This window comes from Triturus cristatus, chromosome 7 (assembly GCF_964204655.1).
Source record: "Triturus cristatus chromosome 7, aTriCri1.1, whole genome shotgun sequence".
Classification (NCBI taxonomy): domain Eukaryota; kingdom Metazoa; phylum Chordata; class Amphibia; order Caudata; family Salamandridae; genus Triturus; species Triturus cristatus.
The window spans coordinates 1,754,711,979-1,754,784,067 of NC_140590.1; positions in this window are offsets into that span (position 1 = coordinate 1,754,711,979).

Consider the following 72,089-nt stretch of genomic DNA (forward strand, 5'->3'; position numbering starts at 1 on the left):
TCACTCTGGCGCAGCGCATTCTCCTAATCCAAGGTGCAAAAAACAAAACTAAAGAACAGAAAAAAGAGACATTTGGATTAATCATTTTTGGCATTCCTCGGACTAATTACTTGTGAGTATTTACAAAAGCAACTTTGAGCATCATTCAACAACACCTTGGCATATTCAGGTTAACCATTCAACGATAATTAAAGTTTTACTTTTATCTTTGCAGATGTATATTCCACATTGTGTTCAGGTGTCGATCAGAATATTGAGCAAAACAAGGTACTAATATATGTAGATATAAATCTAATTCTTGCAAATCGTATGTACTATGTGCTAAATTTGTGTTGTTCTTTGTTTAATACTAGAACTGTGTTTCATGAGAAGACTGACAAGAGAGCGCAGAAGCACACTGAAAGTCGGAGTGTTTTTTTTGTTTATTATTTTGTCCCAATTCCCCCTTCCCTTAGGAACTTAACTTGGTCCAACTGTGTTAAATATTCAGTTGAGTTCAGAGAAAGTTCTTGGGGAAGTCGAGAGCTATCCACGCATCTCTCAAGTTGAACAGCCTGCCTTTCAGGTGAGTGAAGGTTAACAGAAGCGTAAGCCTTCACAACAACTTAAGTTCTCCTTGAGAGATATGGATTCTGATACAGAGATCATTGATGGACAAGCAATGGCACAAGCACTGGCTGACGATGTTTTGCGAAATCAATCTTTAGCAGAGACTTTACAAAAAATGCAAAATGAAATGGAAAACTTGAGACATGAAAATACAGTATTAAGACAGGAAGTTCTTCGTTATAAACCGAGAGATTCTTTATGGGGAAATCCTGTTTTGTCTCCACATTTAGATTCATCAATGTTTGGTAGTAAGTCTAAAGTCTCTAAATCAGTCACGAGTCCTGATTCTACTTCCTCACCGGTACAAGTAACGGTGGCCGTTCCTAATGTTATTCCTTTGGCTGCTCCGGAACGCTATTTTGGCGATTCTGGAAAATTTACCATATTTCTCAGTCAATGTCAATTACATTTTACTTGTAAACCACAGTTATTTCCCACAGATGCTACTAAGGTAGCCTTTGTACTTTCCTATTTGGGAGGCACGGCAGCAAACTGGGCTATACCGTTTATCGATCGAGATGATCCCATTTTACATAACTGGCCAATGTTTAAGAACACCATGACTAAATTGTTTGCAAAACATACATATGTGCAAGCCAGTGACAATGAGTTACTAAACTTAAAACAAGGTAAACAAGATTTACTAACTTATGTAACTCAATTTAACAGACTTTTGGCCGAAACTCAGTGGCCAGAAGAAAAGCGCACGTCGCTCTTTTATAGAGGATTGCGTGATGACTTAAAAGATGCCTTGGCACATATTGTGGATCTTCCTGAAGAGTATTCAGACTTTGTGGAGATGGTGGTCAAATTAGATCATCGAATAGGTGAAAGAAAGGGAGATAAAACCCGATTTGAACCAAGATTTTCAGTATCAAAAAATGAGAGGAAGGAAAGTGATTCCAAGGTATCTGAGTCAGAACCTATGCAGATTGGGACAATTAAAGGACCCTTGTCAGTAGAGGAAAAGGATAGACGGAGAAAATTAAACCTTTGTTTATATTGTGCAAAATCCGGACATTTTGCAAAAGAATGTCCAATAAAACCTAAAGGGACAAAGAAAGTTAATTCCTTAGTCACAAACATTACAGGAGAACAGGAAAACTAACAAACTCGGCATGAAGGGGGGTCTCTTGTACGAGTAAAGAATCTTTGTTGACCTCCAATGTTTCCACTGATGTGGTACCAAAAATACCTCGACATTTCATGATCCATGTAGTTTTGATAATTAGTACCCATGTGCGGCATTCCGTCCCAGTCTTATTAGATTGTGGGGCCACAGGGAATTTCATGGATATTGAAATGGCAGAAAAATTACAGATTCCAACTGAGTGGAAAACGCAACCCGAATCTGTGTGCGCAGTAGACGGGTCGGCTTTGTCTTCTGGAATGATTACCAAGAAAACAACTCCCTCGATTATGTTATGTCAAAATGGACATACGGAAAGAATAGGCTTTGATTTAATTGATACACCTACTTTTGGGTTAATTCTAGGAGTACCATGGTTAACTCAGCATAATCCTAGAATTAATTGGGCTTTGAGAACGGTAACTTTGGATTCCACCTTCTGTCGTGAGACTTGTTATCAAGAAGCACTCACTGAATCTATGACTATGTTACATTGTGCGGCTGCGCAAACACAGGTAGTTCATCTACCAGTTGAATACCAAGAGTTTAAAGATGTTTTTGACCCAGTAAAGGCTGGCTCCTTGCCACCACACAGGTCGTATGATTGTCGAATTGACCTAATACCTGGAGCTACCTTGCCTAACTCAAGAGTATATGCCCTCACAGAAGAGGAAACAAAATATTTGAGGACTTATCTTGATGAGTTATTGGCATCAGGGTTTATAAGACACTCTACCTCTCCTGTATCCTCGCCATTATATTTTATTCCTAAACCTGATGGAAGTCTCTGCGCTTGTATTGACTACCGCGGATTAAACAAGGCCACAATAAAGAATAAATATCCATTGCCCTTAATACCTGTTCTCTTGGACCAATTACGTCATTCCACAATATACACAAAATTAGATTTGAGAGGTGCATATCACCTGGTTAGAGTTAAGGAAAATGACGAATGGAAGACAGCTTTTAAAACTAAATTTGGCTTATTTGAATATACAGTGATGCCTTTCGGTCTATGTAATGCACCCGCAGCATTTCAATTTTTTATCAATGAGGTGTTGCATGAATTCCTTGATGTTTGTGTAATTGTGTATATTGATGATATACTTATCTATTCAAAGACAAGAGCAGAACATGTGCAGCAAGTTAAAGCAGTGTTGCAGAAATTGTTGACAAACCATCTTTTTGCTAAACTTGAAAAATGTATTTTCAACACAGATACAGTGGATTTTCTTGGGTATTGTTTGTCCCCAGCAGGTATAATGATGGATGTTAAAAAGGTAAATGCTATTAAGGAGTGGCCAGAACCTACGACAGTTAAGGAAGTACAAAAGGTTTTAGGTTTTGCCAATTTTTATAGGCGTTTTATTCCTTGTTTTGCAGAAACTGTAGTACCTCTGACCAAATTGTTACATAAGGGACAAAAGTTTGTATGGACAGAATGCACAGCTCAGGCGTTCAAAACCCTCAAAGAAAAGTTCACCTCTGCACCCTTATTAAAACATCCAGATCCAGATCTTCCATTTTTTGTAGAGGCAGATGCTTCACAGGTGGCGGTGGGAGCAATATTATCTCAAAGGGACATCCAGGATGGTCAGCTACATCCTGTAGCTTTCTATTCTAAAAAACTGCTACCTGCTGAACAAAATTATACTGTGGCAGAGCGTGAACTGCTGGCAATCAAATTGGCTTTTACTGAATGGAGACACCACTTGATGGGCACAAAATTCCCAGTCACTATATTTAGTGATTACAAAAATTTACAGTTTTTTAGTTCTGTAAGAGCTTTGACACCTCGACAGATGCGTTGGCTGAATTTTTTTAGTGCCTTTGATTTTGTTATTACGTATCGACCAGGTGTACAGCAAATTCAGTCAGATGTCTTATCTAGATATGGGTACACAGCTGATTTAAAGAAAGAACTTTACAGTTAGAGTTTACAAGAAAGGATTCTATCCTTGCATCATGATTCCCTTTTAGCGGGGCATCCAGGATCACAAAAAACTTTGGAAAATTGCAAAAAACATTTTTGGTGGTCTTCCATGATTGAAGACATTAAAAGATATGTTAATTCCTGCCCCATCTGTGCAAGAAATAAATCTGTACACAAAGCACCCATGGGTTTATTACAACCATTGCCAACTCCTCCGAGTCCCTGGCATACAATCAGTTTGGACTTCATAGTCAATCTACCTAAGGCAAATATGTATACCACTATTTTGGTGGTAGTGGACTATTTGTCAAAAATGGCACATTTTATCCCTTTGATTAAACTCCCCACTGCAGCACAGTTGACAGATGTTTTCATTAAAGAAGTAGTGAGGTTACATGGATTACCAGCCAAAATCCTTTCGGACAGGGGGACTCAATTTACCTCAACATTTTGGACCAATTTAGGAAAAAGTCTAAAAATGGATATAGCTCTTTCAACAGCCTTTCACCCAGAAACTGACGGACAAACAGAAAGAGTTAATCAAATGTTATTGCAGACTCTACGCTGTTTGATGGCGGAATTCCCCACTGATTGGGATAAAATCTTACCTATTGCAGAATTCATTTATAATAACAATGTGCATTCTGCAACACAATGTACACCGTTTTTTTTTTTACACGGGTATCATCCGCAAGCATTACCTGTTTCTGTGACTCCCTCTTTAACACCAGGGGTCACAGAGCGACTCACCTCTTTACTAAACACACAAGCAAAAGCTATGAAACATTTAAATAAATACAAAGACTCTATGAAAAAGCAAGCGGATAAACATAGAATAGCTCCTCCGCTATATCAGGTAGGAGATAGTGTTTGGCTTTCTACTAAAAACTTGAAATTGTCAGGACCTAGAAAATTGATGCCAAGATATATAGGTCCATTTGTAATTGAAAAAATCATCAATCCAGTAACTGTTAAATTGGATTTACCCCAAGAATATCCTGTACACCCTGCTTTTCATGTATCCCTATTAAAACCCTACAATCCACAAACCAGATCAGAACCTCCACCCCCTCCTATTCAAGTTGATGGACATCTAGAATATGAAGTTCAGAAGATTTTAGATGCAAAGAGAATGCGAGGTAAATTGTATTATTTGATAGCCTGGAAAGGTTTTGATGCTACTGAGAACTCATGGGAACCAGCATCATATGTTCATGCTCCACGACTTTTGAGACAGTTTCATTTACGTTTCCCTCTCAAGCCACGTCCGGTGGGGCGCTCTTTGAGGGGAGCGACTGTTACAGTCTGTTGTAACAACCACGCTCGAACCCATCTGGAAGAAATCACCTTGTAATTATTTACAGAAGTAGTAATGCTAGATTGTTTTCCTTTGTATGTTTTGCCAATGCTTGTTGTTAATATGTACACCAGTCTTGAGTGACAACACTCTATGTCAGTGTTGGTAAACTATTTTCATTGGTCTCGTGTGCTAAAACTCCTCACAGGTGCAAGTTTTGGTAGCATTAAAATCATGAGGCTTTTGTTTTTGCTCCTGCTGCTGCAGTAAACGTGGGTCACGTGGAATAATTCCTGTTTGCACACAGGTTGGAGAGGCACGTTACAGAACATGCTGTATTTCTGACAGTTGAGCTCACGTTCCTTAATCACGTTCCCTGCAGGCAAACCGGCATGAAACCAAACACGTGGAACACTGGTTCCTCCGCGTGTTAACCCCACCCTCCAGCTACTTTATTTAAAGCCCGAAAACCCCTACAAACGCGCTTACGCTCGTTTTCTACTGACACTTACCTGAAGGCAGAAAACCCTCCTCTGCGATCCTGCATTGGCTCCCGAGTCCTGCGAAGGCATCCGGTCCGGTTCCAAAGTTCTTCCCTCGTTTCCACGGAGACGCCTCAAGCTTCCCTTCTGCATATCCGGAGTCACGTAAAAAAGATTCCTACGGAGAAAAGGAAACAAAAAGAGAAAGCATTCAGCAATCAGTGAGTAACCGGCTGGCTACTACAAAACAACAGTAAGTTTCTCGGACATCGTTTAATTATGCTAGTTTAAATAATACTTGGCCAAGTGTTAAGAGTTTAGTGAGTAAACAAGCACCGAAGAATGCAAACATAAAAGACAATACTTATCTAAAAGTGGAATTTCACTCTGGCGCAGCACATTCTCCTAATCCAAGGTGCAAAAAACAAAACTAAAGAACAGAAAAAAGAGACATTTGGATTAATCATTTTTGGCATTCCTCGGACTAATTACTTGTGAGTATTTACAAAAGCAACTTTGAGCATCATTCAACAACACCTTCGCATATTCAGGTTAAGCATTCAACGATAATTAAAGTTTTACTTTTATCTTTGCAGATGTATATTCCACATTGTGTTCAGGTGTCGATCAGAATATTGAGCAAAACAAGGTACTAATATATTTAGATATAAATCTAATTCTTGCAAATCTTATGTACTATGTGCTAAATTTGTGTTGTTCTTTGTTTAATACTAGAACTGTGTTTCATGAGAAGACTGGCAGGAGAGCGCAGAAGCACACTGAAAGTCGGGGTGGTTTTTTTGTTTATTATTTTGTCCCAATTCCCCCTTCCCTTAGGAACTTAACTTGGTCCAACTGTGTTAAATATTCAGTTGAGTCCAGAGAAAGTTCTTGGGGGAAGTCGAGAGCTATCCACGCATCTCTCAAGTTGAACAGCCTGCCTTTCAGGTGAGTGAAGGTTAACATTGGCATACCACCTACACAGATGCTAGGCACATTTAGGTACATCTAGTTAGGGAGGCATCGTAGGTGTACGCACTTTTTATCATGTATTTTATATACTCGTATGTAATCATGATTATTGCAAGATGGTAGAGCTTCACCATCCCTTTTCCTTCGTAGTGCTTCTAATCATATGTGTTCACTACTGTCTAATGGTTGTTGCAGCTCATCTATTCTACACTAGAATAACAACTGTTCAATAAATTCTTATTGAAAACACCCAGCCTGTTTATTCAGTGTATCTCTCTGAGACAAACTAAGTAAGCACGAGTGACTGAGCAAAAATTAGTACATTGTTTCCACGATCCTGAGGGATCAGGGTTGTCATGTTCTGAGGTTGCCAGAATCTATTCTCTCCTTGGTAAGAGGAGATTATAGTGGCACTGTGAGCTAGCTGATACAGACCGGCTAACATACCCGGTGGAGGTGCACGGAATCAGTCTGCCACCAGTCCCACAGTTTATGTTATCCAAACGCTCAGATCCTGTATAGGTCATATAGGAACTAACCGACTTGGTGCCGCCAATGTTGGTTGGGTACTTATTTAACAGTAGAATCTGAATAGTTCAGTTGTGCTATTCTCAGCGACCCGTACTCACAAAACACCAGAGACGTCTGGAGTGGGGGGGCACAAACTCCGCCCCTGCTGAGTAGGCACAAGATCCTATTTATCGGCTGCTGGTTAATCAAGCTTGAAGGACACAGTGTTCCTAAAATTGTGCAAAAACACCTTATCTTAGTTCCCTTGGAAAGCTCTTCTTTACACAAATTACTGAGGACAGAGATAACGTAATAGCGGATCTACACATCTCAGCCGGAGAAGAGGGTGCAGACGCAATACACGTTGCAGAACATTTTAGAAATACAGTCACCCTGAAACTGCTAGAGCATGGTTTAACACCTAGGGGTGGTATAGTAGTATTTGTGATTGAGGCACATGAATCATACAGAACAGAGGTATTTTATTTGTGCGTTACATTCCCAGCAGCAAATGCAAGAACAAAAACATTTCACTCTTACATAGAGGGAGATGCACCAGTGGAATATTGTCCGTTTGAGGACATTGAAGATCCGCTCACATACCTGGAACGGTTTAAAGGCGATCTACCCCTCATAAGAAGAAGAGTGAGTCACAGCCCGCTCGGACGAGAAGGGGCAACATAGCCAATATTAGCTTTTTCGTTCAAGCTGACGCACGTTGACGTTGTAATCATCATCCTACGTGCGCACGCAAGAAGCGGAGAGTTACACCGGGCTGAATGACTTTAAAAAGCCTCCCCGCGACCAGCTCATGATCATCGGGGTCCTGCTAGTGGGCAGTAATAGGTGTTTGGCGAGCGGCGTACCTTGGAGTAGTAAGTTATTTTAAGCACCAGTTTTTAATGCTTGATGGGTGTGTTGTTTCATATGTACGATTCCGTTAACCTGGCCCAACCGCTTTTTTCCACTTTTGCATACAGAGTGTGACTACAGGTACCCGCTCCCCTCCTGGACCCATGGGGTTATTTTCCCCACTTTTTAAAGTAAGTGATGTATTCCCAACACAATCACACTGAATACGTTACCGATCATCATTTCTGTCAGTTCAGTCAAACCAAATGGATTTTAATGTTTTCGTGTGTACATGTGAAATTTCACATTAATCCTATGTCCCACATTGAGTGCATGAGACAGTCACTCTATCCTATACGAATTTTCCGTTAGGAAACCGAGGTACCATACTACTGATCCTGGGTGGGATTTGGTATACTTTAACCACAGTAATGAATGTACCTACAGAAGTAATACCATAGCAATGCTATAGAATTTGCAAGATTGTTTGCCACACTGAGAAATTATTCACTCTTGTCCTGAGAATATCATACTATACTATGTATGTCCAAGCAATTGTGTGTTTTTTCATTATCTGCAGATACCATTGGCTTTCAGAGAAGCGGTAAGCCGGGCTGCAAATTGTAAGTCTTTTTATATCTGTCACCAACACCCCAGTTTAGGGTGCACCTTAGAGTGTGCATACCGCCGAGGTGTTCTTTCTCTCATTTTTTCACCAGTTGGCCCTGGCGAAATCCTTGCCAAATAGGCTACTCTACAGGCAGAAACATGTTGACCATGATTTGACTTCACCTATATTTTGGACTAGACCGTTAGACTCGGTCTTTATGTCCAATCACAGTTTTAAGCAGAGCTTGGTTAACCACGAATAAAGTTGGTTTGGGTTTAAACCAAGCCCTTTTTAAAACACTATCTTTTTTCTATCACCACACTCTGCAAGAAACCCGCTCCGCTGTAACCAGGCGTAGTAGCACACCAGGGAGGCATTCGGCCTCTCTGGTGGGAACCCAATGATGAAGCATGTCACTACCCAGGTTGGTGAGTGAGGGTTCTTTTACTCACAATAGTGTTTCTCTTTCTCCCCCCCCCGCCTTTGTCTAGGTGTTATTCAACGAATAAATAGGTTGTGCACTCTTTCATTGTTTATACTTAGCTTGATCAGGGGAATAAGAGTGTCAAATCTCCTTCCCTTTCTCTCTTGTTGTTGTAACATATCCTGACAGAGTGCAGCTGTGAGAGTTTGCCCTTCACACATCATTTGTCCATTTTGGTTTGACTGACCTCTTTCCTACCATGGAAGTCCCGGGTTTGTCCTTTTCCGATGCTGATGTCGATGCAATACTGGCAAACCCTTCCATGTTTTCTGATCCATCAATACCATAAACCATTTCCCAAACTAGCGATTGGGAAAAACTCACAGAACAAAAAAGAAATAGAATTCGCACTATCCTTCATGGAACCATCCTAACAGAATATTTGCGAAACAATATTGCCCCTAAAGGCCTAGTGGTCACGAATGCACCACGCATTTTTTTAGAAGATGCCACCTTTAGAAAAGAATGGGCCCAGATCACGTGGCATTGTACCCGCGACTGGTTGGTACTTATTATAAAAACAGCATTAAGATTATCTGAAGCCATGCTAATTGAAATCCAGCTAACTGAAAATCATTTTAAAACTACGCTAATAGGGTACAAAAATAGATTGGAAGAACTGAACAGGGATATTAATGATTATAAAGACAACTTAACTCAATCAAAGGTTCAGAAATTCCAAAAAAACCTTAAAGAATTCACTTTGAACAAGTCATACCCTTACAATGATCCTGACTTTACTGTACCAGTAAAGAATTCTACTTCACCAAATACATCAGATGATGAGGGCTCTACGTCTAGTAACTCGAGTGGGGGAAGTTACCGATCAAGACAGAGAGGCAGAGGTAGAGGTAGACATTTTAACTCCCAATCAATGTGGCCCAGCTTCCCTTTGAGAGGGGGCGGTGGGTTTCAAAATCCTTTTCAAAAGCCACACCTCCCAATGATGCGATGGAATCCACCATTTATGCATCCTCCACCATACTTGCAAGACACCTTTCGCCCGCCTTTTTTAGAGAGGGGCCGGAGAGGGAGGGGCAAAAGAAGAGGCACAGGACATGTCCATTGGGAGCAGGAAGACCCTGTAGGCAACCACACACGCAGCAAACAACAAGCGGGACTGAGCAACGAGAGAGTTTAATCACTAATCTTTCTTCAATTACTCTATCCACGAAAGAACTTGCAGTCCTCGAAAGGGGTCTAGGGTTTGTACCTACCGCACGTCTAGATAAATTCCGTTTACACTGTGAACTTTCCGCATTTTTTAGTAAATTGAAACTCAAAGCCTTTTTTGAAAAGTTGGAGCCTACTGAACCTTTTAATTCTAAAGGTGACACTGGCCTAAAAATAAATACATTTCGAACGCCACCAATCCATTTCTCTCCAGGATTTCATTCTGGGAGAGATACATTGATGATATTTTGATAATATGGCAAGGCCCGGAAACCTTACTTCTTGAGTTCATAGAGTGGATAAATACGTTAGACCCCTTTCTTAAGTTTACTCACACCACAGACAAAAAGGAGATTATTTTGCTAGATCTGGTGATAACTAAATCAGAGGGTCGACTGACTACCAGAACACACTATAAACCGACAGCGAAGAACAATTTACTTGAATTTTCAAGTTTTCATCCCAGGTCACTGAGAGAGAACTTGCCATATGGCCAGTACCTCAGAATTAGACGCAACTGCAGTAGTATCAATGATATTCGTACTCAGGCCAATGACCTTACTGGTAAATTACAGAAAAGAGGTTACCCAGAGTGGATCCTCAATAAAGGCAGAAAACGGACAAGGAATCAGCCCAGAGAGGTTTTACTCGAAGACCATGAGAAAACCCCAGAAAATATTCCATTGACCTGTGTCACTACATGCAATGTAGCTTCTATTGCTATCTCAAAATCTATCAACAGACACTAGAAAATCCTGGAGAGCAATAACAGAAAATGGACTAAACCTCTTTTTTCATACAAAAAAACAAGAAGTATCAGAGATGCCGTTGTCCACACTCGACCAAGGGATGTCATAAAGGACATTAACCCCACAGTACTAAATGCCTGGGGTTTACCTAGGATACAGGGTCATTTCACTTGTGGTAATTGTAGTGTCTGTCACCTCACCACACATACAAAAACTTTGGATTTGGAACCTGGTTCCACATAGACCCAACGCTTTCATACCAACTGTAATTCATTGAATGTGGTATATCTAATCAATTGTCCCTGCAATCTGAGATATGTGGGAATGACTATGCGCAAAATCAAGCAACGCATATGTGAACATCGTAGTAATATCCGTTGCAAGCGAAGTGCTACTCGCATGACGGATCACTTTCTACAATTGAACCACATCATCAACGATTTGCAGTGGACAATAATTGAACAGAGCAGCCCAGGGGGTAATCAATCCCAACGCCTGTTCGAAAAGGAACAAATATGGGTGTATCGTCTGTCAACTCACACCTCTGGCCTTAATGATAACATCCCATGGGGTACGATTCTGGCACGCTAGACGCACAATGCATTTACTCAATACTAATATACCAAATTGTGAGGATACTGCTATTAATCCGAGAAATGCCATATGCCTCCTTAGATTTCTTTTGGGTTTTCCAACCTTCTTATCTTTATTTATCCCTGTTATCACTGATATGTACTTTGGGATATATAAAACATACTGACTGCCAACACTAGGAAGTTACAGCCAGGCAGTTCAAGCAAAACCAACATTTTTATTACACTAAATCTGCGGTTTCATTTGATTACTCACCCCACTCGCATTTTTCACTGGTGTATGAACAATATTTATGTGTGCTGCAGACAACTACTCTCCTATATAATTTAGATGGAAAAATGTGATTTGTGCTGTTGAATACACACAAACTTGTATCCATTCGACTATATCCTAGTGAAATTATCAATTACCATGACTATTGTCCATTGGGAGAGCTTGAGGGACACAATCTTCGTACACCTTAATAAAGCTTTTTCAAGCTATTTTTTCTTCCTTCTTCACTACATCACGATGCATCCGTAAAAACCGGAAGTCGTCTTAATACGCCTCGCTATTCTATCTCTATATCGAGTCCCGGTCTAGACTTACCGCTCAAGCTGACGCACGTTGACGTTGTAATCGTCATCCTATGCGCGCCCGCAAGAAGCGAAGAGTTACACCGTGCTATCCCTGTATCGAGCCTCGGTCTAGACTTTTCGTTCAAGCTGACGCACGTTGACGCTGTAATCGTCATCCTACGCGCGCACGCAAGAAGCAGAGAGTTACACCGGGCTGAATGACTTTAAAAAGCCTCCCCGCGACCAGCTCATGATCGTTGGGGTCCTGCTACTGGGCAGTAATAGGTGTTTGGCGAGCGGCGTACCTTGGAGTAGTAAGTTATTTTAAGCACCAGTTTTTAATGCTTGATGGGTGTGTAGTTTCATATGTATGATTCCGTTAACCTGGCCCAACCGCTTTTTTCTACTTTTGCATACAGAGTGTGACTACAGGTACCCGCTCCCCTCCTGGACCCATGGGGTTATTTTCCCCACTTTTTAAGTGAATACGTTACCGATCATCATTTCTGTCAGATCAGTGAAACCATATGGATTTTAATGTTTTCGTGTGTACATGTGAAATTTTACATTAATCCTACGTCCCACATTGAGTGCATGAGACAGTCACTCTATCCTATACGAATTTTCCGTTAGGAAACCGAGGTACCATACTACTGATCCCGGGTGGGATTTGGTACACTTTAACCACAGTAATTAATGTACCTACAGAAGTAATACCATAGCAATGCTATATAATTTGCAAGATTATTTGCCACACTGAGAAATTATTCACTCTTGTCCTGAGAATATCATACTATACTATGTATGTCCAAGCAATTGTGTGTTTTTTCATTATCTGCAGATACCATTGGCTTTCTGAGAAGCGGTAAGCCGGGCTACAAATTGTAAGTCTTTTTATATCTGTCACCAACACCCCAGGTTAGGGTGCACCTTAGAGCGTGCATACCGCCGAGGTGTTCTTTCTCTCATTTTTTCACCAGTTGGTCCTGATGAAAGCCTTGCCAAATAGGCTACTCTACAGGCAGAAACATGTTGACCATGATTTTACTTCACCTATATTTTGGACTAGACCGTTAGACTCGGTCTTTATGTCCAATCACAGTTTTTAGCAGAGCTTGGTTAACCACGAATAAAGTTGGTTTGGGCTTAAACCAAGCCCTTTTTAAAACACTATCTTTTTTCTATCACCACACTCTGCAAGAAACCCTCTCCGCTGTAATCAGACGTAGTAGCACACCAGGGAGGCATTCGGCCTCTCTGGTGGGAACCCAATGATGAAGCATGTCACCAACCAGGTTGGTGAGTGAGGGTTCTTTTACTCACAAGAGTGTTTCTCTTTCTCCCCCCGCCTTTGTCTAGGTGTTATTCAACGAAGAAATAGGTTGTGCACTCTTTCATTGTTTATACCCAATATTAGCGGCCTACACACCACATCCTGACATTGAAACAATGCCACCAGTTGACTTACTCACACAACACAAAGAATTTAATTTATAGAACCTTGATGCAATTCGTCATGAGGACAATTACAGTCCAACCAGCAATGGTTGCAATAAATGGAACTCAAACTGAGGGTACAGCAACTAAAATCACACCACAAACATTACACGCAGTGATGAGTAAAATGCCCGCAAGTGCCATTCTGGGTAGCTCAGAAAATAACACAGCTAGAGGCAGTATTTCCAAATACTACCCCGTATGAGAAACACAGAATGCTAACAATCTGCTTACCCATGGGGATAACACCACAAATAGAGGATTGTACCACTTGGGGTACAGTCTTTGCTGCCATTTATACCAGAACTCATGGTATCCTGTCATTGGCAGTAGTACCAGACATATTGAGACAAGTACAAAATGAGTATGGAGCAGAGCCTGCTCTGATCTTAGGGGTGAAGGGCCCGATTCACAGAACTACCTTAAGACAAAATCCTAAACTTACTACCATTTTGGTATTCACAGAAGGCACTTACTCATTTTGGTATTCACAGAAGTTAGGAGTCCTAACTTTAGGACTCTGAAATGCCTTCTGTGAATACCGAAAGTCTTAAAGTTAGGATTTTTCTCAGTTTCGGAGTAGTAATGTTAGGACTCCTACAACACACATATGCGCAGGGTGGGCAGTAGCCCAAGCCCACGCATTATACAAAAACCATGTTGGATGGGATGAGGATTCAACCCACCACATAATTCCTTTGAAAAATACTCCAACTGCACAAAGGCAGTATCCAATAAAGCAAGAAGCTGAAAAACAGGTCAGGGAGATCTTAGATCAACTTGAATACCAAGGGGTGATTGAAAATTGCACCTCATCAATGAATAATCCTTTGTTTCCGGTCATGAAACCTGACAATTCATATTGTTTAGTTTTAGATGATAGACATCTAAACACTAAGACATTTGCTGTCCAAAATGCACACAGTGCCGCATTAATGAATAACATTGTGCGGGAAAAATATAAAACAACACTTGATATCTCAATTGGATTTTTTTGCCAAAATATAGCCCCTGAAAGCAGGTATCTAACAGCATTCTCAGCGCTAGGGTCTTAGGGTCAATTTGGTTGACTCCCCCCGGGGTATAAGAACAGCCCAGGGTTGTTTTAGGCCAGAGTAATTGAGTTACTTCAACATTTGGATGAAGATGCATTGTCCTATGTAGATGATATTTATCTAATGGACTATGACCTAGAGGAGCACTTGAACAGAGTGAATACCATAATTGTGAGATTTGCATCTGAAGGCTACAAATTCAACTTTAAGAAATCAAAAATTGCCCACTTCAGTGTCCTGTTTTTAGGATATGAGCTTTCAAGTGAAGGGAAAAGTCTGTCAGCCAATTTTTTTGAAAAATGTGTGCTGCTCCAACCTCCAAAATCATTTAAAAATTTACAATAAACCCTGGGATTCCTAAATATTGGTAGAACATACATTTTAGATTACGCACAAAGACTAAAGCCTTTCTACGATTTAATAAAACCTGACTTTTCAGTTAGACAATGGATTCAGGAACACACAGATACACTTCATTCTTTACAAGCTGACATGATAGCTTCCAAACACTTACAGACAAGCATAAATGTACACAACCTGGTGATCCGTATAGTTGCGTGTCAATCTGGGTACACCTATCTAGCATATAATGAAGGTGAAACAGTACTAATTGCATACAAATCACATTTGTATACAAATGCTGAGATGCGTTTCACATCTACAGAAAAGATTCTATCAGCAGTACAAACTGCTGAAGTAAGAGAAAGAGCACTGGCACAGGGGAAAAGAATAATAGTAGTGACTCCAGTTGCAACCTTAGACACTGCGACAAAGGCGAGCGTTCCTAACGCTAAAGCCTTACATCCAAGATGGATACAATGGGCTAATTCTCTCACTGCAACAGATGTAGAATACAGGTACGACCCAAATCTGAAGACACAAGCATTTCTGCAATACGAACAAGAATATCCTCTACCAAACGAAATAATGCCTCTAGATCAGTATGAATATATAATTTGCAAGTGACGGATCTGCTCAACCAGCCATAGGAAGTAAGCATCAATATAGCGCAGCATGCACAATCGTTAAAGGTCGCATGTGGGATGGAAAGTTCCACCCAAGTTGCACAAAAACGCAATCTCTAGGAGACTGCAGGGCACAGCTGGTAGAGTTAAAAGCCTTGATACTGGCACTGGTAAATACGGATTGAAAATTCCCCACACTAATTGTGTGCAATTCGTTTTACTGTGTACAGTCGTATAATGAACATTTGCAGCATTGGGTTCAGAATGGATTAAAAAATGCAAAAAGTGGCACGATTAAGCACAAAATGCTATGGGAATAGGTAGTGGAGTTGAAAACTGAACTACTGAGAGCTCACGAGATACATACACTGAGTAATCAGCGGGATGGCATTCACGTTGAAGGGAATTCATTGGCTGATGAAGCCGCAAAGGGGGCTGTATGCACGCCTTCCATAGCTGCAATCACTCGTTCAATAATGAGGATTGATGTTGAGATTATGGTGGCTGTCATTGCTTCACGCAAAAACAGCAAAGCAGTACCAAAAAGATTTCCACTCAAATACTCCTACAAGCTAGATGCCAATAACATTCCATTTGCTCAGATTCCTGGAGTGGGGGATAGAGTAATTTCAAACATGGGTCATAGGCTAGGTTTAATTCTAGCAGCACACGAAGTGATAGGTTCTGCACATGCAGGAGTTACGGCGACTGTTTCTTTATTGAAACAATGCTATTGGTGGCCTGTATTAACAAAGCAGACTAGAAACTATGTCTTGAAATGTGAAATCTGCCAGCAGATGAATGGTTCCACCATAATACGTCCAGGACAGACACCATTATTAACATCTGATAAACAACTAGTGTGTATTTACTTGGACCACTGTGGCCCCTCACGAAGAGATGGGGCTTACATGTATATCATGGTTGCAGTGGATTCCTGCTCAAGATTCCTATGGGTGTGGCCCCAGCGTTCGGCTGACACTCAAACTGTTATAAAAGACTTGCGAGTCTTTATAAGGAAGGACATAAGCAATTGGCACATTACATTCCGAGGGCCCTGCGTTTAGCTCTCAGGCTTACAAGGGGCCATGCGAGGGTTGGGTGTAGCAGTGCGGTACTCCTCTCCATACCATGCAGAGGGAAATTCGGTTGTGGCGAGGAAAAACCGTGACTTAAAGCAATCTTTAACAGCTAGAGTATTAGGCACGGGTGAGATCTGGGTAAAACATCTGTATGGAGTTCAGCGAGCATTAAATAATATGCCAAGAAGTTCTCTAGGAGGGGTCACTCCATATGAGGTCTTATTTGGGACAAGAATTGGGTACCTGATCTTGATTGTGAAGGCGCAGTGAATGAAAAGCCTTTTGACATCCATGATCGTTTGGCTGTTTTACAGGATCTAAATGAATCCAGGACACAACAAAGTAATGTCCATCTGAAGCAGACCGCTACTGGGGAAGTCATTTCAGTCACGGCAAGTCCTGTCTGGATCTCAAAAGTCGGGGATCTAGTTAGAGAGAAAATAGCGGTCAAGAAATAATTTGGGCCATCCTACAGAAATCCTGTACAGATCCTGGCATTTTAAGGAACAGGAACTGTACTTCTACCGCCTCTTGCCGGAAAAAGGAGAACAGATTTGTCTCAATCGACCTAATCAAACCACACTATGTGGCCGATACTGAGTAGTAGGCCACGTAGACTCCAAAGTAGCAGTCGCCCTCCTCTCGCTACAGTTCAAGAAGTTCAAATGGAAAGACTCATCAGGTTCGAAGAGTCCCCTGCACGGACTGATGGACTAAGCAACAATGCTATGGAACTCGTTCCCCTTGAACCAGAAGTTCAAATTCAGAATCAAAATTAAAGACAAATTTCAATTCGACCAAATACAGATGTCTACATCAACATGCCTCGACAGGAGCAAACCACGATTTCCACAAATCCTAATTCAATACCAACAATTGATCGAACTGCTTCTGGCTACTTCATACACTTTGATACGTTTTCTTTGGATCCAAGTGAATCTGAAATGATGTCAGCCCAACAATCACGCAAGCAGCAAGTTAAAGACATTCTGAACTTTCTTAAAAAGACTTACCTGGTGTTACCTTGGGTAGAACTATGGGTAGTCACCGGGATACTTTTCTTTCTTTTCTGGGTAGGCTTAGTAATAGTTTTTAGCATGCTTATTAATGGAAAATACCTTTGACAAAGCTCTGCAGCCCAAAATGTTAATTTAATTTTAAAGCCACATCAATCATCTCATCGAGAACAAAGAGACTTGTCATCAGTGAACATTACAGCAGTTCCTATACCTGATGGTAAGTAAGTAAGTAACAAGCTTTATTCGATTTCTGTTTAAGAAAATCATAAAAACACATAAAAAGAACATAGCGTTTTAAAAGTAGAATTATTAAACATAGCATTTTAAAAGCAGAATTATTAAACAATTTGTCCATCATAATATCATCGATTTACTGTATTTACCAAAGTTTTCAGGAATATTGATAAAATCCATATCGTAAACTCATTTTCTAAAAATTGCAGTGCTAAAAACGCAGGTCGACATCTTCTAAAACCAAGCTTCTGTAAAAGAGGCAATAACCATTTCTTCCTTTGTGTACTGTAAAATGTGCAGAAAAGAACTGCATGGAGTGTCGTTTGCTCTGATGTATCATCACAGGGACATAGTTGCATCACCCTAGCCCAATCATTTGTATTTGGGAAACTGATTATTCTATGTAGTGTACCCAATCTGAATCTTGCCAACAGTAGTCTGTCATAGGCACCTCTCACTAAAATCAGGTAAGGTTGGATACTATAAGTTGTTAATATCAGTTGATGATGCAGTACTCTGGGTTTAGAAACTTCTCCTGCTAGTCTGAGTGAATCCAGTAAAGACATACCTTTAGCTTTCAGCTCTTTTCTCGAAATGTTACTGTTAGACCTGTCAGCCCTTTGGGTGGTCCCTCCTCATCATTATTTATTTTGTCCCACTTTTGCCTCAAACCCTGTTTGAATTTTTCCTTTTTGGGAACCACCAGACTTTTTAGTGTTGCTGCAGATTCAGGGAGCCATTTTACCTACCCCTGAAACTTCTGTCTGAGGGCCTGAAGCACAAAATGGTGGCCACCTGTGACATCACCAGCATCCACTGGAACCTACCAGCACCTTCCAGAACATTCCAGAACCCTGTGACAGTTGGAGGCGGTTTAGAATGTTGGGAAGCTAAGAGAGAGAGTTGGCAGTTGGAGCTGGCAGTTGGCACCTGACTGGTGAGGAGTGAGCAGCAAAAACGTGAAGGAGGAAGGAGTGAAGCAGCAGGGGTGGAAACTTGTGCCTGGAGTGGGGTCCATAAACCCACCCTTGATACTAGTCCCTACTGACGGAGCCCAGCCTAGAGCCCTGTGTGGGAAGAAGTCAGAAAAACCATCCTGAGGACCTGGACAGCAGGAACAGGCCTTAGAAACAAGAGAACAGCAAGATCCTGACCTGGAAGCTGGTTTCCCTGAAGTCCGACGTCGAGTAGCCTAAGACCTGGAGCCCGAGGTGGAGAAGCGGCGCTGACTGGAAAAGCAGACGTCGTACCCGGAGCCGCCAGAGGTCGAGAGAGGGTGCTGTCAGAGGTCGTGAGGAATACCAGAGGTCGAGGAGGAAGTCACCCGAGGTCGAGTGAGCGGCGTCATCGGAGGAGTGAAGTCCGCCCTCCGGAGTCGTCGGAGACCGAGGTGAAGGGTAACGGAGGTCGGGAGTGAGGATCGCACTCCGGAGTCGCCGGAACCTGTGAGAATCGTGCCGGAGGTCGGGAGTGGAGGTCGCACTCCGGAGTCGCCGGAAACCTGTGAGGAGCACCGGAGGTCGGGAGTGAGGATCGCACTCCGGAGCCGCCGGAAGTCGACATCGAGGCAAGGCCGGCCGACGTCATCGAAGCCGAGGTCGCCATCGGACCGGAGCCGCCCGAAGTCGACATCGAGTAAGACTGCCCGACGCCATCGAATCGGAGGTCGAGATCGAACCGAGGCCGCTGACATCGAGACCGGATCCGCCTGCCGGCGTCGTCAAAGAACTGACATTGTGCCGAGGCAGCCGACATCGAACCGGAACCGCCTCACGGCATCGATACGACTCCAGCGGCGTCGGAGCATCAGAAAAAGGGCAGTAAGTGGAGTAGAGGGCGCCTAAGGCCCTGTGGAGACCTGAGAGACTGCTCTAAGGGGCTAGGGAGGTGCTGGAACCAACCTGACTGTGCCAGGGGTGAACTGGGACTAATCTAGAGAAGTTGTGTGGAGAGAGAGAGCCAGGTCTCTGGTATTTTCCCCCTTTATCTACCTCAGTTTAGGCCTCAGCCTTGACCAAGCCAGGGAGTAGACACCCCCAAGCCTTCCACATCCCCACAAGCTGTGCCTGGGCCAAATCAGCCCTTAGGAATTCAAAAGTGATCTGAATCCATGAGTGTCACTGTCAGCTTTTAAGTATTTATTAGGGGCACTGTATTTATTGTATTTAACCTATTTATTGTTCCACTGTATTTATTGGTCCACAGTATTTATTGATGCACAATATTTATTGGTTACAGTATTTATTGCCTCAGAATATTTAATTGCCTGTCTGTATTGCACTTTTATTTATGCCTTCAGTATTTATGATCACCCCTATTTATTGAATCGTTAAGCCAGTATTTATTTGTCCTGCACTTTCTAAAAAGTTTGTATATTGTGATTGTTATTTATTTTCTCCAATCAGCAACTAAGAGAAAAAGCAGATAAAGAAAGTTATTTTCATAATTTTTACGGTGTAGAGTCGTTTTTGGAACGGATGCACGCATGGTTATTGTTTGGGTATGTTGTATGCTTAGCACGGAGCCTGATTCCTGACCACTCGAGCCAAGCTACCACAGTGTGTCCGGGAGACCACCACCACCCCTTCTAGTGTGGGAGTGGTTTTCCAACAGTTACTCATAGTGCTTGGTTCATTATAAAACTCTGGATAGCCTAAGTCATACAATAGCTCCCGGACATATTTTAACCAGTTCATTCTTAAAACACCGTTCGTACTTATAACATCAGTTAAAATCTCCCGATTTAAAATAGTTTCCGCACATGTCCATATCCTATAACAGAGCATTATTGGTTCCATTTTAATTATATCTGTTATAAATGGAACTCCCAATTCCGAATGGCAAATGCTACTCTACTCTACACTACTCGGGAGTGCCAAAATATATCTTAAAAACTGATTTTCAACAATTTGTAAAGATTGAACATTACAATATCCCCAAACGCCTGCGCCATATTTAGCCGTCGAGACACACTTAGCCCTATAGATTTGTAATAGTGCTTGCGGCGGCCTTCTACCTAATTTTTTTGAGACGTTAACTAGGGCTGCATTCGTTTTCATAAACTCAAGTTTTCTCGCATGCACCGCCTGCACCCATGTGGTTTTATGGTCGAATAAAATTCCCAAATAACTAAAACTGTTAGTAAAAGCTATTTTGTGTTCATCAATAAACATATCTCTGCATTTGTTGCTACCTGAGCCGCACCTCACAACAAAGGTTTTTGCTGTGTTCACCCTTAAACCTAGATCATGCATAAAGGCTGCAAAGCTATCCAATAGTCTTTGCAAGCCCACTTGGGGGCGGCACGTCATGATCGTATAGTTTGGGACAAGGTTGATTTCGATATATTTGGTCCAACCGTACTTTTAAGAATTCCTCATTTATTTAAAATATCATTATAAGACCTGGGGTCACCAAGCCCTAAGGGGGTAACGTGACTCGAGCGGCTGGGCACCCAAAGGCTTATGTGTAAAGCGACCATACAACACACACATCCTCTGAAACAGGGAACGCACACAATAAGGGACGCCACACAGTAGAGTTTATGCAAATAACTCAAGTTTATCTAAGGAGTTGGATGTAAATGCAGTTCATTAGATGTAAGTGCAGTTCAGTAGATGTAAATGCAGTTCATTAGATGTAAATGCAGTTCATTAGATGGCAATGGCATTATTCACATAAGTTGGCATTTGGTTCACCAGCATTACAATATGGTGCCGTTGGTAGTACCTGATGACATCAGCAGATTAGTCACCAGCAATTCCCCCTGAGGCCCTAGGCCACACTTGTATACCTTAACCTCCGTTGCAAGGACAGGGAATCGTAGCGCCACACCTGGGGACAAGTAGGGACTCAGGGCAGACTTTGCGGGCTTCCCGCTACCCCTGGCACCCTTAGCGCCTCAGTGGGCGGTTACTGCACTATACGCACCAATCTGGCCTTGTACACCTTTGAACGAAGCTTAAGAACACAGCGCTTCTCGTGATACTCACGCGCTGAACACCTTTGAGCCGAGCCTAAGAACCCAGCGCTACTCGTAATAAGTAAGCCTTGGACACTTCTGAGCAGAGCCTACAACATAACGCTACTCGTAATAAGTGCGCATTGGATCCTTGTGAGCAGAGCCTATGAACATAACGCTACTCGTAATAATGGAGCATTGAACACTTCGTAGCAGAACCTGTGAACATAGCGCTACTCATAATAATTGAGCATCGAACACTTCGTAGCAGAACCTGCGAACATAGCGCTACTCGTAATAATGGAAAAATAACAAATGATGGACAGAATGCAGAACAATGTCATACATTCACCCCAGTACAGAGATCTGGGCCTAAATCCATCGTTTTTTTGCTCACCATGCCATTCCAGTTTGAACCCAGCCATATGCAAATCAGTCTTGACCCTGTGCCCCATGGGAACAGTCCAGCCCGAACTGCCAAGCCAGGTCCTCCCTGGACTGGAAACAAGCATCCTAGGACCGGTTTCGGGCTTTCAGCCCTCATCAGCCAGGATAGCTTGATTCCAGTGGCATGGAGAGCAAGGGACTCACGTCTGAGCATACCCTTCCCACTCGGGGTGACAAATGCAAAAATAACAAATGATGGACAGAATGCAGAACAATGTCATACATTCACCCCAGTACAGAGATCTGGGCCTAAATCCATCGTTTTTTTGCTCACCATGCCATTCCAGTTTGAACCCAGCCATATGCAAATCAGTCTTGACCCTGTGCCCCATGGGAACAGTCCAGCCCGAACTGCCAAGCCAGGTCCTCCCTGGACTGGAAACAAGCATCCTAGGACCGGTTTCGGGCTTTCAGCCCACATCAGCCAGGATAGCTTGATTCCAGTGGCATGGAGAGCAAGGGACTCACGTCTGAGCATACCCTTCCCACTCGGGGTGACAAATGCAAAAATAACAAATGATGGACAGAATGCAGAACAATGTCATACATTCACCCCAGTACAGAGATCTGGGCCTAAATCCATCGTTTTTTTGCTCACCATGCCATTCCAGTTTGAACCCAGCCATATGCAAATCAGTCTTGACCCTGTGCCCCATGGGAACAGTCCAGCCCGAACTGCCAAGCCAGGTCCTCCCTGGACTGGAAACAAGCATCCTAGGACCGGTTTCGGGCTTTCAGCCCTCATCAGCCAGGATAGCTTGATTCCAGTGGCATGGAGAGCAAGGGACTCACGTCTGAGCATACCCTTCCCACTCGGGGTGACAAATGCAAAAATAACAAATGATGGACAGAATGCAGAACAATGTCATACATTCACCCCAGTACAGAGATCTGGGCCTAAATCCATCGTTTTTTTGCTCACCATGCCATTCCAGTTTGAACCCAGCCATATGCAAATCAGTCTTGACCCTGTGCCCCATGGGAACAGTCCAGCCCGAACTGCCAAGCCAGGTCCTCCCTGGACTGGAAACAAGCATCCTAGGACCGGTTTCGGGCTTTCAGCCCACATCAGCCAGGATAGCTTGATTCCAGTGGCATGGAGAGCAAGGGACTCACGTCTGAGCATACCCTTCCCACTCGGGGTGACAAATGCAAAAATAACAAATGATGGACAGAATGCAGAACAATGTCATACATTCACCCCAGTACAGAGATCTGGGCCTAAATCCATCGTTTTTTTGCTCACCATGCCATTCCAGTTTGAACCCAGCCATATGCAAATCAGTCTTGACCCTGTGCCCCATGGGAACAGTCCAGCCCGAACTGCCAAGCCAGGTCCTCCCTGGACTGGAAACAAGCATCCTAGGACCGGTTTCGGGCTTTCAGCCCTCATCAGCCAGGATAGCTTGATTCCAGTGGCATGGAGAGCAAGGGACTCACGTCTGAGCATACCCTTCCCACTCGGGGTGACAAATGCAAAAATAACAAATGATGGACAGAATGCAGAACAATGTCATACATTCACCCCAGTACAGAGATCTGGGCCTAAATCCATCGTTTTTTTGCTCACCATGCCATTCCAGTTTGAACCCAGCCATATGCAAATCAGTCTTGACCCTGTGCCCCATGGGAACAGTCCAGCCCGAACTGCCAAGCCAGGTCCTCCCTGGACTGGAAACAAGCATCCTAGGACCGGTTTCGGGCTTTCAGCCCTCATCAGCCAGGATAGCTTGATTCCAGTGGCATGGAGAGCAAGGGACTCACGTCTGAGCATACCCTTCCCACTCGGGGTGACAAATGCAAAAATAACAAATGATGGACAGAATGCAGAACAATGTCATACATTCACCCCAGTACAGAGATCTGGGCCTAAATCCATCGTTTTTTTGCTCACCATGCCATTCCAGTTTGAACCCAGCCATATGCAAATCAGTCTTGACCCTGTGCCCCATGGGAACAGTCCAGCCCGAACTGCCAAGCCAGGTCCTCCCTGGACTGGAAACAAGCATCCTAGGACCGGTTTCGGGCTTTCAGCCCTCATCAGCCAGGATAGCTTGATTCCAGTGGCATGGAGAGCAAGGGACTCACGTCTGAGCATACCCTTCCCACTCGGGGTGACAAATGCAAAAATAACAAATGATGGACAGAATGCAGAACAATGTCATACATTCACCCCAGTACAGAGATCTGGGCCTAAATCCATCGTTTTTTTGCTCACCATGCCATTCCAGTTTGAACCCAGCCATATGCAAATCAGTCTTGACCCTGTGCCCCATGGGAACAGTCCAGCCCGAACTGCCAAGCCAGGTCCTCCCTGGACTGGAAACAAGCATCTTAGGACCGGTTTCGGGCTTTCAGCCCTCATCAGCCAGGATAGCTTGATTCCAGTGGCATGGAGAGCAAGGGACTCACGTCTGAGCATACCCTTCCCACTCGGGGTGACAAATGCAAAAATAACAAATGATGGACAGAATGCAGAACAATGTCATACATTCACCCCAGTACAGAGATCTGGGCCTAAATCCATCGTTTTTTTGCTCACCATGCCATTCCAGTTTGAACCCAGCCATATGCAAATCAGTCTTGACCCTGTGCCCCATGGGAACAGTCCAGCCCGAACTGCCAAGCCAGGTCCTCCCTGGACTGGAAACAAGCATCCTAGGACCGGTTTCGGGCTTTCAGCCCTCATCAGCCAGGATAGCTTGATTCCAGTGGCATGGAGAGCAAGGGACTCACGTCTGAGCATACCCTTCCCACTCGGGGTGACAAATGCAAAAATAACAAATGATGGACAGAATGCAGAACAATGTCATACATTCACCCCAGTACAGAGATCTGGGCCTAAATCCATCGTTTTTTTGCTCACCATGCCATTCCAGTTTGAACCCAGCCATATGCAAATCAGTCTTGACCCTGTGCCCCATGGGAACAGTCCAGCCCGAACTGCCAAGCCAGGTCCTCCCTGGACTGGAAACAAGCATCCTAGGACCGGTTTCGGGCTTTCAGCCCTCATCAGCCAGGATAGCTTGATTCCAGTGGCATGGAGAGCAAGGGACTCACGTCTGAGCATACCCTTCCCACTCGGGGTGACAAATGCAAAAATAACAAATGATGGACAGAATGCAGAACAATGTCATACATTCACCCCAGTACAGAGATCTGGGCCTAAATCCATCGTTTTTTTGCTCACCATGCCATTCCAGTTTGAACCCAGCCATATGCAAATCAGTCTTGACCCTGTGCCCCATGGGAACAGTCCAGCCCGAACTGCCAAGCCAGGTCCTCCCTGGACTGGAAACAAGCATCCTAGGACCGGTTTCGGGCTTTCAGCCCTCATCAGCCAGGATAGCTTGATTCCAGTGGCATGGAGAGCAAGGGACTCACGTCTGAGCATACCCTTCCCACTCGGGGTGACAAATGCAAAAATAACAAATGATGGACAGAATGCAGAACAATGTCATACATTCACCCCAGTACAGAGATCTGGGTCTAAATCCATCGTTTTTTTGCTCACCATGCCATTCCAGTTTGAACCCAGCCATATGCAAATCAGTCTTGACCCTGTGCCCCATGGGAACAGTCCAGCCCGAACTGCCAAGCCAGGTCCTCCCTGGACTGGAAACAAGCATCCTAGGACCGGTTTCGGGCTTTCAGCCCTCATCAGCCAGGATAGCTTGATTCCAGTGGCATGGAGAGCAAGGGACTCACGTCTGAGCATACCCTTCCCACTCGGGGTGACAAATGCAAAAATAACAAATGATGGACAGAATGCAGAACAATGTCATACATTCACCCCAGTACAGAGATCTGGGCCTAAATCCATCGTTTTTTTGCTCACCATGCCATTCCAGTTTGAACCCAGCCATATGCAAATCAGTCTTGACCCTGTGCCCCATGGGAACAGTCCAGCCCGAACTGCCAAGCCAGGTCCTCCCTGGACTGGAAACAAGCATCCTAGGACCGGTTTCGGGCTTTCAGCCCTCATCAGCCAGGATAGCTTGATTCCAGTGGCATGGAGAGCAAGGGACTCACGTCTGAGCATACCCTTCCCACTCGGGGTGACAAATGCAAAAATAACAAATGATGGACAGAATGCAGAACAATGTCATACATTCACCCCAGTACAGATATCTGGGCCTAAATCCATCGTTTTTTTGCTCACCATGCCATTCCAGTTTGAACCCAGCCATATGCAAATCAGTCTTGACCCTGTGCCCCATGGGAACAGTCCAGCCCGAACTGCCAAGCCAGGTCCTCCCTGGACTGGAAACAAGCATCCTAGGACCGGTTTCGGGCTTTCAGCCCTCATCAGCCAGGATAGCTTGATTCCAGTGGCATGGAGAGCAAGGGACTCACGTCTGAGCATACCCTTCCCACTCGGGGTGACAAATGCAAAAATAACAAATGATGGACAGAATGCAGAACAATGTCATACATTCACCCCAGTACAGAGATCTGGGCCTAAATCCATCGTTTTTTTGCTCACCATGCCATTCCAGTTTGAACCCAGCCATATGCAAATCAGTCTTGACCCTGTGCCCCATGGGAACAGTCCAGCCCGAACTGCCAAGCCAGGTCCTCCCTGGACTGGAAACAAGCATCCTAGGACCGGTTTCGGGCTTTCAGCCCTCATCAGCCAGGATAGCTTGATTCCAGTGGCATGGAGAGCAAGGGACTCACGTCTGAGCATACCCTTCCCACTCGGGGTGACAAATGCAAAAATAACAAATGATGGACAGAATGCAGAACAATGTCATACATTCACCCCAGTACAGAGATCTGGGCCTAAATCCATCGTTTTTTTGCTCACCATGCCATTCCAGTTTGAACCCAGCCATATGCAAATCAGTCTTGACCCTGTGCCCCATGGGAACAGTCCAGCCCGAACTGCCAAGCCAGGTCCTCCCTGGACTGGAAACAAGCATCCTAGGACCGGTTTCGGGCTTTCAGCCCTCATCAGCCAGGATAGCTTGATTCCAGTGGCATGGAGAGCAAGGGACTCACGTCTGAGCATACCCTTCCCACTCGGGGTGACAAATGCAAAAATAACAAATGATGGACAGAATGCAGAACAATGTCATACATTCACCCCAGTACAGAGATCTGGGCCTAAATCCATCGTTTTTTTGCTCACCATGCCATTCCAGTTTGAACCCAGCCATATGCAAATCAGTCTTGACCCTGTGCCCCATGGGAACAGTCCAGCCCGAACTGCCAAGCCAGGTCCTCCCTGGACTGGAAACAAGCATCCTAGGACCGGTTTCGGGCTTTCAGCCCTCATCAGCCAGGATAGCTTGATTCCAGTGGCATGGAGAGCAAGGGACTCACGTCTGAGCATACCCTTCCCACTCGGGGTGACAAATGCAAAAATAACAAATGATGGACAGAATGCAGAACAATGTCATACATTCACCCCAGTACAGATATCTGGGCCTAAATCCATCGTTTTTTTGCTCACCATGCCATTCCAGTTTGAACCCAGCCATATGCAAATCAGTCTTGACCCTGTGCCCCATGGGAACAGTCCAGCCCGAACTGCCAAGCCAGGTCCTCCCTGGACTGGAAACAAGCATCCTAGGACCGGTTTCGGGCTTTCAGCCCTCATCAGCCAGGATAGCTTGATTCCAGTGGCATGGAGAGCAAGGGACTCACGTCTGAGCATACCCTTCCCACTCGGGGTGACAAATGCAAAAATAACAAATGATGGACAGAATGCAGAACAATGTCATACATTCACCCCAGTACAGAGATCTGGGCCTAAATCCATCGTTTTTTTGCTCACCATGCCATTCCAGTTTGAACCCAGCCATATGCAAATCAGTCTTGACCCTGTGCCCCATGGGAACAGTCCAGCCCGAACTGCCAAGCCAGGTCCTCCCTGGACTGGAAACAAGCATCCTAGGACCGGTTTCGGGCTTTCAGCCCTCATCAGCCAGGATAGCTTGATTCCAGTGGCATGGAGAGCAAGGGACTCACGTCTGAGCATACCCTTCCCACTCGGGGTGACAAATGCAAAAATAACAAATGATGGACAGAATGCAGAACAATGTCATACATTCACCCCAGTACAGAGATCTGGGCCTAAATCCATCGTTTTTTTGCTCACCATGCCATTCCAGTTTGAACCCAGCCATATGCAAATCAGTCTTGACCCTGTGCCCCATGGGAACAGTCCAGCCCGAACTGCCAAGCCAGGTCCTCCCTGGACTGGAAACAAGCATCCTAGGACCGGTTTCGGGCTTTCAGCCCTCATCAGCCAGGATAGCTTGATTCCAGTGGCATGGAGAGCAAGGGACTCACGTCTGAGCATACCCTTCCCACTCGGGGTGACAAATGCAAAAATAACAAATGATGGACAGAATGCAGAACAATGTCATACATTCACCCCAGTACAGAGATCTGGGCCTAAATCCATCGTTTTTTTGCTCACCATGCCATTCCAGTTTGAACCCAGCCATATGCAAATCAGTCTTGACCCTGTGCCCCATGGGAACAGTCCAGCCTGAACTGCCAAGCCAGGTCCTCCCTGGACTGGAAACAAGCATCCTAGGACCGGTTTCGGGCTTTCAGCCCTCATCAGCCAGGATAGCTTGATTCCAGTGGCATGGAGAGCAAGGGACTCACGTCTGAGCATACCCTTCCCACTCGGGGTGACAAATGCAAAAATAACAAATGATGGACAGAATGCAGAACAATGTCATACATTCACCCCAGTACAGAGATCTGGGCCTAAATCCATCGTTTTTTTGCTCACCATGCCATTCCAGTTTGAACCCAGCCATATGCAAATCAGTCTTGACCCTGTGCCCCATGGGAACAGTCCAGCCCGAACTGCCAAGCCAGGTCCTCCCTGGACTGGAAACAAGCATCCTAGGACCGGTTTCGGGCTTTCAGCCCTCATCAGCCAGGATAGCTTGATTCCAGTGGCATGGAGAGCAAGGGACTCACGTCTGAGCATACCCTTCCCACTCGGGGTGACAAATGCAAAAATAACAAATGATGGACAGAATGCAGAACAATGTCATACATTCACCCCAGTACAGAGATCTGGGCCTAAATCCATCGTTTTTTTGCTCACCATGCCATTCCAGTTTGAACCCAGCCATATGCAAATCAGTCTTGACCCTGTGCCCCATGGGAACAGTCCAGCCCGAACTGCCAAGCCAGGTCCTCCCTGGACTGGAAACAAGCATCCTAGGACCGGTTTCGGGCTTTCAGCCCTCATCAGCCAGGATAGCTTGATTCCAGTGGCATGGAGAGCAAGGGACTCACGTCTGAGCATACCCTTCCCACTCGGGGTGACAAATGCAAAAATAACAAATGATGGACAGAATGCAGAACAATGTCATACATTCACCCCAGTACAGAGATCTGGGCCTAAATCCATCGTTTTTTTGCTCACCATGCCATTCCAGTTTGAACCCAGCCATATGCAAATCAGTCTTGACCCTGTGCCCCATGGGAACAGTCCAGCCCGAACTGCCAAGCCAGGTCCTCCCTGGACTGGAAACAAGCATCCCAGGACCGGTTTCGGGCTTTCAGCCCTCATCAGCCAGGATAGCTTGATTCCAGTGGCATGGAGAGCAAGGGACTCACGTCTGAGCATACCCTTCCCACTCGGGGTGACAAATGCAAAAATAACAAATGATGGACAGAATGCAGAACAATGTCATACATTCACCCCAGTACAGAGATCTGGGCCTAAATCCATCGTTTTTTTGCTCACCATGCCATTCCAGTTTGAACCCAGCCATATGCAAATCAGTCTTGACCCTGTGCCCCATGGGAACAGTCCAGCCCGAACTGCCAAGCCAGGTCCTCCCTGGACTGGAAACAAGCATCCTAGGACCGGTTTCGGGCTTTCAGCCCTCATCAGCCAGGATAGCTTGATTCCAGTGGCATGGAGAGCAAGGGACTCACGTCTGAGCATACCCTTCCCACTCGGGGTGACAAATGCAAAAATAACAAATGATGGACAGAATGCAGAACAATGTCATACATTCACCCCAGTACAGAGATCTGGGCCTAAATCCATCGTTTTTTTGCTCACCATGCCATTCCAGTTTGAACCCAGCCATATGCAAATCAGTCTTGACCCTGTGCCCCATGGGAACAGTCCAGCCCGAACTGCCAAGCCAGGTCCTCCCTGGACTGGAAACAAGCATCCTAGGACCGGTTTCGGGCTTTCAGCCCTCATCAGCCAGGATAGCTTGATTCCAGTGGCATGGAGAGCAAGGGACTCACGTCTGAGCATACCCTTCCCACTCGGGGTGACAAATGCAAAAATAACAAATGATGGACAGAATGCAGAACAATGTCATACATTCACCCCAGTACAGAGATCTGGGCCTAAATCCATCGTTAGCATTGAACTCTTCGTAGCAGAACCTGTGAACATAGCGCTACTCGTAATAAGCTAGCATGAAGCACTTCTGAGCAGAGCCTACAAACACAGCCCCACTCATCCGGCACTTCTGTGCAGTTCGTGGGGCACAACGTTACTCGTACTAAGCAAGCCTCTGTACTTCTGTGCAGTTCGTGGGGCACAACGTTACTCATACTAAGCAAGCCTCAGTACTTCTGTGCAGTTCGTGGGGCACAACGTTACTCGACAGTCTTGGAGGAAGGGGGTAATCCCTCGGAGGGATGTCACAGTCTCGGGTGAACAGGGAACCTCCCACGGAGGGGAACCAGGGTCTCAGGGTGTGGTGCGGCTCCCGGTCTGTAGGGGGCGCACCGGGTCCGTCCCAAGCCTCCCGGCTTACCTTGATCTCGACGTCCTGAGGGCGTCCGACACCGCTCCGGTCTCCGCAGTCGATACCTTCCGCGACGGGGGCAGGCTACGGCCTCCCACACCTCCGCCAGCAGCTACGACAGCTGCGACGGGGCCCCGGGCTTCTCCGCGGGCCTCGACGCGATGAGGGGACACACTTCAGGCCACCGGGCCGCGGTGGTGAGCGCGCTCTGGTCCCTGCGCCAAAGGGGGGGTTCAAATTAAGCGGGAGAGCTCCGCGCTCAACGGGGCTTGATGCAGGGGATCCCAGGCCAGGTCTGGGAGCGCAGGGGTCACAGCGCTAGTACCTGGTTGATCCCCAGTGATTCCGCAATCAGCTTCAGCATAAAGTTTCAGTGTTCAGTTTTGGCATGCAGTCTCAGCATTCAGTTTCAGCCTGCAGTCGTGACATGAGGTTTCAGCATTCAGTTTCCGCATTCAGTTGTTACATGAAGTCTTGATGGCGCAGATGTCTCTGGCGCCCTTGGGGGTTCTGTTCCTGGGGGGTAGGGATTGAGTTGGCGACTAGGTCCTTCCTAGTCAGGCTGGCCAGAGGTTCCCTGGGTCCTCCTACTGCTGGGCAAGATCAGTGGGCTTTACAGGATCCCTCACTCACTTAAGAGGCAGCACCTAAATCCTGTCACTCTCAGAGGCATAAGTCCCTGGCTAGGCCCTACCGCCTAAAACTCCTGCGTGGATTCTCCAGCTCTGCTTTACCCCAACTGGCCAACTAACTAGAAAAAGTTCCCTCCCTCACTTAAGTAGCCCTAGGTCAGGTGACCTCTAGCCAAGGCGGCAAAAGTAAAAACCACACCTCCCTTCTAGAAGGTTCCAGCACATTCCAGGAGCTTCCCCATTCTACCTATGGGTCAAATAAGGGCGGGCTGGTGTCGCAACATTGTTGTGGGGTTCCAGCCAGCTCCTGGCAGCTAGGGTGCTACTAATAAAGACCACTCTGCTGTAGCAGGGGCCTGTGGCAGCCATCTTGGGAGAAGGGAGCACCTGCACATTAACACTGTAAAAACGAAAAAAATAGGGAAAAAGGGCCAAGTCCAACAATCATTCAGTGATATCATTACCTCAAGTATACTTTCAGATGATTGGGATTTTGAAACGGTAAATAATATGTTGTCTGATTTGGAAAAATCTGCTGCATTTTTTAATAGTGAGACATTAGAAAGCACATCAGATTTCAAAACAATGTATTGTTATCAACACTTAGGTAATCATTTTCTGCATAAATCTGCTAAACCTAGAAATGTGTTCACATACCACCAGTGGGAACATTGTCCAACACTGCCGAAAGGCAGTTCGAAAACATTTACACAAAAGTTTCTGTATTTTTCAGAGTTTAGTATGTCTGACCTAGCCTCATATTATTATACGGTTGCACCAACATCAGCACAGAAGAATATGTAAACAAACACCAAACAGATTTACTCTGCTTCCTTTATTGCCCAGCTGTCTGAACAAGGTTTCGACTTATGGAAAGACACCATAGACTTAAAATCAATCTGGGGTAATAGAGAATGGCAAGTTCAGGGAATGGAAGCTTTGTTTAGAGCATGCCTTATCCCTCAACAGATCGTGTTTTTGAACGAGACAGTGCAACAGACGTCTTGTCTTGGGCTAGCCAAGAACAAAGACTTTAACACACCTCGGCTGCCATCACACACCGAGGGTAAAAATAACATCACAGAAAGAGATTACATTGAATGACATCATACAATACAACAGATCAGACCCCGCTTGGAAGAAATGGTTGATTTGGCCCACAGACACCAATAGTTGTCAGGTGAGATTCATGAGTAGAACCGAAGAGTTCAGTATCCATAGGCCAGATCCACATTATGTACAGAGAGAACATCCAGGGGTAGTGACATCCTACAGTGTTGGGAAGTTGTGCCTGGATTGGCTAAAGACCTCAACACTCACACAGATGAAACAACACTTATCCTTACTATCACAGGATGTGGATCTGAGGGATTTTTTACTAGGTCCCAGGAAGCCACGTCAGAAACGTTTCATTTATGCTGTCTACGATAAAATATGGAAAATATCACAACAAGAGGCCGCAGAGAGATTACGTGAAATAGACCGTATAAATCTAGAAAAATCTCTAGCAGTGGTAGACAATGCGTTAACTACATTGATCTCCAGGATATATTCCTTGGGCAACATTATATCTTCTGCGATAGACATACTAGAACAAGATTTGGCCATATTACAACACGGGCAATCTCAATTGCGTTCTATTATGTTGTTAAACTGGACGCTGCAATCTTTGCGTGCAGGCTATGTGCCTTGGCATTATATTAACAGCACGTCTCTGTTCTCTGAATACAATCTAACAGATAAAAATGGCACAAAGGGGAGCAAAATATACAATGCTGCATATCAAAAAACTGGATAGCATTTACAGTGGCGGAATCACCGTCTACAGAATGGCTAATCCATGGCCACATAACTCTACCGGTCACTACTTTTCAGTTTCAGTTTTGCCTTGAACAAAAGCAGGCAGGCAGATATGAAAAAATGGGTAAGGGATACATTGAGGAATCATGGGAATTGCCATACCGATTTCGATGCCGGAGTGAGGTTTAAGAAGTGTTTCTAAGTGGTACGAACTGTGAAAACGCTTCAAGTGGATCCCTCATATGCCAGGATATAATGCGGTCGGGGCTTGTAATGGTTCTGTAGCAAACATGTTCTGCCATTTGAGGGGGTCCCCAGCTGCACTGATTACTTCAGCATTCAGGCTACTTTCAAATGGGAGGTGCTTGATGCTGAACAGTCAAGGCTGCTGCGTAATGCTCCCAGGCATCGCATATCTGGTAACAGTGAGCTCCAGGGTTACTTGTTGTATGCAAGTATTGTTTACACCGACACATACAGTCAGAAAGGCACCATTATGGCCTTCACTAAATGTTTATTGAATACGGTTTGATACCCCAAGCAGAATGAAAGCCATGCTTTTACAGGACTCTGTGCCCTTAACCTCCGCTCGAGAGACTTTTGATCTCCAGATCGCAAGGTCTTCGGCAGAGATTCAGGCACTTATCCATACAAACTGCCCTTTCCATTTCGCAGAAATGGTAAATCGTATCTTTAAACATGTCTGATCCAACAGGCATAGTCCACCTATTTAAGAACATAGGTTCTTGACTTCTGGGCACCTTTCAGACGGTACTTGGAGTTATACCTAACTTCATACACTTTGTATTCGGAAGCATCTTTGGAGGACTTCCGCTAATCCTCTTTTTAATAGCAGGTATCCTGATCACTTTCCATATGCTATGCAATGGACGTCCCAGTCACTAAGGAGATGGAAAAAGCACTCCTGGAACGTAAATACTGTGACCACATGGTACAACATCTAGGCATGCCTCGCCTCAGAGAACTAAGTGCATCTTGGTACTTGTCATTTCAACCAGTCTGGATGGACTGCATCTTACCTGTCCTCCTATGCCTGTTTTGTGGAGAAGAATGCATGTTAGACCTTTGTTTGACACTCCCATCATGTGCGCAATTGGACGTGCATGCTCTACTGGACCCGATAACGGCGCATGTTCTGTAGTGTCCTCAGCGTATTCCAAATGTTGATGGCGGCATCCCTTGAGCCACCTCAGGTAGTAACTACACCTGTTGGTATCGACATCGGCTCCTCCACTGACACCCAAGCTTTGGACGACGCACAGGCTGCCCCAGCACCGGCTGCGGACAGTGTGGAACATCATCTGTGCTCAATTGACCTACTCTGCAAGGTGCTACAGGGGCCGTCTACTGCGGAAGCATGCAACAAAAATGTTGCGTCTACCAGCCAGGACACATAAACATTTGACTCATTTGGCTCGGCATGTGCTGGAAGAAATTTGCCCTTGGAACTAAAAAACAAAATTGACATTCCTTTCATTTATTGGGCATACATGGCTTTCTGATGCTTATAGTGGTTCAGACTATAACTACGGACACTTCTGAGCTATGGCTTGCAAACTTTTTTTAAAAACATTTTTAAGTTTTTTAGAATATTTGTAGAAGTTTTAAACATTTTAGCAAAAACCCATGTTTTTATAAACTTTGTCCATACCAATATCTAGTTAGGCTAGTAGTATGGTAATAAGTTACATATATCGTCCAGTCGGAGGAGGAGTGGGTGTTATATTCCATATAGGTACCCTATATAGGCACAGTTAACATTGCAACCTTTCACCTATATTTTTCCCTACATTACATACATAACGGTTCTTAGAGACTGACCTTTTACGTGGATACGACACTGCATTCAGAACTTGGGTTTTTCCCTAGTTCGAATCTCATACATTATGCATGAGGCTTCTTGAAAGCACAGCAAGACTAACAGCAGGACTAGCATCTCCTGTGTAATATTTCTGTATAAAGTTCAGGCCTGACATCATCCTTTAGGCCGACACAGTAACACAGCAAGGTAGGACCCCTGGGGAGACCTATGGGTATATGTACATCACATCTTGCTTAAAAAGGGAGTGGAGACCGAGACTTCCCAGCTGACACACTGACCAGAGGTGCTAAGGTTCCTGCATACAGACACTCCAGCTCGCAGTGGTCTAACATCCCTCGCGGGGTGTCCAAATCGAGACCAGGACGGGGTCCCATATTCTCTCATTCTCAGGTAATGGGGTTGACTGGATCCTAGAGCATGGGTACTCACAAACTTTCTGTCGGGGGCCAAAATTACAGTGTGGTTTTTGGCTGAGGGTCGCACTGGTAGGGTTGGGGTCAGTGGGGGGGCGGGGCTCGACTAAAAAAAATCAAACCCGTTTCAAAACATTAGACAATGCGACAATGCTGTATTTTAAAAGCAGATGTAACTACAAAGAGCACATTTTGATTATGCATTTTTATTAGCAGACAATAGCAATCTTAAGAGGCATTGCATAGCTTCATACACACTTTGATCCCAATTCCATCACAGTCTCTCTCTCTCTTTGTCAGTCAGTCTCTCTCAGTTAGTCAGTCTCTCTCTCAGTCAGTCTCTCTCTCTCTCTCTGTCAGTCAGTCTCTATCTCTCTCTCTGTCAGTCAGTCTCTCTCTCTCAGTCAGTCAGTCTGTCTGTCTCTCAGTCAGTCTCTGTCAGTCTCTCTCTCTTTCTCTCTGTCAGTCTCTCTCTCTGTCAGTCAGTCAGTCAGTCTCTCTCTGTCGGCCAGTCAGTCTCTCTCTCAGTCAGTCTCTTAGTCATTCTCTCAGTCAGTCAGTCTCTCTCTCTGTCGGCCAGTCGCTCTGTCAGTCAGTCTCTCTCTGTCAGTCTCTCTCTCTGTCAGTCAGTCTCTCTCTCTGTGTCAGTCTCTCTCTCGCTCAGTCAGTCTGTCAGTCTCCCTCTCTGTTAGTCTCTCCTTCCCAGTCAGTCTCTCTCTTAGTCTCTCTCATTCAGTCAGTCACTCAGTCTCTCTCTCTACTCTCTCAGCTCTCCCTCTCACCAATGTCTTTCTCTCTCCACTCTCTCCCTCTCTCCACTCTCTCTCTCCACTTTCTCTCTCTCCACATTCTCTCTCTCCACTCTCTCTCTTGCTCTCCACTCTCTCTCTCTCTCCACTTTCTCTCCATCCACTTTCTCTCTCTCTCTCTCTCTCTCTCTCTCTCTTTCTCTCTCTATCTCCCTCCACTCTCTTGCTCTCTCCCTCTCTCTCCACTTTCTCTCTCTCTCTGGGGGGCCATGGGTACATTACCTTCAAGGTCCGCGGGCCTCCAAGGAATGCCTGCCGGGCCGCTGGTGGCCCGCGGGCCGTACTATGAGTACCACAGTCCTAGAGGGATTCTTGGCATAACACCTATACAGATGCTAGGTACATTTAGGTACATCTAGTTAGGGAGGCATCGTAGGAGTACACACTTTTTATCATGTGTTTTATATACTTGAATGTAATCATGTTATTGCAAGATGGTAGAGCTTTACCCTCCCTTTACCTTCGTAGTGCTCATAATCAAATATCTCTGCTACTGTCTAATGGTTGTTGCAGCTCATCTATTCTACACTAGAATAACAACTGATCAATAAATTCTTATTGAAAACGCCCAGCCTGTTTATTCAGTGTATCTCTCTGAGACAAACTAAGTAAGCACGAGTGACTGAGCGAAAAGTAGTACATTGTTTCCAAGATCCTGAGGGATCAGGGTTTTCATGTCCTGAGGTTGCCAGAATCTATTCTCTCCTTGGTAAGAGGAGACTCTAGAGGCACTGTGAGCTAGCTGATACAGACCGGCTAACATACCCGGTGGGGGTACATGGAATCAGTCTGCCACCATTCCCACAGTTTATGTTATCCAAACAGGCAGATAATGTATAGGTCATATAGGAACCACACGACAAGTCTTGACCCTGTTCCTCATGGGAATAAGGGTATGCCCAGATATGGTTCCCTTTCTCACTTTGCCACTGGATTCAAGCTAGCCTGGCCAATGAGAGGTTTTACCCCGAAACCGGTCCCAGGATGCTTGTTTCTGGTCCAGGGAAGACCAGGTTGGCTGTTCAGGCTGGACAGTTCCCATGAGGAATAGGGTCAAAAACGTATTTGCATATGGCTGGGTCTTAACTGGGGTGGCGAAGTGAGCTAAAATACGATGATGGATTCAACCCAGATCTGTGACTGGGGGTTAGTGTTTGAAAAGTTTCAGCGCTCCGTCCATCATCTCTTTGTGTTTGCTTAGTTCTGGAGGAAAGTCTAGCCTCTGATAAACAATATTTTTCATGCCAATATTCCTTTTAATGATTTGCATGTTTTCTTAGGAAGCCTCGTCTCTGCTTGGGTCAACTATACTCAAGGCAACAAAATCATTGCTGTGTAGATAGCAGTAGCATTTCAACAAATCACATATTGGAAATCGCCTTTGTTAATTTCAAGTCTTAGTGGTTTGATTTATCACATGCTATTAAAATACAATAATTGTATCTTCCGATTACGCCATTTCTTGACAAGTCTAGTCTCTTAGTTAAAGGTAAAAATGTTTTTGATGACGAAGTTGCCAAACCTCCATGATTTCTAAATTTCTTATCTGTCACATATTGTACATGTTCTTAATATTTTTCTTTTTCAGTATTTGTCTCCTTGATATCAGTTCCAATGATTGCACTGTTCAACTGTTACTCTTTATTAATAAGCACAGTATTATAATGTTAATTTCTCAGATTCTAGCACTCTTCCTTCTCCTCCCCTCTTTTCTTACCCCTTCGTCTCCATTACTTTCTTTAATTCATTTGTTTTCTCTCAAAGTACCCACTTTTTCTTGGTTTACTTCTTTGTACCATTATACTTTCTCAGGAGTAATTGCTTATAATTAATCCCTTTAAAGTTGTATTCGCATATCATAATCTTTATTTTAAACCTTGTCTCTCTTCCTATTTAAGACTGTATTTTGTTTTCAATAAACTTTTACATTTAAAACAAAAAACACTTTTGTGAAGTATTCTACCGATGACTCAAGTTAAACATGCTACATGCCAGAGATAAATATTATATTTTTAAAGTTTTACACATAATTTCAAAAATGTATGCTTGCATGGAGACATAACTGAATATGTTTTTTAAACTTTATTAATAATAATTTGTGCAGCATTCCACTGTTCATCACGTTTAATATGTGTCAGTGATAGAATATTTCATATAGATTCCTCCAAATTTCTTAACTTTAAATGCAGGCGGCATCATTGCCTGCCCTCTTGCCAGGGGGTGTACTGACAGCGATCTGATTTGAGATTTTAATTTTATAAGCATCATCTCATACCCTCTAATGTGGACGACTAAAGGGAGACGGCTGCTTTTGCCCGTTTCAGGCACCAAAGACATTTTTAGGTCGAGCCTAGAGTCAGCGCGCATGCGCTGCTCTGCGAGGCATGAAGTAACCCCTCAGTGGAGTTTAAACACTCCTACCACTTTTGTATTGGATGCTTAGTTAGCCTTTCCAAATTGCATTGCTGTCATTGGTGAACAGTGTGCATTCGTCCAACCTTGTGGCTTGTCTGTTACCGCCCAAGGCGATTGACCCTCCTACTATGACCATTTCACTAGTGACCACATGTTTTGTTTTGGTGCACTACTTTATCTTTCTGTTCTTTCTGCCCTCTTCTTTCAGCTGTCTTGTGTGTTTTTCTAAGGCACAGGTTTCCCTCAAGAAGTGTGAATACTTTCACTTTGCATGTTTACTTTAGAAACAGATGGTATGTTTCATACGCTTTCTCTCTCCAGCTCGTGATTTAGGACTTTATTTCATAAGGCTTTTAACACCTAAATGTGCCATGGCAAAATCCCTGCAGCTTGACCCTTCCTTACCCACCCTCGTGCTCCTTGTTTCAGTGGCTACATGCATTTATTTTGTAATCTTTGTTCCCTCCCTCGGGCTCTGGGACCCGAAGAGGAGGCGGGGTACTGCCTGGGACGCTCTGCAGGCTTGTCTTTCACAGCAGAGCTCATCCTTTAAGACAGACATAACTGCCGCCTCCTTCGCCTCAGCCCCCACCGGCCCCAGCTCACTCCCAGTGGCGTCACCAGGGTTGGTGTCACCCGGTGCGGGTAACTCATGGTGTCACCCCCTCACGACTTACCGCATGGACCTCCTCCGCCCCGAGTCCGCCAGTGGACACAGTTGGCAAATAACGGGATCATACAGAATCCTTAGTAACGTTTGTAAATGTAGGTCCTATATTTACAAAATGTGCCTGTTAACAACAGTGTGATAATGATTCATTAACCCCTTCGATGCGTGTGACGGAGCGGTTCCGTCATGCGCGTCGGTTGCGCTGTGCGCATGACGGAACCGCTCCGTCACGGCCCCGCCCGCGCACAGAACCTTCAGCACGGCGCGGTAATCCGCACCGCACTGAAGGGGTTAATCAGGTTGTACAGTGGGCTACCTGCTAGTGAACAGTTTATTGGAATTTATAATATCATAGGTATGGTACTTTGTACTGGTGTGGTGTTCCCACTATCCAGCAACACGATATATCAGTGGTCGAAGTGGGGGGAAAAAAGTAGGGGAACTGTGGGCGGAGAATCAGAGGGCGGGAATAACCCAAGGATTGGATCAGTGGGCAGAGCCAGAGGTGTGGCCAGAGTGCGCAAACATCCCAATTTTTTGTATTTGTTTGGTTTCACTGCCCAGTTTTATCAACCGATGGATACACATGATTATTTAAGGTTATAATGAGTTATTGACAGTAAAATGTGTTCACAAAGTGGGATATGCTTCTAATCACAGAATGTCCCCAAATACGATAAAATGTGGAAGCACAAGCCATTTGTCTCCGAGCCGTGGAGTTTCTGTCAACAGCACTTCTCCCTTTACCGAAACAGCAGTTCAAACATGAATGGCTAAAAATCCTAGTTTGCAAATGTTTTCTAAATAATAATGGCTCTGCCATATTTGCCTTATAATGCAAGATCTGCAGCATGATCTGACCATTTAAACTAATAAATTGTTTGTTGCTCAAACGTATCAAAAGTTAATAAAAAATGTGACTTGTGTTGCTGCGGAGTAGATGACAATTAATAGCTCACTGTTCTATGTTAGGATTTTAACTTATAAACTGCAAGTAACAAAAGGATCTCTCTGACAAAAGCAGTAGCCCACTGGCCTATTTACATTATGTGCACTTTGTGATCTGCATGGTACATGTTCTTTGCAGCAGGTACATTAACCCTCTGAGCTACCTTTCCATGAGTCAAATCTTCCATTAGACAAAATTCCGATCTCTCTCTAGGAAGTACATTAATCACCAGAGTCATCATGCTATTTTTATTGTTACCGAAAATTACTGGAGGCCAGAAAGGAGGCAGCAAGCGCTTTTAAAACCATAATATACTTTCAAAAATGATGCCTCCACCTAAAGTGAGCACCTGGTGCGGTCACACCGGTTGCACCGCTCCAGAGCTGGCCCTTCTCAAGGGTCCTGTGATCTCAGTGACAGGGTCACTGTTCAAGGGTGTACTGCTTCATAGGCCTGCCGCAAAACTGGAGGTGAACTTCAGTATGAATAGTGGTGGACAAGCCTTGAAGGTTAACCTACACTTGTCATGCTAGGGTCCACCTGCTGGTGCTACGACACCGGGGCTTCTAATGTCTTGCGAAGCCTTCTAAGGTCTAGCATGAGATAGTGCTCTCTCAGGAGAGTGGTCTGGCGGACTGGTTATTAAGGCTGAACCTGATTCCCCAGTTCCAAATTCAGCAGCTCTGGCCATAGTGCCACATCCTCTCCCCCACTGAACACCATACTGCCCCACTGAGAAAAACTCAGACTGCCTTCAACTACAACCCAATTGTTGCCAACTATAAACACCTGGATGCGGCTCAATTTAAATAACGCACTGGGCAAGAGCAATATGTGGCGTACAAAAAAAAGTGACAGCATCCTGGAAAAAGCAAACAATCATAGGGAATGCAACATTTTGCAAACCATGTGAAATGTAAGCAGGAACAACATGGTTACCTTAATGTTTTTACACTCACTGTTCAGAAATCAGTGAGTGCTTTTGCCTGAAAAGTAAAGGACATGACAACAGGGCCCTGAATAGGCCCATTTCAATGGCCATTGCTTATATCCTTACAAAACGTAAGCAGTATGGTAAAAAAAGACAACATCCCTGGATACAGAGCAGCAGTACAAATTTTGTTTTCCAATCCTCACATTGCAGCCTCGAGGATTGGTGCACTAGTTCCAAGTCCAGGGAAAACAAAGTCAAGACAACAAAAATAGCGCTTCCCTGGCAAACTCTGTAAAAGTGGCGCTAATGTGTTTGGGTGTGAATAAAATCAATCTGGCCAGTTTGCTACCACTCTGTTTTACTTTATTTAGTTATTTATTTTTCATATTTTTAAACTTTTATGACCGATGCTGCATTTTGGAATTAAATGTCAGAAAAATACGACATTGATTTCCAGCAAAAGTGAGGAGACAGTGCGCACTGCGTACAGGCACCTCCTCCTCCTAAAAGGTTAGGTTGCTCTGTGCACACCGGCCCTGTTGGTGTCACCCCATGTGAGGGTGTTACCCGGTGCGGTCTGCACCCCCCTCACCCCCATAGTGACGCTGCTGCTCACTCCATGACATTGTATTTATTTCTGAAAGGAAAGGGCCATGCAGCTGTCTGTGTATGAAGACTGTGGAATACTTAGGAGCTGGCCTTTACAACATGAGAAATAAATGATTGGTTTAAACAAAAATAAAAAACATTGGATCGGAGTTCTCCATCAGTAGGAATCAATTTTGTGAGAGAGGGAAGGGGTTAATATACTCTAAGAGCAAAGAATATTTCTTTCTCTGGCATTCCCTTATTTATTTGTAGTTTCATATAGCGTGTACCAGCCCCAAAGGGTGAAAGAGTCGTTTACTTATAATGCACTTGCAAAAGTAATAGTTCCCATAAAATCGAAACCAAATGCATATATTTAATAAGTGTTCAATGATAGCAATAAACATTTACATTGGGACAATTATTTTAAAATATCTCCCTCTTTCTGTGATTTTATATAGTTGTATATATTCATGCCTCTGTATTTTTTTGACTTGTTTCTGTTTATGCAAGTATTTCTATATATTTAGTTGTGTGTATGTTTTTTCTGTGTGTCTGTGGGTGTCTGCCTTTTTATGCATATAGGCGTGTGCTGGCATGAGTGACTTTCTGTTTTCTTTTTTAACAATTTTTTGTGTTTATACGGTTGATTCATTATTATGACAGGCAGGACTGCCTGCTGTTTGACACACCACCAGAACGAGTGGTATTAGGGCTTAAGAAACATATAGAGGACAGATTAGAAGGGGGTTTACTCTTCATCCAGACACTAAACAATTTTTACATGTATATTCTTGCATTTTTTCTTTTTGTTGGTGGTCTGTAACACTTCCTACCACATTCGTTTCAACCTTGTACACTTACTGTAATCCTCGCTTTCTCTTCCCAAGCCTTTCTCAAAGCTTACAACGATTTCTCTAGTGCATGTGATTGTGTAATATGCGACCACTAAGGCTTAAAGTGCTAACACAAATTGACCATGGACTTGTAATACATGAACCAACGAATCAGGTAAAAGCACCGACCCACCGAATCTAATAGCTTACAGGGACATGATGTGATTTTAAATAAATACATAAAATAAAAAAAGCACTGACCAGGGTACATTTCAAAATCACCATTTCAGTATTCAAACCTAAGTATCATGGGGCATATCAACAACAACCGGCGATAATTATCGCTAAGCGCACTTAGCGCTAGGATAATTATCACTGGCTAGCGTTGATTTTTATCGCTGAGATAGCGTGCTATTAGCAAGGCTTATCTCAATAGCGATAAAAATCCTCACGCTAAGTGGCTAACGTGAGATTATCGCTGGAAACGCAGCGATAATCACACGTTACCTTGTTGATAGGGACAGACAAACATAGCCATGATATCCTCCTTCCATAGGATATCATGGCTAAGTCAGAAAAATACCAGACGTAAAAAAGCAGCGTTAACCGCGGTTAGCGCTTCTTTTTTTGTCTCTAACAGGGTTAGCGATATTCTTGATAATAGGAGAAATGTCGCTTAGCGACATTTCTCCTATTATTTTACTCTGGAACGCCCCCTTTGCATCTCATTAGAAATGCAAGGGGAAGCGTAGAGTAAAAGGGTGCTAACATGCAAATTTGCATGTTAGCACCCTGTTGTTGATAGGGTACTAGTTTTATCTCTGCTTTTTTGGCTTTTAAAGCCAAAAAAGCAGAGATAAAGCCCTTGTTGATATGCCTCCTAGTTTTCTACTTTTTGTTGTACCTGGGTTCACAGCGCTTCTTTTTTCAACACACCTTGGTACCCCCAGCCTTGCTCCTCATTTTCTCTCCTCACTTGTTGATTCCCCATTGTTGCTGCTCGTCCTTCTCCAACTTCCCACATCATTTCTTTCCCGTTGAAATTGCCTGTCCTGCCCACCACCCTCCATGCTGCTTGCTCGTTGTTACTGCCCCCACCCCCAGGCTTTACTCCTCCCGAGATAGCTTACAGGGCACAGCACCCAGGATAATGTTCTACATGGCTAAACACTTTAAAGGTTCCAAAGGCGAGACCTACTGGCTATGCCAATGCTTGTTTTCCATGCTGTGAAGAATTTGTGCTGTAAAGAAGCATATCTATTGCTTGTTCATGAAAAAAACAAGATACTATTTAAATATTTTATTTAGTGATGCTTTGCTCATAAGGATAGGAATACATAAATCATGAGCGTAAAAACACAGCATAAAGATCTAAGGGGCATATTATCAAGCACGGTGTTAACATTAGCGCCGCTTTAGCAGCAGAAAACTGCCACTAAAGTGGTGATAATGGGCTTGATGATATGCCGCAGAGAATTCCCATAGAAGCCCGTGTTGATACCAGAACATGGGCTTCTATGGGAATTCTCTGCGGCATATTATCAAGCCCATTATCTCCGCTTTAGCGTCAGTTTTCTGCTGCTTAAAGCGGCGATAATTTTAACGCTGTTTCTTGATAATATGCCCCTAAATTTCTTGTTCCTGACAGTGGCGTAACACAGACCCCACAGCCATCGCAGTGCAGGGGACCCCCTCAGTACAGTACTCTAGCCTGAGGGTTCTGGATTAAATCCGGCGTGGGGGCCCTGCTTGTACCTTGCAGGGGGCCCCCTCAACTTTTGTTACGCCACTGGTTCCTGAACCAAAGTATTTGTCTTTATTTTCATGTTATTCACTGGTGCGTCTTCCGGGATCCTTGTTTACAGCGTGCCCAGCCACGGTTGCTTCAGGTAAGAGCGGTGGGGCTAGGTGATGGGGGATTTCGAGAGACGACCACAAGGGAAAATGAAATAAATAATTAATTTTCCCTCATGGCCGTCTCTCAAAATCCCCCCTCACCTGGCCCCACCGCAGTGGCCACAGCTGAGCGTGCCTGCTCGTGTGCCTAAGCGCGGGCTGCTGACAACTAGTAATGGGGCATATCTACAACGCGGAGATAGAAAATTATCGCCGCTTTTGTGGCCGTTTTCGGCCGAAAAGCGGCGATAATTTTATCACCTAATTAGCAAGGTCACGCTAACGAGTGAAACCTTGCATTAGCACACGAATTCCTAATGCCCAGCTTTGCATCTCTAATGAGATGCAAAGTGAGTGTTCCTGACCTGACCTGACAGGAGAAATGTCGCTAAGCGACATTTCTCCTATCATCAAGCCCCACGCTATGAAGCATAGTGGCAAGAAAAGTAGCGATAACCCCTGTTATCGCTACTTTCCTTACGCCTGCTTCAGGACTGACTTAGCCAAGATATCCTATGGAAGGTGGATATCATGGCTAAGTTTGTGAGGCCCTATCAATAAGCTAACGCCACATTTCGTGAGATTATCGCTGGGTTTCCAGCGATAATCTCACGTTAGCCACTTAGCGTGAGGATTTTTATCGCTATTGAGATAAGCGTTGCTAATAGCACGCTATCTCAGCGATAAAAATCCACGTTAGCCTGCGATAATTATCCTAGCGCTAAGTGCGCTTAGCGATAATTATCGCCGGTTGTTGCTGCTATGCCCCTTAGTGTTTCAGGGATCGCCGCGTAGAAGGCGCACTACCCGCGCTGGCATCGTACCTGCGCTTCCCGTGCTTTACCCCATTTGCTGGGGCTGCAACTAGCCCCACCTCCCACCGTGGCCTGCAGGGGGCACTAACGTTTACGTATTTGTGAGAGAGTCGGTCCTCAGATCTAAAGGTACGGGATAAAACATAACGGATGCTGGTGTTTCTGGGAGTAGCCTTGTTGGGAAGCGTTATACATTAGCCCTCTACAGCGATCCTCATTTAGTCATATTTGAACCGTCGCCTCATGTCACAAGAATGACTTTATGACTGGCGTGGATCTTTTAATAGGAATGACTAGCATGCTGGTAGTGGTAGTTCTGCACTTCTTGTTATCACTATAGTCCTACAGCTCCCAGCCTTCTTAGTATTGGTATCTGAAAATCGGGCATGGCTAAACGTTATTTGCCTGTTCAAGATGTAGTCAAACCCTTCATCACTAGGGAAAGTGGAATATAGACTTTCCAGGTTATATAAGAAACAGCCCAGCAACAAGTAGGGTTAAAATTGAACAAGATATGTATTTTTGCAGTAACCTTTTTAGGGACGGTACTGCCGGTATATTGCAACCATTATAATAATCAATACTTGTTTTGTGCAGTACCTAAAGTGCTACGTCACCGGTGGGGGTATTAAAAAAAACCACGGTATTTAGGAGCATCAAACAGCGTACATTGAAGTAGATGGGACTTGACTCGGCTAGTGACACTCGATTACATAGATCAGGGGCGTAGCTGTTAATGGTGCAGCAGGTGCAGTGGCACCGGGGCCCACTGTACTATGACTATATCAATATTTTAAAACCATGGAACGCACGGTACGATCTAGCTTTACTTCTCTGATCTCAGTCATGCGGTGCAGTAGTGAGGGAAATGTGCATTACAGTAGGGCAGAATTTTGAAGTCGTTCTGTGTCTCCTTGCAATGTGTGACCATTGGGAAGTACCGCTTTCTAGCCTTGAGCACACCACTTTCTGGGACTTGAAGGTTCACACTTATGACAGGGAATCTGCAACTTCCAGAGTGCAAAGGGTTCTGGACTAAAGAGTGAGTGAGTATTGTCCAAAAGAGTGTCACAAGGCAGTTCACAGCTGTGATCAGGTGTGGCCAGTTAGCGCATAGTCTAGGCTTGCTTTTCCTGTTGTGCTTTTATAGAACACATTTTGACATTTATCTTTTACTCTTGGACTTACAGCTATAGTGGTGGATTAGATAGATAACTAGGTCCCGATGAATCCCTACAAGTAGTACCGAGTCAAAACGACACCACCACCTACCCTCCGTTTTTGATGAATAAATGAATATGAAATATCTTTATACAATTCGATAGGTCTCCTCTAAAGTACTTGTTTAAATAAGTTTTCAACCGTGGGCTTTGTATATTGTCTATTTACACTGCTGTGTGTATAGATATGTTGCCTTTTTATTAGCACTGTGTCTTTCACTGTACACATTGCACTGTACTTTGATCAGATGAATGATGAAATCTGAAACAAAGAAAAAAGCATCTTTGATTTATTTCTAATCAAATATTGCATGATATAGCTCAGACATGGGGAATACATACATGTGACTGACCCGATAACTTTTGAGTCACACAGTAGGTAATGATCCAAATGAGTCCCACTGGACACCTGTTTTCTTGTGTATGATTTGCCCATTAAATGAATAATGCTATTTCTAAAATGCACATTTATCCCAAAAAATAGGAGTCTTGGTACTAAACTATGGCTCAGAAGTAAAGTGAGAATGATCTGCAGACCATACAGAATTCAGCAGCCAGACTCATCTTAGGCCTCCTCAAGTGGACCCACACCAACCCCTTCCCCCGCCTCAAGAAGCTCAACTAAGCTTCATTTGCACTGCAGTGCCCTCATTTAATCTCCCTTTGCTGTCTGGAAGTCAGGAAAACGTGGTAGCGGGTGCAATGACGTGGTTACATTAAAAGAATATATTTGAAAAAGCAAACATACAAATATATTCTTTGATGCTCCTTGCATCCGCTACTACGTCCTTGCTGCCACTGCTATATTGGTAAAAAAGAGTGCAGTAATGTATGTGGCCAAAAGAGGTCCCAAGGGACATGTAGTAACAGCCTGTGGTACTGCTGTTATATTTCATATCGGTACCATAATATAGGTCCAGGGAACATCGTATACTTTCCCTACATCAGCTCCCGTTATTTCATATGAACGAGCCTTATAAGGACATAACTCCAAATAAGGACAGAATGCCTTATACGGACATCACGCGTTATAAGGACTGCAGCCTTTTATGGGCTAAACCGTTCACCTAGTTCCATGCCGAGGGTGGGTTTTTTCCCAATCGATATTGCTAAAACGTCATCCTTAGCGCATATGAATTATTGATGAGTACACTCTCCAGGGGGTATACTTCACCTCTCCCATTGACGCACAAGGTTTAATCCCCAACGTCATCCTCATACTGAACAATGGGTAACACATGTACACAGACTGTATAAATACAGCACCTCTTGTTTCCAGAAAGCAGGAGGGAACCGAGACTTCAAGACCGACACACTGACCAGAGACGCTGCGGCTCCGGTATGCCATCGCTCCAGCTGACAGTGGTCTGACGATCCCTTGCGGGGTGTCCAGCTCAAGTCCAGGACGAAGTCCCACACACTCACTATTCAGGGATGGGGTTCCGACTAAAGCCTAGTGGGATTCTTGGCTCCTAGGTTCTTAGGCTTAGGCTCTGTAGCACCTACTTACATGCTAGGTATACGTAGGTACATCTAGTCAGGCATTTTAGGAGAGGTGTGGTGCAACGGCCAGGGCAGCTGAATTCGGAGCACAGGGCTCCTGGTTCGATCCCCGCATCCGGCGGCAGATCAGCTCAGCGCCATGTGACTCTGGGCAATAGCTCACTTCATTTCCATGACGGCCCCTAGCGCCTTGAGAGCCGTAAGGGTGAGTAGTTCGAGCTTTGCAAACACCGGATTTTTTATTGATTTTTTTTAGGAGTACGCAGTTTATTTTATGAATGCATTTCATATTCATGTATGGGTTCATGACTATTGAAAAATGGTAGAACAATACTATTTCTTTTTATTCACTGTACTGCTGGTTCTAAATCTCTGCTACTGTGTTACAGTTGTAACAGCGCACTTATTTTACATGAGAAGAACGACAGTACAATAAATTATTATTGTAAACATGCTCGACTGTTTCTTCTCTGTATCTCTCTGAGAGCGAAAACAAGCCAGCACGAGTGACTGGGTGAAAAGTAATATATTGTTTCCACGAGTCTGAGGTTATTGTGTTCTGAGGTTGCCAAAAACAAATCTCTCTGATAACAGGAGAATTCTAGTGGCACTGCGAGCTTGCTAATGCAAACCATAGGCTAACATATGCAGCGGGGGTGCACGGATTCAGTCTGCCACCAAACCCATAGTATATGTTATCCGTAAACAGCGTAGGTTCTGCATGACAGGGTACTATTAGGACTACACCACATGGCGCCCAATGTGGTATATTGCTGGCGCACTTACTCAATAGTATAATCTGAGTAATTCAGTCGTGCCTAATCTCAGAGACCCTATTTACAAAACACAGAGATGTCTGGAGTAAGTGGGAAAAACTCCGACACAACTGAGTAGGCGAGATATCCTATGTACTGGCTGTTGATTAATCAAGCTTGAAAGAAAAACGTCCCAAAATTGTGCATTAAACCTTTTTTATCCATTCCTTGGACAGTTATTCCGTGTCCTAAACACGATGTCTGTCGAAAACGGGGACTTAAACCCAATAGACATTCTATCCCAAGGACCTAATCAGACTGGTGAGGTCAATCCAGATGCAATACAAATTGCACCCAAAGTAAGACAAACTTTAACAGTTAAACTACTCAAACATGGGTCACAACCCAGAGGAGGTGTAGTAATATTTGTGATATCCTGGATGAAAGGGTATTAATACTGTTGTCTACCACAGCTAGAACTTGGTCAATAGCTCTTAAATGTGCAGCTGCTTCAATTTGAGACAGTTTCCATACTTCATTGTAAGTAGCATAAATAAATCGTTTAGGCCTAGGGCCAATCGGGCCCTTAATGAAATCACATAAATCAACACTATTCGACAAAAGTGACAAATGTTGTTTAACAGAATCTAGGGATGAGTGTTGTAACCAATTTTGACATAATTTACCAACGGAATAAGTTGTAACGGTATGCGCAGCAGAAAATCCCATTATGAAAACGCATTTGACATGCATCTGCACTAGTCTGCCAAACTAACCATCCCATAGAGTCAAAATTGGAGATATTGATTGTAGTATTGAGAAATAAGGACTGCAAGGCATTAATTGTGTAATTGGTAGTAATATTCCAGTTAGGATATTCTGCAAGAGAGGGAATGGCCAGAGCATTAAGCTGTTTAGCTGTAGCTAAACCCAAACATGTCGTCTGATAGATCAAAGAATTTAAAAATAGCATTTGTGCTGGTATCAGACAGGCCCGGTACAACGACTCCGTGCCTTGCACCTGCCAGGGCCTGGAACCCCAGACAGTTTTCAAATCAACTGTGTCTTTCCAATAATCATAGCCACCCACTGCCAATTTAAGGATGAAGGATTCAGAGTATACTAATTTAGTGTGGGTTAGCATCACTTTCACATTTAGTTTTGAATTTATTTTAAAATAAAAGGAAGCAGGACTAGATTTCCCAAAACCAGAAAAATATGTACATTTATCCAACAGGGTCTTTGAACTCCCTATCGGTGGTGCTGGGCAATGTTCCCATTGTGTGTAATTAAAAACAGGCCTAAAGGTGCTGCCTTTATGCAAAAAATGGTGGCCATAGTGCTGGTAACAGAACAGGTCAGCATAGTTAGCAGGATTCAAATACAAATCCTCAGCATCAAAAGCAGCATGATACTTCAATTCAGAAAATAACGTTTGAATTGCCCGCACATCCCAGTCACCAGAAAGAATGTTATATTTAATCACATCACCCATCGAAACACGAAGTACATTTGGTACATTAATTATCTTGGTGGGACCATGAATTTGAAACGGGACTCTATCCCAAATGATTCCATCCACTTCTGGCCAGGCTGTAATGTTAACAAGAGTCAGGTCTCTTCTCATGATGTGAGATGAGGAGTGCGGTGCTAAAGTTCCATCAGCGAATTCAACAGCAGAGCGTTCTTTAAGGTAGTGACCATTGATCAAAAGAAAAAATACTGTAACAAATCCAATGGACATGAACAAAAATATCAAGAGGAACACGAGCCAAATGTATATCCAAGGGGAAACCAAATAAGTGCATTTAAACCAGGAAACAAAAATAGCAAAATTTGACATGGATATAGTAGAAGGGGTATGAGAGTCAAAGGAGAAACGTGACAGGTTCCTGGTTGTTGGATTCCAATCTGGCACTGTCTCACTCGTAGGGTACGCATATTCAGGATCATCAATGATTGTTGAGGACTGCGGGTTTAACAAAGGATTGCCAACAGAAGTCATCTCAATCGACGTCTCTGGGAAAGGGGTGTCCGTTGAGCACAACACAGGATTACCAGAAATGGATGCATAAGACGAAGCTGCAGGCAGACTATTCAGAATCAGCCAGATGTTGTAGCTTGACATTGTCAATGGAGACGTATCTGTTGTCTTTGCGTCCTGGAAGTGGAGGGAAAATGACAGCTCATGTGCCCTGCACGCCTAGCACCGGATCTGGAGCACTATATGAAGGACCAAACTCTTTTTTGGTCTCCACTTTTTCTCGGACCAATTCACCGACTCTTGGTAGCCAGCCGATCACAGGAATCTGCAGTGCTCCATCAGCGGCATTGGGCAAATGTTCTTTTGCGAGACAGTCTCTTGTTACTTGCAGACTCTGTAATACAGCAGAATGTTTATCTACGTCAAAAGGAACGGCTTGAGCCGTCGAGTCTATACCATCAAGGTCTGGCACAAACATCTTCATGCCAAAGAGCATTTCGTATGGGGTCCGCCCACCCAGACGTCTTCTCGGGAGATTATTAAGTGCACGTTGTACGCTATACAAATGGGCTAACCAGTTTCTGCCAGTACCTAGGACTCTAGCTGTTAAGGACTGCTTTAAGTCATGGTTCATTCGCTCAACAACCTAATTGCCCTCAGTCCGGTACGGAGACGCAAATTTGACCTGCACCCGCAAAGACCGCATGGATTCTTTGTACACCTTAGAGGCGAACGCCGGACCCTGGTCCGAATGGAAGGTGCCCACTGCAAAAATTCCCACAAAGACACGCAAATCCCTGATTACAGTGTGAGCGTCAGCACTGCATTGTGGCCATACCCATAAAAAACCTGAGCACGAATCAACTGCAACTAAGATGAACTTATAGGCAGTATCTGAAGAAAATGGACCGCAGTGATCCAAGTAAACACAAGTAAACGGTCTATTGGAGACGCACAACAGTGTTTGTGGTGGGCGGGTTATTGCAGAAGGCTTAATCTGTTGATGAATGCCACAAGACAGCACATAAGTGCGTGTTTGTTTATATAAACCGCACCACCAGTAACGTTGTTGCAAGATACTCACTGTGGTAGACACACCAGCATGTGCCGAGGCCATACCCTTGTGTGCCGCTACTATCAGTGCTTGTCTGCGGTCCGCGTTGGGAATCAACCTGTCACCAACGTTGTTAATTCTCACATAAGGGACGTTATCAGGACTTAAGTGATAAGAGTATTTGGAAGGGAATCCTTGTGGATAATTACTTCCCTTCTCTGTAGCAGCAATCGCCGCCAAAATGTCATCATCAATCTTAGTCTTGGAACTTGTAACTGCTGCTACTAAGCACGATGTCACTGCATTCTTGGCTGCCTCATCAGCCAGGCTATTACCAACCATGTGTACCCCAACACGTTGGTGGCCTAAAGTATGATTTACATGTGTGAGTGGTAGACGATCTTTACGTTCCGCCACTCAAACCCAAAGCATTTTATGATTAATTGTCTTGCCTTTGGAATCACGATAACCATTTTGAGACCAAAAGAATAAGTTGTCATTAAAGGACTGTACACAGTAGTAAGAATCACTTATTATGAGAGTAGTCACTTTGGGATCAGCAAACTCAAGCGCGAGTACCAAAGCTCGCAGTTCTGCCAACTGGGCTGTACAGTCACCGAGCACCTGTGTATGTACTATACTCGATTTAAATTCGTCATTGACCATTGTACCAGCCACAATTGCACAGGCTGCTGAATAAGAATGTTTAGATCCAATAGCCGGTGGCGCCGAACCGTCAGTGTAAATGATACAGTGGTAATCCTCGAGCGGGCGCATAGGCAAAGGAGCAGGATGAACAAATTCATTTTGTATATACTCCTGTGCCTTTAACGAGGAATCATAGATAAATGTGACATCTGGGGATGTCAACGATGTTGCCCACTGTTTCCACCGTGGATGCAAAGCTTTGGAATTAGGTACACTCGCCTTGGTCACTGCCTCTAGGGCAGGATACGGAGTCACGACCAAAATGCGCTTACCCTGCGACAGTTCGCGTTCTTTGAGGATCGCCATCTGGACAGCCGTTAAGACTTTTTCTACAGAAGAGAACCGCATTTCAGCTGAAGTGTACAAATGTGACTTATAAGCGATTGGTACAGTATCCCCTTCATTAAAAGTCAAATATGTGAAACCAACTGTGCCTGAGACAATTCTTATCACCAGGTTAGTATGGTTGTCACTAGTCAATAGGTATTTAGATTCAAGAAGATCAGACTGCTAAGACTGCAGAATGTGTGAGTGTTCCGGAAGCCAACACGATTTCGCAAAGGTTGGTTGTATCAAAGCATAAAGTAGCTTGATACGCTGGGCATACTCTGGAATGTAAGTGCGACCAAAGTTCAAAAAACCCAGCAAGGATTGTAATTTTTCAGGGTTGGCGGAGGAGACAAATGCGCTCACTTTTCTAGAAAGTGAGGGGCTAGACCCCTTCCTTCATTATTGAGCTCGTAGCCCAAAAACAACACTGTGAACTCTGCAATGTGAGATTTAGCAAAGTTAAATTTGTAACCGTAGTCCGCAAACAAAACTATTATACGGTCTACGCGACACAAATGCGTCCGTCAGGTAAATATCATCAACATACGCATCCGGGTCTATAGAGTCCAACAATGAGACCACACGTGTGGCGAAAACACCCGGGCTGTTTTTGTAGTCCATTGTCAATCTTTTAAACTGTTTTTGTTTGCCGCCGTGGGTAAATGCTGTCCACTGACTTGAAAGTGGGGACAGATTGTGGGAATAAAAGCCATTTGATATATCTAGTGTCGTCTTATATTTTTTACGAACCTGACTGTCAACCAGGGCTGAACTATGAGTATTTTGTACAGCATTTGTACGACAATGAGAGTTCAAATGTCGGTAATCCAAAACTATGTGATACGACCCATCGGGCTTCGTCACGGTAAAAAGAGGGTTATTGATCGGTGACACACATGTTTCAACAACACCTTGATACTCTAATTGATCGAGTATGTCCGCTACTGGAGCTTTCGCTTCCCGTCGGACTGGATATTGTGGCTGTGCTTGCGGCATTGAACGCAACGGTATGTCGTGAGGGGGAGACGTTTTATCCCATCCCACTTGATTACGGTACACAGCCGGCGCAAGCTCCAAAGCCCACTGTTCAGCAAATGTTTGCGCATGCTCTTTCAAGACATGATGTGCGAAACTATGGAGGATCACCTCCTCCCTCCTTAGAGCAGTCAGAACAAAAGGTGGGGGCCAGTCTGCCTCCGCTAACAGAATGTCATTCAAAGATGTTAGATTTTCCCAAAAGACCCCCTGGAATATGCGTTGTATGTCACCTTCAATTTGCAATGTAATATCATATAGTCTGTCAGGGGGAGCCACTCGTGTATCAGCCGTCTCAACTGTAATGAAAATATAAGTTGCTTTCGCCTCCAGAAATGGACGTATCGCTTGTTGCACTACTGTAACCTCCGCTGCGCTGTCTAGCAGCAACACTGCCCATGTCAGATTCTGTAGCAGGGTTCGCATTGTCCGTGCCATATCTTGCAGTTAAAGCGGCCACTTTCTTATTCTGAAATGGAGGGCGTTGACGAGGAAAGTCGTCTTGTTTTCCTTTACCGTCTCCTGCATGTGGCTGATCACGTCCCTGCGGAGCTCCTCGATCTTGGCCTCGGTCCTGGCGTTCCCCTCCACCGGCTTGTAAGCCTGATGCTTCCTGTGAAGAACGAGGAGAACGTATATCAGGAACCTGATATCTATCAGGAGATCTTATTCTGTCGCGGTCACGGAAATTATATGTGCGTCCAGGTGCCGAGGGGATCGGAGACGCTGCACACGTCTCCTGTTTCTGCTGTGACTTTCCCTATTTTTTGTTAGTCTTCCAATTCTTTTTTGGGAATACTGGACGGTCTCCTTGATCAGATTGAGATGTCCGTTGAGCCTGCTGTTGAGCAGGGACTCGTGCAAAAGACTTAACGCCCAAGCTATTACGCCTGACTGTTTTATAAGCCTGGGCTATAATCTTAGGTAATTCACGAGGCTTGTCGGCATCCGGGACCAGAGGCAAGGCATTAGACACTTGAAAGTTGACAGCATCACCTTTAACACTCGCAAGGATCAACTCAGCAACCACATCATAAGTTCCAACTAACCTCATCCCCAATTCAACTGCCGCCTCAGGGCCGTGCTCATCCTGAACACGTTTTATCACTGAGGGGAGCACCGTCATAGACGGTGTGCTGAAACACTTAGCATAAACAGACGCGAATATCTTACCCCAACTCTCACAATCAGTGAGTTCGGGTACTAAGTCTTTTTGCAAACTAATCACCAAAATCCGGTGTTTCTACACTGGAGTGGTATATGGAAAAACTGCTTCCAGCTGGTCAAATTTCTCAGCAAGCCAATAAGGTAAATCTTCCTTATTTTGGGGCGGCTTGCCCATGACCGAACTAACCATTATCGGGCTAATTTTAATACCACCTGTCCCAGCTGGAAGCTGTGCAACTCCAGGTGCTCCCACCTGGACGTTGTGGTTAACGTATTGAACCAGCGCTCTATGCTCACGTACGATGGTAGTGTGCTTGACGTGGAGAGCCTGTACATCACACGTCAAGTACCGTGGATGCGGCGTGTAACCCGCCAACACAGGCCAAGTGGCCCCATCGATCGACAACGGGCCTATCATGACAGGTGTCAGGGGTATGGGAAGGGCGCCATCAAACCAAATGCGATGCTGCCATGTTGACAAAGGAACCTCCAAAGTTCTATATGGCTGGTATACAGCAGGAAGAGCGGTAGGAGTGTATTCATGCCACAAATTATCCGCTCCGTCCACCGCTGCAAAAGCCACCCAGGAATAAAACACCTCATGAGTGTATACCGGGTCGGCTTGGACTACAGATATGAGATTATCACCAGCGTCCGGAACTCCATATGCTTGCAAATGAGCCCGGAGTACCGCGCGGCTATACGCCGCAATGTCAACCTCAGCCATGTAGAATGTGAAAAGAAAACACAACTTAAAAGGCAGCAAGACAAAAGTGGGTTTTAAGAATTATGAACCTTTTTCTGAAATCAAGCTTGAACAACCTATAAAATCACAAACATAGGTAGGTTAAACCGTCACCAATGTCCTCCGGAAACAGAAGTGAGGGGATTGTGAACAAGTATTGAGTACTACTAAAGTGTCTCGTATACAACTACCAGACCAAACGTTAGGTGCACCATGTTGCAGGAATTCTGCACATATACAGAACTATACACAGGAAAACCAGGACCTCGGTGTGTTGTGGTGTACCAGAAACACTCCTTAGAACCTAGAACCCCTATCCGGCTAGCTATAGTATCTCATTCGTTCTCCGTCTACAGCGAAGCTACCAATGATTAGATATCCTAGAACAGGCGACTCAGTTCCTCTCAGTATTCCCGGGAACAAGACACTCTTTCGCTTAACACTCATACATGTTCACAATGTGAGTACTCAGAGACACTGTATAGTTTAAAATGTTTATTTCAACTAACGAGCTCTGACATGCAGGACATGTGCTAAAACTAGCAAAGTAATGCACAGAAACTATATAATCAGCATCGTTACAAGTCCATATAATATGAACGGGGATAACATAATAAATGACAGTGGATTAAGCTATATAGCGCCTTACCACCCTCCCCGTGCTAAGAGCAATGTTTTTTATATTAGTGGAAGACCTCTGGGCTTAAACAGCGGAACACCCTACCTCAAGTCTTAGATGATAGGATTTAGATCTTCTGTACAAGCACAGCTCTTCCTCCTGGAAAGGTTTTCTCCAAGTGTGTCAAAAACTACCTATGTGCAACATTAAAACACTTGAAAATTCAGAAGCGCAGCTGTTATGTTATGTCATGCCATGTTATGCCATGTTATGCCATGTTATGCCATGTTATGTCTATATGTGCGTGGGACAGACCAAAGACGATTAACCAGTGGAGTTGTATTCTGGCCTTGAACACAATGGCCAGACTAGAACTCAGAGCGCAGCATAATAGTGAAGGACAGACCGTTCTCATGTGAAGTAGCGAAAACAAAGTGTTTACGAGAACCAAGGAATGTAGTGTAGTGTGCAAAAGTGGCACAGTGGCGGTGATGCTATGTACGACCTCATGCTAACTTAGCAACGTCCGCTGGCACCCCCTAACCTTCACCACACCCTCCCCTTGGGCAGTCCTTCGCACAACGATCCAGTAGAACACAAAGTTCAAAAAGTCTGAAATAAGTGGGAAAAAAGTATATGTTGTTTTATGCCGGAAAAATTAATCCATCAGAGTATAAGCGCAATAAGTTGTGACAGCTTCCAACAGGAAATCATTCTCATCGTCAGCAAAAGTTGACGCCATCCAGTTCAGTAATTCAAAGGAGCACACGTGCTCAGTAATGATTGGCGCCTCCAGCACTATTGTCGGGCAACCTGCGTTGTAATCGATGTAACTCCTCCGTAGGAATTTGTGCGCCACTGCGCAAACATCCCACTGAGCTAGAACTCCAAGCACTGCTGCACAAGCCATCAGACCGAAACCGGAACACTCCTGCTCATGAGACACCAAAGGGCTCATCAGTAAGGCAAAATCGGGCTCAGGAGATGCTGTTTTCATGAGGCATAAATCCAATGCCCATTGAAAAGGACATTCCAAGCAAGAGAATACAGGTAGCATGCAAGTGTACCATGGAAATCGAAAGGATAGATGATAAGCCACGCTCAGAGTGGCCAAAGGCAAGGTACCGTAGCACTGAAGCAAGCGGTCACGGAGCAACTGTAGCAGGGCCGGGTTGTGTACAACCACACGAGGGGCAGCCATTTCTTAGGAAGCAGATGAGCACAAATACCCTGGCCGCAATTGCGAATATCAGTGGCAACCCACCGAAGACGCTGGAAAAAATAGAATGAATGAAAGTTGGAATTACACCAAAAACAGTCTGAAAAGATGTTACAAGGCCGGAGTCCACAACTTAAAAAAAATTAACCAGACCAGCTGTATGAGAAGCATTAAAGATTGAATAAATATGCTCACCAAAATGTTGTGGGAGGTCAGTGTTTAAAAGAGCTTGAACCTTTGTTCTTGTATTACCAACCTGCAGGACATAGGCCTCACGGGCAGAAGTGAGCAAAACTTCTTGTTGGGACAATAAGCCTCTTATGCGGCTCAGTTTGTCGAACACAGCCTTCAAGGTCGGAATGGAAGGCCAAATTGAGGTATCGAGACTCCCATGTGGAGGAGGACACAGTACATTTTTGCAGCAAACCACACGTTGTGACACAGTCACTATGTATGGAATGTCTTCCAACATGCCACAGCATTTGTCATTATTCAGAAGCAAATAACTCCCATTTGACAACAAAGTGAAAGTCGGTTGAATAAAGGGGACTGGTTTACCTTTCAAAACACATGCCGAATTAGGCGCATCCAAATTACAAGCGCCGTGCAATTGTATGTTCGTGTACACGAGGGAGTTGCCAACCGAGGAATCGCAAGATTCACCGGTTAGATACACCTCTGTGTCGTCCCGCAAGCATCTAAATGTGAATGGTAACGACCAAACCTCATGAAGGTAAGAATTCCCTAAGGGTTCAAATCGGCCAAGGGGATAATGTTTCATACATGAAGTAAAATTAAACAAAGAGAAGGGGAGTCTTATCACACCATGGATTAGCCAATCAGCTGAATTTGTTTCCGCTACAGAGAACGGCAAGGGATCTAATTTCTCTATTTGTAAAATGGTGTAAGTGGCATCTTTCATAGACATAGATTGTTACCTGGAAGTTAAATTAAATGGCAAAAACAATGACGTCGAGTTCACATAGTCCCAAGGCGTGTGACCCATCTTCAGAGTCTGCAAAGTCCATGGTAACTGCATAATGGAGCGCAACTGGTTCTAACCATGATATAACACAGATACATCATCCTGAACAATATCAACAAAAGATGAAACAATATTGTCTAATGTGTATATCCTGGATAAAAGGGTATTAATGCTGTTGTCTACCACAGCTAGAACTTGGTCAAAAGCTATTAAATGTGCAGCTGCTTCAATTTGAGACAGTTTCCATACTTCATTGTAAGTAGCATAAATAAATCGTTTAGGCCTAGGGCCAATCGGGCCCTTAATGAAATCACATAAATCAACATTATTCGACAAAAGTGACAAATGTTGTTTAACAGAATCTAGGGACGAGTGTTGTAACCAATTTTGACATAATTTACCAACGGAATAAGTTGTAACGGTATGTGCAGCAGAAGAAAATCCCATTATGAAAACGCATTTGACATGCATCTGCACTAGTCTGCCAAACTAACCATTCCATAGAGTCAAAATTGGAGATATTGATTGGAGTATTCAGAAAAAAGGACTGCAAGGCATTAATCGTGTAATTGGTAGTAATATTCCAGTTAGGATATTCTGCAAGAGAGGGAATGGTCAGAGCATTAAGCTCTTTAGCCGTAGCTAAACCCAAACATGTCGTCTGATAGATCAAAGAATTTAAAAATAGCATTTGTGCTGGTATCAGACAGGCCGGGTACAACGACTCCGTGCCTTGCATCTGCCAGGGCCTAGAACCCCAGACAGTTTTCAAATCAACTGTGTCTTTCCAATAATCATAGCCACCCACTGCCAATTTAAGGATGAAGGATTCAGAGTATACTAATTTAGTGTGGGTTAGCATCACTTTCACATTTAGTTTTGAATTTATTTTAAAATAAAAGGAAGCAGGACTAGATTTCCCAAAACCAGAAAAATATGTAAATTTATCCAACAGGGTCTTTGAACTCCCTATCGGTGGTGCTGGGCAATGTTCCCATTGTGTGTAATTAAAAACAGGCCTAAAGGTGCTGCCTTTATGCAAAAAATGGTGGCCATAGTGCTGGTAACAGAACAGGTCAGCATAGTTAGCAGAATTCAAATACAAACCCGCAGCATAATACTTCAATTCAGAAAATAACGTTTGAATTGCCCGCACATCCCAGTCATCAGAAAGAATGTTATATTTAACCACATCACCCATCGAAACACGAAGTACATTTGGTACATTAATTATCTTGGTGGGACCATGAATTTGAAACGGGACTCTATCCCAAATGATTCCATCCACTACTGGCCAGGCTGTAATGTTAACAAGAGTCAGGTCTCTTCTCATGATGTGAGATGAAGAGTGCGGTGCTAAAGTTCCATCAATGAATGCAACAGCAGAGCGTTCTTTAAGGTAGTGACCATTGATCAAAAGAAAAAATACTGTAACAAATCCAATGGACATGAACAAAAATATCAAGAGGAACACGAGCCAAATGTATATCCAAGGGGAAACCAAATAAGTGCATTTAAACCAGGAAACAAAAATAGCAAAATTTTACATGGATATAGTAGAAGGGGTATGAGAGTCAAAGGAGAAACGTGACAGGTTCCTGGTTGTTGGATTACAATCTGGCACTGTCTCACTCGTAGGGTACGCATATTCAGGATCATCAATGATTGTTGAGGACTGCGGGTTTAGCAAAGGATTGCCAACAGAAGTCATCTCAATCGACGTCTCTGGGAAAGGGGTGTCCGTTGAGCACAACACAGGATTACCAGAAATGGATGCATAAGATGAAGCTGTAGGCAGACTATTCAGAATCAGCCAGATGTTGTAGCTAGACATTGTCAATGGAGACGTATCTGTTGTCTTTGCGACCTGGTAGTGTAGGTAAAATGACAGCTCGTGAGCCCTGCACGCCTAGCACTGGAACTGGAGCACAATATGAAGGACCAAACTCTTTTTTGTTCTCCACTTTTTCTCGGACCAGTTCACCGACTCTTGGTAGCCAGCCGATCTCAGGAATCTGCAGTGCTCCATCAGCGGCATTGGGCAAATGTTCTTTTGCGAGACAGTCTCTTGTTACTTGCAGACTCTGTAATACAGCAGAAAGTTTATCTACGTCAAAAGGAACGGCTTGAGCCGTCGAGTCTAGACCATCAAGGTCTGGCACAAACATCTTCATGCCAAAGAGCATTTAGTAAGGGGTCCGCCCACCCAGAGGTCTTCTCGGGAGATTATTAAGTGCACGTTGTACGCTATACAAATGGGCTAACCAGTTTCTGCCAGTACCTAGGACTCCAGCTGTTAAGGACTGCTTTAAGTCACGGTTCATTCGCTCAACAACCTAATTGCCCTCAGTCCGGTACGGAGACGAAAATTTGACCTGCACCCCCAAAGACCGCATGGATTCTTTGTACACCTTAGAGGCGAACGCCGGACCCTGGTCCGAATGGAAGGTGCCCACTGCAAAAATTCCCACAAAGACACGCAAATCCCTGATTAAAGTGCGAGCGTCAGCACTGCATTGTAGCCATACCCATAAAAAACCTGAGCACGAATCAACTGCAACTAAGATGAACTTATAGGCAGTATCTGAAGAAAATGGACCGCAGTGATCCAAGTAAACACAAGCAAACGGTCTATTGGAGACGCAAAACAGTGTTTGTGTTGGGCGGGTTATTGCAGAAGGCTTAATCTGTTGATGAATGTCACAAGACAGCACATAAGTGCGTGTTTGTTTATATAAGCCGCACCACCAGTAACGTTGTTGCAAGATACTAACTGTGGTAGACACACCAGCATGTGCCGAGGCCATACCCTCGTGTGCCGCAACTATCAGTGCTTGTCTGCGGTCCGCGTTGGGAATCAACCTGTCACCAACGTTGTTAATTCTCACATAAGGGACGTTATCAGGACTTAAGTGATAAGAGTATTTGGAAGGGAATCCTTGTGGATAATTACTTCCCTTCTCTGTAGCAGCAAAATGTCATCATCAATCTTAGTCTTGGAACTTGTAACTGCTGCTACTAAGCACGATGTCACTGCATTCTTGGCTGCCTCATCAGCCAGGCTTTTACCAACCACGTGTACCCCAACACGTTGGTGGCCTAAAGTATGAATTACATGTGTGAGTGGTAGACGATCTTTACGTTCCGCCACTCAAACCCAAAGCATTTTATGCTTAATTGTCTTGCCTTTGGAATCACGATAACCATTTTTAAACCAAAAGAATAAGTTGTCAATAAAGGACTGTACACAGTAGTAAGAATCACTTATTATGAGAGTAGTCACTTTGGGATCAGCAAACTCAAGCGCGAGTACCAAAGCTCGCAGTTCTGCCAACTGGGCTGTACAGTCACCGAGCACCTGTGTATGTACTATACTTGATTTAAATTCGTCATTGACCATTGTACCAGCCACAATTGTACAGGCTGCTGAATAAGAATGTTTAGATCCAATAGCCGGTGGCGCCGAACCGTCAGTGTAAATGATACAGTGGTAATCCTCGAGCGGGCGCATAGGCAAAGGAGCAGGATGAACAAATTCATTTTGTATATACTCCTGTGCCTTTAACGAGGAATCATAGATAAATGTGACATCTGGGGATGTCAACGACGTTGCCCACTGTATCCACCATGGATGCAAAGCTTTGGAATTAGGTACACTCGCCTTGGTCACTGCCTCTAGGGCACGATACGGAGTCACAACCAAAATGCGCTTACCCTGCGACAGTTCGCGTTCTTTGAGGATCGCCATCTGGACAGCCGTTAAGACTTTTTCTACAGAAGAGAACCACATTTCAGCTGAAGTGTACAAATGTGACTTATAAGCGATTGGTACAGTATCCCCTTCATTAAAAGTCAAATATGTGAAACCAACTGTGCCTGAGACAATTCTTATCACCAGGTTAGTATGGTTGTCACTAGTCAACAGGTATTTAGATTCAAGAAGATCAGACTGCTAAGACTGCAGAATGTGTGAGTGTTCCGGAAGCCAACACGATTTCACAAAGGTTGGTTGTATCAAAGCATGAAGTAGCTTGATACGCTGGGCATACTCTGGAATGTAAGTGCAACCAAAGTTCAAAAACCCCAGCAAGGATTGTAATTTTTCAGGGTTGGCGGAGGAGACAAACGCGCTCACTTTTCTAGAAAGTGAGGGGCTAGACCCCTTCCTTCATTATTGAGCTCATAGCCCAAAAACAACACTGTGAACTCTGCAATGTGAGATTTAGCAAAGTTAAATTTGTAACCGTAGTCCCCAAACAAAACTATTATGCGGTCTACGCGACACAAATGCGTCCGTCAGGTAAATATCATCAACATACGCATCCGGGTCTATAGAGTCCAACAATGAGACCACACGTGTGGCGAAAACACCCGGGCTGTTTTTGTAGTCCATTGTCAATCTTTTAAACTGTTTTTGTTTGCCGCCGTGGGTAAATGCTGTCCACTGACTCGAAAGTGAGGACAATTTGTGGGAATAAAAGCCATTTGATATATCTAGTGTCGTCTTATATTTTTTCCGAACCTGACTGTCAACCAGGGCTGAACTATGAGTATTTTGTACCGCATTTGTACGACAATGAGAGTTCAAATGTCGGTAATCCAAAACTATGTGATACGACCCATTGGGCTTCGTCACGGTAAAAAGAGGGTTATTCATCGGTGACACACATGTTTCAACAACACCTTGATACTCTAATTGATCGAGTATGTCCGCTACTGGAGCTTTCGCTTCCCGTCGGACTGGATATTGTGGCTGTGCTTGGGGCATTGAATGCAACGGTATGTCGTGAGGGGGAGACGTTTTATCCCATCCCACTTGATTACGGTACACAGCCGGCGCAAGCACCAAAGCCCACTGTTCAGCAAATGTTTGCTCATGCTCTTTCAAGACATGATGTGCGAAACTAGGGAGGATCACCTCCTCCCTCCTTGGAGCAGTCAGAACAAAAGGTGGGGGCCAGTCTGCCTCCGCTAACAGAATGTCATACAAAGATGTTAGATTTTCCCAAAAGACCCCCTGGATTATGCGTTGTATGTCCCCTTCAATTTGAAATGTAATATCATATAGTCTGTCAAGGGGAGCCACTCGTGTATCAGCCGTCTCAACTGTTATGAAAATATAAGTTGCTTTCGCCTCCAGAAATGGACGTATCGCTTGTTGCACTACTGTAACCTCCGCTGCGCTGTCTAGCAGCAACACTGCCCATGTCAGATTCTGGAACAGGGTTCGCACTGTCCGTGGCATATCTTGCAGTTAAAGCGGCCACTTTCTTCTTCTGAAATGAAGGGCGTTGACGAGGAAAGTCATCTTGTTTTCCTTTACCGTCCCCTGCATGTGCCTGATCACGTCCCTGCGGAGCTCCTCGATCTCGGCCTCGGTCCTGGCGTTCACCTCCACCGGCTTGTAAGCCTGATGCTTCCTGTGAAGAACGAGGAGAACGTACATCAGGAACCTGAAATCTATCAGGAGATCTTATTCTGTCGCGGTCACGCAAGTTATATGTGCGTCCAGCTACCGAGGGGATCGGAGACACTGCACACGTCTCCTGTTTCTGCTGTGACTTTCCCTGTTTTTTGTTAGTCTTCCAATTCTTTTATGGGAATACTTAACGATCTCCTTGATGAGTGTAGGAAGGTTGAATCTGACTATATGGTTGCCCCCAACTTTTTGCCTGGTATTTGAGTGGTTTTTGACTAGTCTGGCTGAGATCCTGCTATCCAGGACCCCAGCCTATCTGCTTTCTCCCTAAAAACTAATGTGTGTACCCTAGGTACAAACCAATTGGATGCTGAGGATACCCTGGCAGTCCCTTGTAGATGGTACCCCAGGTACCCAGGGCAAGGGTCCCTCAGTAGCCCTACCAGGGCTGCAGCACTTATTGTGCCACCCTGGGACAGCCATACAAACTGACACCGCCAGACCACCACTGTAGTCTGGGTAAGGTGGTGCTAGCACCCCTTACAGGGATATAGGTACCCTATATCCCACCCCATTACAACACATATACTCTCATAGGTCACACCTAGAGCAGGCTTTGGTAATCCTACAAGGCAGGGTGCTGAGGTATGTGTGAGGGGGACCCCTACCTGAGTACAGCCCCTCTGCAACCTTCGTAAAACCATTGCTGGGCTGTTTGTAGTGTAGCCATACCATATACTCTTAACCGCATTATATGTCTATCGCCATAACGCGATAATTTGAGAATGGCTACACAGAACCATATTGTGTTTGGTGTAAAACATGTAGGAATCATACCCCCAGTCCAGCCATGGGCATGAGGGCACGATTTCCCCCTGCTAGAGGGGCGATATGGGAAAAGCGGCAGAATTTAGACACCAATTTAAAAGTGCACATGTATCACAAAATGGATGCTACCAGCCACCCACACGACTCTGGCTGCCTGTTGCTGGGGAAAATCCCAGCCTCGGCAGCTGGATAATAGGGCTCCTGTGGCAGGGAGGTGCCAGCACCTCCCCAGACAGGATATGTGGATTGGAACTGGGTGGGTGCACCTTAGGATGCCTTTCAGAGTTGCACGTAGGCAGCTACAGCGCCTACATTCTGCATACACCGCTTTGAACCGGTTCAGGGGCATCCTGCCCCTCGCCCAGGTGGGAAACACACAAAGGGGAGAGGGTGTAGCCACCCTTTCCCGCCTCACCTCTCATTGGTGGACACTACTCTGGACACTCCCCTAATCTTGGGGATAAAGGTGAATAACGTGGCCCCAGAGCCTCAGATTAATCTTGGACTTCACAGACTTGACCTTCGACGAGCTGCTGCCCAGCTGACTGAAGAAATCTTCCTCGGGGTAAAGGAGTTACTCCCCTGCTTGGCAGGCACCTGAAACACTGCAAGTGACCCGGTTGGAACTTCGCTGCTCCTGCGGACTTCGTCGACTTCCAGCGCCCTTGAGGTGGGTTTCCTGAGCATCCCAGAGGCCAGTGAGTATGCTCAACAAGTTTGAGCACCGCTGGCCGCGTGGGTGCCGAGATCTCCAATACCCCAGGACACCGGCCACCTCTTGCATAGCACACGACCCTGACCAGTGGGGAAGTTGTGCTTTGGCCCGTTAACGAGCCAACCACTCTACAGCAATTGTGCCAAAGACCAGCACCCTAGCCCCCTCCGGTGGCCCGCGGGTGCCCTTTTACGCACGCCAAATTGCCGCCTCCCGCGGTCCCTTGTCTCTCGACTTGCGGGCCCTAGTGGAGGTCAATCTCAACATTTAAGAGTTCCCCTGGTTGCTCCAGGCCTGCTCTACAGTCTCCCAAAGGAGACTTCTCACAGAACTCGTGGGTCTGCACCAGTAGCTGATTTGCTAATCTTGCGTGGGTTGCGGTTGCCAAGGCTTAGTGGATCCAATCCGGACACTAACACCGCAGCGACCCTCATCCTACGTGGTACAGTCGCCCTTCAGAAGCTGGCCTTCCTTGAAGCCTCCCGGAGCCCGTGGCTGCAGATCCAAGCTACCCTTCTTTCCACTTGAAGCACCCGACATTGAAGGGCTCTTTCCTTTGGGCTCCCTGGTCACTTTGCCGTGACCCAGACTCTGTCCCCTCTGCTTTCAGGTTCTTCTCTACAAACTCTACAACTTCAATCTTCACGGCATCATCAACGCTTTTGGCTAGCAGCAGTTTTGTACATTTTCCCATTGAAAATCAGCCCGCGACCCGACATCGAAAACGACCTATGCACCCGGCTTCCCTGGGGCAGGTAACAGTGGTACCTCGGTACTCTCGTGGTAGTGGGCTCCTCAAAAGCTTAACTCTAAGTTTTCAACTTTGAACTCCTGCTAGAAGTGTCTTTAATCTGTTTAAATCAAACCGCGACATTCTCCATAGGATATAATAGAGATCCCGATAGCTATTTCCACTGCACACGCCTCCCGTGGGTCCCCTTACTCATAACCTGGGGTGGATTCTAAAGGGGCTAGCGATCCTAAATGCCCTAGGCATTGTCTGTAGAATTGTCGTGGTTCTTATACCACTTTTTTGTATATGGTCTGGTCCCCCCAACCCCCCCCGGGCCCAATGTTAACAGTGCTATTTATTGTATCTATCAATGCTTATTTGAATTGTAACTTTGCCTAAGCCTCATAAAGAGACTGTGGGATTCTGTTTAGAATAAATACATATATTTTATACATATACCTGTGTGGAATACTCTTTCATTTGGTCATTTAAGAGGTTATCTATGGTAAAACAATAAGCTTTACACTCCTTCAAGACTTAGCCTGAAGGCTGCTCTCCACAGCTACCACTAGGATAGCTTTCTTTAAAGGTTGTCTTTTAAACCTATCACCATAAGAGTCGAATTGTACTGGTGCAAGGTGGCCACTATAACTATTGATTAGCATATGCCAGGCCAACTTCTCACAATCAGATTGAGACGTCCGTTGAGACTGCTGTTGTGCAGGGACTCGTGCAAAAGACTTAACGCCCAAGCTATAAGCCTGGGCTATAATCTTAGGTATTTCACGAGGCTTGTCGGCATCCGGGACCAGAGCCAAGGCATTAGACACTTGAAAGTCGACAGCATCACCTTTAACATTCGCAAGGATCAACTCAGCAACCACATAATAAGTTCCAACTAACCTCATCCCCAATTCAACTGCCGCCTCAGGGACGTGCTCATCCTGAACACGTTTTATCACTGAGGGGAGCACCGTCATAGACGGTGTGCTGAAACACTTAGCATAAACAGACGCGAATATCTTACTCCAACTCTCACAATCAGTGAGTTCGTGTACTAAGTCTTTTTGCAAACTAATCACCAAAATCCGGTGTTTCTCCACTGGAGTGGTATGTGGAAAAACTGCTTCCAGCTGGTCAAATTTCTCAGCAAGCCAATAAGGTAAATCTTCCTTATTTTGGGGCGGCATGCCCATGACCGAATTAACCATTATTGGGCTAATTTTAATACCACCTGTCCTAGCTGGAAGCTGAGCAACTCCAGGTGCTCCCACCTGGACGTTGCGGTTAACGTATTGAACCAGCGCTCTATACTCACGTACGATGGTAGTGTGCTTGACGTGGAGAGCCTGTACATCACACGTCAAGTACCGTGGATGCGGCGTGTAACCCACCAACACAGGCCAAGTGGCCCCATCGATCGACAACAGGCCTATCATGACAGGTGTCAGGGGTATGGGAAGGGCGCCATCAAACCAAATGCGATGCTGCCATGTTGACAAAGGAACCTCCAAAGTTCTATATGGCTGGTATACAGCAGGAAGAGCGGTAGGAGTGTATTCATGCCACAAATTATCCGCTCCGTCCACCGCTGCAAAAGCCACCCAGGAATAAAACACCTCATGAGTGTATACCGGGTCGGCTTGGACTACAGATATGAGATTAACACCAGCGTCCAGAACTCCATATGCTTGCAAATGAGCCCGGAGTACCGCAATGTCAACCTCAGCCATGTAGAATGTGAAAAGAAAACACAACTTAAAAGGCAGCAAGACAAAAGTGAGTTATAAGATTTATGAACCTTTTTCTGAAATCAAGCTTGAACAACCTATAAAATCACAAACATAGGTAGGTTAAACTGTCACCAATGTCCTCCGGAAACAGAAGTGAGGGGATTGTGAACAAGTATTGAGTACTACTAAAGTGTCTCGTATAAATCTACCAGACCAAACGTTAGGTGCGCCATGTTGCAGGAATTCTGCACATGTACAGAACTATCCACAGGAAAACCAGGACCTCGTGTGTTGTGGTGTACCAGAAACACTCCTTAGAACCCAGAACCCCTATCCGGCTAGCTATAGTATCTCATTCGTTCTCCGTCTACAGCGAAGCTACCAATGATTAGATATCTTAGAAAAAGCGACTCAGTTCCTCTCAGTATTCACGGGAACAAGACACTCTTTCGCTTAACACTCATACATGTTCACAATGTGAGTACTCAGAGACACTGTATAGTTTAAAATGTTTATTTCAACTAACGAGCTCTGACATGCAGGACATGTGCTAAAACTAGCAAAGTAATGCACAGAAACAATATAATCAGCATCGTTACACGTCCATATAATATGAACGGGGATAACATAATAAATGACAGTGGATTAAGCTTTATAGTGCCTTACCACCCTCCCCGTGCTAAGAGCAATGTTTATTATATTAGTGGAAGATCTCTGGGCTTGAACAGCTTAACCCCCTACCTCAAGTCTTAGATGATAGGATTTACATCTTCTGTACAAGCAAAGCTCTTCCTCCTGGAAAGGTTTTATCCAAGTGTCTGAAAAACTACCTCTGTGCAACATCAAAACACTTGAAAATTCAGAAGCGCAGCTGTGTTCCGTGTTATGTCTATATGTGCGTGGGACAGACCAAAGACGATTAACCAGTGGAGTTGTTTTCTGGCTTCGAACACAATGTACAGACTAGAACTCAGAGCGCAGCATAATAGTGAAGGACAAACAGTTCTCATGTGAAGTAGCGAAAACAAAATGTGTGTACGAGAACCAAGGCATGTAGTGTCGTGTGCAAAAATGGCACTGTGGCGGTGATGCAATGCACGACCTCATGCTAACTTAGCAACGTCCGCTGGCACCCCCTAACCTTCACCACAGAAACGCATCATTGTTGTGACTCCGATGCCAGCTTTAGAAGCTGTTACAAAGGCCAGCGTCCCAAATGCGAAAGCGTTACATTCTAGGTGGATACAATGGGCGAATTCTCTTACTGCAACTGACGCTGAATACAGATTTGATCCCAGTTTAAAAACTTTGGCATTCCTGCAATATGAACAAGAATATCCTCTACCTAATGTAATCTTGCCTCTTGAACAGTATGAATATAATATATACACTGACTGATCTGCGCAAACGGCTATAGGGAGTAAGCAACAATATTTTTCAGCATGTGCAATCGTTAAAGGTCGCATGTGTGATGGTAAATTCCATCCTAGTTGCACAAAAACGCAATCTCTAGGAGACTGCACGACTCAGTTGGCAGAATCAAAAGCACTGATACTTGCACTTAAAAATACGGATCACAAATTCCCCACACTAATTGTGTGTGATTCGTTTTACTCTGTACAGTCCTACAATGAGTACTCACAACATTGGGAACAAAACGGGTTTAAGGACGCAAAAGGTGGCTCAATAAAGCACAAAATGCTATGGGAACAAATAGCGGAATTGAAATCGGAACTACCAAGGACTCACGTGATCCATACGCTGAGTCATCAACGTGATGGTTTGCACATTGAAGGAAATTCATTGGCTGATGAAGCCGCAAAGGGGGCTGTACGCTGAGCTTCCGTATCTGCGCTGACTCATTCAAAAACGAGAATAGACGGAGATATAATGGTAGCTGTCAATGCATCACGCAAAGGCAGCACAGCAGTACCTAAAAAATTTCCACTAAAATACTCCTACAAGTTAAATGCACAAAACATTGCATATGCTCAAATTCCTGGAGTGGGGGATAGAGTAATACCAAATATGGATAGTAGGCAAGGTTTAATCCTAGCTGCACACGAGGGTTTGGACTCTGCGCACACAGGCATTACTGTGACTATTTCTTTACTGAAACAGCGCTATTGGTGGCCAGGGTTATCCAAGCAAACAAAAGACTTTGGGGCCTATGCATCAACAATGCCATTTGCGATTCCTTATTAGCGAAAAATAAGGAATCGCTAATAAGGAATAGCAAAAGGCTATGCATGTAGGAATCGCTATTCAAATAGCGATTCCTTAATATTCCTTATTACCGAATCGGTAATACCGAATCGGTAATAAGGAATACCTACCCATTCATTCCTATGGGCTTGTAGGCCCATAGGAATGAATGTAAAGCCAGTCTGTATTAGCGATTCGGTATTACCGAATCGCTAATAGCGGGAGCACTTTCAAGGGTGCCAGGGTGTCAAAAGGACACCCTGTTGCACCCCTGAAAATGATATGTGCACATATGTTGCACACACACATGCTCTAAGGGCATGTGTGTGCACAACATGAAACTTTGAAAAATGCACAAAAGTGCATTTTTCAAAGTTTTTGCAAATTACCATGCAGTTCATCTTCATGGTAATTTGCTCCCCCTATTAGCGAAATCGCTAATTTTTTAACTTTGATGCATTGCATTTAAGGAATCTCACTTTGGGATTCCTTAAATGCAATCGCTATTTAAGGAATCGGTATTTAAGGAATCCCTATTTAAAGAATCGTTATTTAAGGATTCCTTAAATAGCGATTTCTGCTTTTGGGTTGATGCATTGGGATTGGGTATTTTTTCCTTAATACCGGGAGCTATTACCGAATCGGTATTTTACCGACTGGATTTTGGGTTGATGCATGAGGCTGTTTGTCTTGAAATGCGACATCTGCCAGCAGATGAAAGGCTCTACCGTTGCATGCCCAGCACAGGCGCCATTACTAAAGTCAGACAAACCTCTCGTATGTGTGTACTTGGACCACTGCAGCCCCTTACAAACGGCCGTGGCTTACAGGTATATCATCGTTGCAGAGGATTCATGCTCGAAATTCCTATGGGGTTGGCCTCAGCGTTCTGCTGACGCTCGAACTGTTATAAAAGATTTGCGAGACTTTATCGGTACATACGCAGTTAGCATGTTACACTCTGACCGCGGCCCTGCGTTTAGCTCTCGGGCTTACAAGGAGGCCATGGAAGGAATGGGCATAGCATTGCGGTTCTCATCTCCAGATCATCCTGAGGGAAATACTGTTGTGGAGAGAAAAAAACGGGACTTAAAAGCAATCTTTAACAGCCAGGGTATTAGGCAAAGGTGGTAGTTGGGTCACACACCTGTATGGGGGACAGCAGGCATTAAATAACCAGACAAAAGGCTCTCTAGGGGGTGTCACTCCATATGAGGTCCTCTTTGGGACACAAATGTGGGTACCTGATCTTGATTGTCAAGGCGCAGTGGCGGATGAAAAACCATTTGATATCCATGATCCATGATCCTTTGCCTGTTTTACAGGATCTAAAAGAATCCAGGACAAAACAAAGCTCTGAAGAAGTCAAGGTAATGACGGCAAGACCTATCTGGATTCCAAAATTCGGGGATCTGGTGAGAGAGAAAATTGCGGACAAAAAGGAATTTGGACCATCTTACAGGAAACCTGTACCAGTCCTTGCAGTACACGGAACAAGAACTGTGCTGCTCCCACCTCTTGCCGGAAAAACGGAGAAAAGATTTGTCTCAATTGACTTAATCAAA